This window comes from Hakea prostrata, chromosome 7 (genome assembly GCF_041222555.1).
Source record: "Hakea prostrata isolate BN-2017 chromosome 7, UWA_Hpros_2, whole genome shotgun sequence".
Lineage (NCBI taxonomy): Eukaryota > Viridiplantae > Streptophyta > Magnoliopsida > Proteales > Proteaceae > Hakea > Hakea prostrata.
The window spans coordinates 39,028,693-39,100,781 of record NC_142606.1 but is presented as its reverse complement, the minus strand read 5'-3'; the positions used below and the strand labels follow the sequence as shown (position 1 = coordinate 39,100,781).

Here is a 72,089-nt window from a genome sequence, read left to right as displayed (position 1 = left end):
TCAGGTGGTTCAACTCCTCGCATTGAAAGTGCAAATTAAAGCAAGGAACAAGCGAACAGAGGTGATATGGAGAACACCATTGGAGGGGAGGTTTAAACTAAATGTTTATAGATCATCTCTAGGCAACCCTAGACATGCAAGAGTGGGTGGGCTGATTCGTGATTCTAAGGCCAAGGTTATGTCCTCCTTTCGTTGGTATATGGGTGTTAAAATGAGTATGCGAGTGAGCTTTTTGTGCTCATTAAAAGGCTAGCTGCTGCCCGTGATTTAGGTGTGGGGAAACTTGGATAGAAATAGATTACCTAATGATTGTGATGGCTATGCTCTTCATGTCCCATGGTTTGTGTTGCAACTTTATGGTGTGAAGGATTTCTTGGAGGGCATAGAGTGGAGAATTTCACACTGTTTCCATGAAGCGAATCTGAATGCAGACTTTCTTGCAAAATCTACTGCACAGGATCAGACCTCTACCCCATTAGGGGAGTGGCCTGACCATATCTAGAGGGAGTTGCATTGAGATGCTATGCAATTCCCAAGGTTCAGGTTAGTTAATGTTGTATAATGTTGATCATTCTTTCTTGCTTTAACTCTAATAAAGGAACCTGTGAGTTTGGGTGTGTTTGGGACAATTGCTGTTGTAGCAATGAGTACAGTTATTGTGTGTGTAATCCTATTAATAAAGTTTGACCCTTTTATTTAAAAAAAAAAAAAAATCCCTTGTATATTCTAGCTCTTCCATTATGAGAAAAAATATGTATTGCCAAATCAAGAAGTAAATATTCACCCTAACAGAACTTGTATGATTTTCTGAACTATGTTTGTGAAAGCAAAAACACCTTTTCAATTTCAAAAAGTTGGCTTAGAACAACCCCACATAGGTTAATTAATATATGTATAAGGTAGGGAGCTCTCCACACTTTCTATTCTCCTCCTCCCTCCTTTATTTTTCTTATTTACTTGCCACCTCTCTCTATTGTGTGTGAGGGGTCTGAGTTGAGAAACCTCTCATGTTCGATGAATTTAATATACAAGGTTGCAAAAGTTCAAGTAGCCCAGGTCATGAACTATTGTTTATCGAATGTGAAGAGCTATTAACTAGAAGTAGCCCTTCACTTGTGGCACTAAGGTAAGCCCAAATCAAACTATGTAGGTGAATATACATGGAACAAGCGTGTTTTTTATTTATATATTTATTTATTTTTTTTTATTTTTTTTATGTCAAACTTATAAACTAAAAATTTATAGAAAGGGAAAATGGTCAAAGGATAAAAACCATCAAATTTAGAGCTTTAAGTTGAAGAAGTATCATCGCATCACATCCTCATAACCATTGGTTTGAGATTGGCGCATGTTAGGGAAATACCTAGCCATGTAGGAGTCATCTACTTGTCATGTTACTCATGGTCACAATGCCTTTCCTCAAGTCTGCCTCTCATTTTGGTCTGGTATCTTTCTCATTCTAGGAATGTTGATCCTCACGGCTCCCAAATGTTTATTGGATGACACCCCGCAACCCTATGGTCTGTCCACATATAATACTGCGATGACACTCCATGTGCCCTTAAGGCTCTCAACCATATGTTGGGCACCCCACAAGCCTAATCTCATACCACATGCAATCCTACCATGAATGGTACACCAATAGTACTCTTGTGACTCCTCACAACTCTCAATGTTCTTTTGGACGCCCATAAGTCACCTACCGCTTCCATGGGTCGTTCGGCTTCAATACCCTTGTTGAAAGGGTAGTAACATATCTAAGGATCTTAACCCATGCATTTAGTGACATACATTCATATATGCATATACATAAATTACATGAGATGCATAAGGTGTCAAGGGCAATGGCATAAACCACAACCCCTGATAGAATTAAATATGGATGCAATATGTCAACTTCAAGCCTGGCATGCTTCCAAACAAGTATAAATTGAAATAGGAAAATAAACAGATAAATAAACATACACCCATGATGCACCCAATGCATGCATGTCCTAAACAACATTACAAAGCATATTAGCATATGATAAGCATGCATTTGAAAGCAAATCAAAAGTTGGAACAGTACTGACCCCTAATTCCAACAATGAGTTTTGTCATCTGAATCACATTCCGAAACAGTGAATTTAAATCCAAACTTCCCGAAACAAAATATCCACAACGCACAACCTTGTTGGAACTCCTAAAAATATGTTGGTTAAGTTAGATTTGAATTTAGATTTGAATTTAGGAATCAAACTTACCAAAAATAATGACAAGTTACATGACAGCAAGCCAAAGATCGCTTGCCTGGAACAAGGCCGTTTGCTTGGCAATCAATCGCCCCAATTGCTGACAGTAACCAAAATCCAAAATTCACCCCTTTGAACCCCGAACCTTAGGGGGTCCTAGGCTGATCACATGCATGAATATCGACTCTAAGGCATGTCTAAACACCCACAAATCAGACCCAAAACAAACCATAGCCTAGATCCATAGGTCACTTCAATATTGAGGAAGATGAACCTATTGTGGAAAGTTTTGCAGTTGGGGGAGATGGAGGTCTCATCCCTCATGCTAGATCTAATTAGAGGTCATTGAGAACACAGGTTCTCCAACTAGATCCAAATTCTCCATCCTAAGTGCATCAATCAATCCCTTAAATAATCAAATAAACAGAATAGATTAGAATAAATTGATGTTATCGCCTTCAAGATAAAAAATCAGAATAAGATCCAATCCGTCCACCACAATCACCTTGCTTTCTCTCTCCAAAAACTTGCCTCTTACTCACTCCGACACTCTTGGCTATCTAACAATAAAATAATCACAGATGTTAGGGTTGAAGCATTCAAAGATAGGTTGGAGGATCTTTAAGCCATGAATTTCCCATACTCCCCCAACCAAGCGGATACCCGAGTGGCAGGTTTTCAACCAATTGCCCCCAACTGATTGGCCCTGTTGCTATCAAGCAACAGAAAGGCTAATTGGCCCAGAGCAGTTCCAAACATGAGTGAAAACTTCTGGAGAGCACCAATACTCATACTTAGACTTGTGATCATCCAACCTCATTTCCTAGAAGCCTGCAATCCACCTTCCCAATTTGTTCACGTTCGAGTCTTTTCTTGGGCCAATTTCCAACACAGCAACAAAACCTTGATCTCCACGGGTTTAGATTTCAATCCAATGGTCTCCAGTTGGATGGTCCACAACTTCCTAGCGCTAGATCTACGCGTCCTTGGTCTTGCATGCAACTAGGGTTTTGGGTTGGGATCCTAGGGGATTTCACACTTGTGGTTGTGATCTTGTAGAGTCCCAGTTACACTTGGGTTTCATGTGTTACAACTCTTGTAGAGTTTAGGTTTATATAAAATACTAGATAAGGTGGTGTCCAGTGTGAGTGTCAAACATTAGTGTCTTATGTGTTTTAGATAGAGTAGAACTCTTGTTGTTCGCATATGCCTAAGGAGAGGTGACAACTAGGGTTTTGCAAGAAATATCCTTATCACACCCCAACTCAAGGGCAATGAAGTGATCTTGAGGTTGGACAATAGACTCTTGTATTGTTGATGAGAGAGTGACAGTGAGAGAGAGAGAGAGGTTGTGTGAAGATGCCAGTGAGTTGGTCGTTGGTGGATAGGAAGCCCAACTAATGACCTGCTTTAGAAACTTTATCATGAACTAAATGAAAGTCAATTCCAACATGATCTGTACAAGAATGGAATACTAGATTCGAAGTAAAATGTGGCACTAACATTTGAAACCACAGAATCACAGCAATAGGTAGAAATATACATAAATCCTGTAAGATGGATTGTAGCCTCGTAAGTTCAACAACAGTATTGGCCAAGGCATTGTATTCTGATTCAATGCTTGAACGAGCAAAGATGGCCTATCTTCTCAAGTCTCAGGATACAAGTTTACAACCCAAAAGTATAGCATAACTCCCTTTAGATTTTCTATCATTAGGGCAGCTAGCCCAGCCAGCATTCAAAAAGGCTATTAAGGTAATCTTTGATTGGTGATTGATGATGATCCCAAGAGAAGAATTGTCCTTCAAGTAATGCAAATTTCTCTTCACAGTAGAACAATGATCAAGAGTAAGGTTCTGCATAAACTGATAAACTTTGTTAACTGTAAACTATATATCAATTCTAGTCATGGTTGCATATTGAAGAGCCCCTAAAATGCTACGATATAGAGTAGTATCAGCGAAGAGTTCGTACAAAAAATTGCTCAATTGGGAAGTGGTCGAGATTGAAGTGTCCATAGGCTTGCAATTGGCCATCATTGCCCTTAGAACACAGCCCTTGATATATTTTGGTTTGTGAGAGATGAATGCCATCATCGCATCTAGATAGGACATGCCAAGAAAGTAGTGTAGTGGGCCCAAGTCTTTTAAGGCAAACACATAATCGATCTTGTGCATAAATTGAATGAGAATGGAATCATACCTGCTAGTAAGAAACCAAAATATACATGGTTCCAGCACTCCCATGATAAATAAAAGTGATGTGGATCTAGCAAAAACCATATTCAAGAAGAGATGAGCTAAGTCGATCAAACCAAGCATGAAGAGCCTGGTTGAGCCATATAGAGACTTATGAAACATATAGACATAGTGTGGATGGTGAGAGTCAACAAACCTTGGTGGTTGTCTTATATAAACTCTTTCAGTTAGAAAACCATGAAGAAAAACATTTTAAATATCTAACTACCAAATAGGCCAACATCTAGATACAACAATAAATAACACCAATCGAATAGTAGTAGACTTTACAGCAAGACCTAAAGGTCTCATTGTAGTCTAGACCTTCCTATTGATTGAATCATTTGGCCACTAAACTGGCTTTGTTTCTTTCAAAAGAAACATTAACCTTTGTTTTGGTGTAAAAAACCCACTCACAACCAATGATATTATTTGAACAGGAGGAAGGAGAAGAAACCAAGTGCCATTCTTCAAGAGGGTCGTAAACTCAGCATCCATTGCCTTGTGCCAGTGAGGGGACTTATTTGCAATAGTAGAGGAGGTGGGGCTGCTGGTAGTTCGGAATGGGGATTGTAGGGAAGATCAACTATGAGTTGTATTGGTAGGAAAGAGGGTGTAGGAGGAGCCATGGATGGGGTGTATTTGGCGGTGGGAGATGGCAAGGATGAGGGTTTGTTGGAATGTGGAAGACTCGGCCATGGGATGAAAATGTGGTCTTGCTGTTGGAGAAGGTGTGGTTGCCCTAGAAAGGTATAAAACAAAGAAGGATCTAGTAGAGAAGGAAGGGTCTGAGGTTATGGGGATGGGAGTTCATTGGTAAGGCCTTGCATAAAGGGAAAACGCCTTTCATCAAACACAACATGGCGCGAACCAATATCTTTCTTGTGGTTGGATCAAAACACTTGTATCCATGATAATGAGAATTATCCAAAAAATACATACATCCCAGATCGAAATTCCAATTTATTCTTATTGTAAGGACGATGGCAAGGATCACATCCAAAAATTCTCTAAGTATCATAATTAGGCTGGACTTTAATAGCTTATAAAACAGAGAAACAAACACCAAAACTTTAGTTGGAATCTAATTAATTAAAAGACAGTACTTTCAAATGCATGACTGCAAAACTTCTTAGAGCAAGATGAAGGAGAGTGGTGTTTAGACAATGTGTCTATGATGGTGCTCTACAACCCCATTTTGCTTATATGTGTGAGGGCAACGGGGGCAATGTTCAATCCCAGATGAAGTAAGAAAAATCAAAACAGAAATTCACATCAAACTAAACACAGGGATCCTGTTTATGCAAGTGTTTTAGTTGTGCCTACAAGCTGTAGTTGGGGGTATAAGATTTCATACTTGTTTGATGCAAGAAATATTTCATTTTATTATCAGCAATATAATTAATTAGAGGTAGCGTGTGTGATTATAAATCCCTACCGTATCAACATATAGTTTTCTTTACTTATGAAACTATACATACTCCTACATACCCCATCCCCACCAAATAAGGTAAACAGAAAAAAAAAAAAAAAAAAAAAAAAAACTATATATGCATGGGGTTTGAGATGATAGCCAGTGCCGTGTGGCATTAGGCTTTGTTAAGGACGGATGTCAATTGGATACACCAGTTCCGAATCCGAATCCGACTTTGAATATCCGAACTATCCGAATCCGAATCCTAATCCGGCAAAAATTTAGAGAAGGCATCCGGTTTAAATCCGAATCCGGGAAATCGTTTATACACGGATATCCGATAGTAAGGTCCGATCCTGGTAATAATGCCGATCCGATAAAATATCCGATTATTGATTGATAATTGTCACTTTTTTGACATTTTTTTAAATAAAGCAATTTAATAATTAATAGAGACAAAACAAGTAAACTAAGAAGACGAAATCGAATCGATGAAACAAAAATTGAAATCCGGAATTCCGATTAAGAAAGGTCATCTATTTTATTAAATGAAAAAATGTTAAATATCTTTTACTCTAGTCCGGATAAAAATTTATCCGGATATTATCCGATCCGATAAGCAATTATCCGAATCCGAATCCGGTTGCTTAGCGGACGGATACGGATATTTTCCGGTAAGAAAATTTTCGGATACGGATACCTTTAAACGAATACGAATGCGAATTTGGAGGCGAATTTCGGTTATCCATTTACAGGTCTATGTGGCATTAGGATTTGTGCATAAGCTAGCCCGCTAAGGGTGGATGTGACATTTGGAACTAACTAACTCCTTTATATATATATATCAGTACTTCCCTATAATAGTTACAAATGCCCAATGATATTGTTGATCATAATTGGACCAAACAAATTCGGACAGATCAGGTTCGATGGGGTTCGAACCCAAACAGATGATATGTTTGATGTTGAAGAATTCAATTACCTTCCAAAGACTTCGAATAGACTCACGATCGAGTACGAATTGTATAGTCCCAATAATCAAAAGACTATGTCGATCAAGATAGGTAGTTTGTTCTCATTGAGTCCTGATTTGATTCAACAACTTCAACAAAAGCAACACATGTGACGGATAAGACTTTAAAGAAGTTTAAAAAATGCTGAGAGGGTTTAAGTCAAACTCTATCACCTCACGATCGAGGTAATCTTTCCTAGTCTATAAATAGACACATCTTCACCATCAAGAGGTAGGCATTCTTGAGTTATTCCTAATTGTCGAAAGTGTTACTCGACCACCAGTCAAACACGTTTTTGCAGGTCATTTCACTTGCATTGTTGAGTATGATTTTAGAGCAACACCTAACATGTAGCCGATGGTTACACCACCACTTCTATGCTACGATGGTCAAAGCTCCTCAATCCCTCTAGGAGACTTAGTAATTATATGATTTCAATTTCATAATTCCTTAGGGGTACTCCTATTTACTAGATTATCCCACCTTATTCTCTGGTACAATACAATAGCAGTTAATGCTCATTGACAACACATTTGACTAACAGTCAAGTGAATTAAATTTCACAGCTTCTTAATATATTTTAATTATATTTAAATATGCCTTAAATTTCATGAACCCTCAAATATCATAACTCCATTATGGATTCAAATCCTTTACCCCACTATCCCATGCTCTTAAAATTTTCTTCTCACAGTCCACTTGACATAGGTGACCCAGGGTGTTTCATGTCAGGCGGTGGGCACTGAAAGGAAATTTTGAGGCATGAGCGTTGTGCAGGTGGAGGATCTGGACTGTTCCATTCTGGCCTTAATTAATGCTCAACATGCAGCCAACCGTTACACCACCATATTCTAAGCTGGTATAGTTAATGCTTAGCTTTATTAGATTTAGTATCTCCTTGCTTTCCATACAAGCAAGCCTTTCCTACTTCCCCTTTTCTTATCCTCTAAGGAAGCCCCACCTACTCCCTCACTCTCTTCTAGCAATAAACGTCTCTCCTCTCTTTAGATGTCTTAAGCCCACTTCCAGCCTTCCACCCTTCCACCCTTCCACCCATCTTCTTCACCTATTTAAATCCCCCACCCCCATTCATGAAAGGTGAAAAAAGCAGCCAAGCCAATTCAGAACCCCCTCTCCTTGCTATGTGCTTGCTAGCCAAGAGATCTTCCACATCTTTCCTCCAGTTTCAGGCTCCCAAAGCCCATCCCTTTCCCTTATTGCATAATTGACGCCCTCCCTGATTTTTTACATTTGCTCTCTCTTTCCTTCCATCCATTACCATCTTCTGCTGCTTTTCAGTCCCAAAACATCTACCATTTTCTTCTTATTCTCTTCTCAACTATAATCCCAACTACTACCATCACCACCCGATCAACTTCTTTTTCTTACCACCCAACAGCCTCTCTTACGATGGTAGTTACTCTTTGTGTTTCATTTTCCAACCTTTGTCACCATGTAGTTGTAATTGATGTGGATTTTCTTACGGAAGAAACACGTTTGACACCTTACAAGCAAACCATTGACATGGAGGATGTGTGGAATCGGATCAATGATTTACCTGGCGATTATAAGCTTCACTGAAGCTGGAGCTTGTTTTGGTTGAAGAACCAGGAGCTTCCAAGGGCCACTGTGGGTAGAGTAGAAATTCCATTACCGAGATAACCTTGAGCACAAAGCATAAAAGCTGGTAAAGGTTGAACTTTGCAAGCGTAGCTTGAGAGGATTCCTTGAAATCTGTCTGGAATTGCTAAAGGTTAAGAATCCATCCAAGCAATTGAAGTAGCAAGTTCATCAATAATTCCTTTGTATTTGCAACTGAAGTCTTTCTGGTTTTTTTTTTTTTTTTTCCGGGATGAATGACAGCCAAGACTTCAATGCTGCAGAAATGGTACTAGGTTCTTCTCCCATGGAGGACCAGAGTTTGGGGCATTCTCTAGAATCTAACTTTGGGTGCTGGGTAGATACAAACATGGAAGCCTGAAAATCATGGGAGTTGGAGGTTGGGAGGAAATTGGTTTGTTGTCACACCTAATGCTATGTGAATTTAATCATTTAATCTGAAATGACAAGGTAACCCATCTATGGGACAGTTGACAAAGGAACATAACGGAATACAATAGTTGTAATCTTGTATTTCATGATATAGCAACATATGCCATCTTTTAAACAGACATAGAAATGTGCCCTGAAGTGTGTCATCCCATTATAAGATTCCATGTAACACCTTAAACTTATCAGAGCATGTCATATGGTTAGTTAACGAATAGCTTTTGTGGTTGCTATAAAAAAATAAATATAAATAAATAAATCGTCTGACACGACTGCAACACACAGGTACATGAACTCACTTTTGCTCTGTGGAAGACTTCCACTTGTGTATATACAAGGGAAGGTCTCTCTCTCTCTCTCTCTTACTTGTGGATATATGTGCATGTTTTTCATTGCGAGCAGTTCTAGTCTTGCTTGTATCAATCTTGCTGATCAACCAGTAGGAAGAACACTATCTCACCGCTCATCTTAGGACACCTAGAGGATTTTTAGTACGCTGGTGGTATTTGGAGTGGTGATGGTATGAATGCATTCAGCTTCTGTGTGGAATACGGATAGTTCCACAGCTGCAATGGATATTCTTGCCAAAAGCACTTGCAGTTATTTCTCAAACCCCAAGCTCGAATACACTGCTGGTCAATGTTGGGGGTATGGCATCTTGTGTACAACAACTTTGAGTTAGTGGGCAAATTGCAGATCCTGGATGGCTGCGAAGGGTCAATAACCTATACATGATTTCACCATATATTTTTATCAAAGATCGAAAATGTCACTGACTACTCAATGATCAAAGCACTAAGCAGTGCCAACAGAAATTGTGCAACTTTCCTTATTTTCCAGTCCCATTTCCTTATTTTTCCTTAGCCAAGAACCTACTGGTACATAAGTCTGTGAGTTATTAATTCAAGATTGTAAGGAATTAGCCGCAGGCTTCTCCACTTGTTCCTTTTCTTTTATTTCTAGAGTCTCAAATGGGGTATCCCATGCTCTAGACCAGGAGGCCAGGTCCATTTATTGCTAAGACCTTTTGGCCGTTATCCTATTCTTGGATTCAAGAGTTATGTGACCATGATCCAGTGTTAGCTTCTGTTTGCATTGAATGAAAGGAAATGTTTTACATACCCTAAAAAAGAAAATGAAGCCTACTAGTACATAAATGACTAATAGCTCTTCCTCAAATTTTCCTTTCTCTACTTCAATTCTAAGGCCCAAACCACTCCATGAGCATCTTTGGAAGGAACCAAACCCTAATATGGGATCTGAGGTGATGTCTCAGGCCCAAATGCCAGTGGAACTTGTATCTGGTGTTGGGTTATGGGCTTAACTAACACTAGTCCATTATTTGAGTCCATATTCACTCACGATAATGAGTCAAGGGTATTACTGACCTTATCATTGTGGGAAGTGGTTAAGGTTAGGGTAATATGTTATAAATAACATCTTGGGTCACCGTAGCCGTCATACGTAATTTTTTTGTTTGAGTTTGTTCCACACACTCAAGCGAAGGATTTCAAAGAGTAAAAGGCTCGAGAAGATTCAAAGAAAGGAAAGTAAAATGAACCTACAGAAAGAACACTAAAGGTATTTATTCATCTACATTTTCATTGATTGTATACATTTTATATGCTTTAATTATTATAGGAATAATATAGATGATTGGATCCAACGATTGGCATCAAAGCCAGTTTTTATAATAATTAAAGTTATGAATTTTCCACATCTCTTGATTTTTATCATTTGATTAGCTATATGTTCTGTTGGTTTGATTTTGGATTGGATCTAATGGGAGGATCCAGGGTTTAATTGAAACCCTAAATCATTATGGAACTAGATTCTGTTGATTTGATTTTTTATTGAGATCCAAATGGGAGAATCGTAATAAATTGCATGAATTGTTAATCCATAAAAGTGTTTTTTATTTATTTATTATGTTTCTTGGATTTCTCATGAAGTTTTTGACATGAGATGATGAGATCATGAATCCTATCTTGTGTGGGCATTTTGGGTTCGGTTTTGTAGAAAACGGAATTTTTTCTTCTAGATAGAGCATCGTCTCATAAGAGACCGATGTTTGTCTAGTCATTGAAGACCCCACCCCGTCTAGTCAAAGCAGACCAGACGGACGTCCGTTGGAAGTCTGTCTGTGTTTTGTGCCAAAGAAATGCTTCTGTAAATGTTTTTGCTATAAAAATGTTTCTAGAATATATCTTTCGCTAGAATGAAATCCTTGATTTCTTAACTGTTATATATAATTTGAAACAGAAAATTATATGTGCATAGTTGTTTTGTCATATGAAAGAATCACACTATATATAATTGCAAATATGATTATATAATGTTATGATAGAATTATATGGAACCCACAAAGTGGTAAAATATAATTTATTATCTTGATATTTATGTGATTCAAGATATATAATTATTGCAGAAAATTGATAGTATTCACCCAAAGGTGTCATCATCAAAGTATAATAATGCACATGATTTAAGGGAATATGATGACTTAGAAGGTAATGGCACCTTCAAAGTCAAATATCCCGCGATAATTGCCAAAGGGACTAGTGCATTTTTAAACCAAAAATTAAAATATAGTAATAGTCGGTAACTCTTACTAGTTTGATGGTAATTTCCCTTCTTTGGCATTGTATATTTTTTTCACTATAACTAAATGCATGCCTAAGATCGATGTTTTGATAATCTCTATATGTCATGTTAGAACCGAAGACCCCGACGGCACGATTCTAGATTCACGAATCTAGAGATTTCAAATCTAGGAGAAACAAATATATAACGTATTCTTTATGTCAGAATCAAAAGACAATTTCATCCCAACCTTGTTCAGAAGAGGCCCTAACACCAAATTCCTCCTAATTTCTGGCACATGAAGCACGTTGTCCAACACCAAAGTCTTCCCAGATGTAAGCTTCAAAGTCACTTGGCCCTTGCCAACTACAAAAGAGGAATCCGAATTTCCCATGAAGACCTTATCTCCAGAAATAACTGGAGTGTACTTTGAGACATGTTCTGATCATTGCAAATATGTCTCATTGCCCCAGTATCGATGACCCGGTTTTTTGGTTTTTCAACTAAATTAATTTTTGTGATCATCGATGTAAAGATGTCTTCCTCAATGAGATTAATCTTGGTTTTTTCAACCTTCCTCTAAATGTGACAGTCCTTCTTGTAGTGACCCGGTTTACCACATGTAAAGCAACTCCTATTCTTCTTCTTGAAGTCTTTATCCTTCCTCACTTGAAGACCTCTCTTGAAGTTTGGCTGCTTTCCGGTTTCCACAAGATTTGCCTTGACTTTCGAACTCCCGCCCTTTTCTTTCTTGTCCCTTGCTCTATTCCTCTCTTCAATTTTTATTCGAACAACAACTGCTCAAGTCCACTCCTTCCTCTTGTGTTTCATATTCAACTTAAAAATATTCCAAGAGTTAGGAGCTTCTCAATCGAGAGTGAGTAACAAGCATCCGGCGAATCATCCTTTCCTTGGCTAACTTGCCAATCGAACTGATATTGGTCAATCCGGGAGAAATTTCCTCATCATCGTTCATTATGAAATTTAGGAAATTTGCCACCACATATTTACCACTGCCTGCATCCTCCAATGTGTATTTCTTCGAGAGAGCATCCCAAATCATATAGGCATACTCAAACGTACAATACACATTATACAGGTTCATAGAAAAAGCATTCAGAATCCGGTTCTTCCTGATAATCGGCTTGAACCCATGCCATTCTCTTTGCCTCAAGTTCTGGGTTCTCTGTTTGCGCCGGCTTTGGCTCTATCAAAGCAAAAACGGCCCTTATTTGGGTCAGAGCGAACAGCATCATCTGTTTCCACCTTTTAAAATTCTGACCAATGAATTAGTCTATCTTGTCAAATTGTGACATAATCCGCATGTGGTCTATAGAAGACCTTAATACATGCACTGGTGGGATGACATTCGTTGGAGCGAATCATTCGTTCAGGTGGATGACATCTTGTGTGTTTGGAACAACATTGTCGGGAGGATTTTTGCCGGAGGCCATTGAATCAACATGGGTGTCTCCTTGTCACTGGCCATGTCTTATACTGATTCAAATACCTTAAGATTGTTAGAACCAGAAGACCAGAGGCACAATACAGACAAACCAATTAGAGAATCAAGGAGAAACAAATATATAACGTATTCTTTATGTCAGAATCACTTACCCGAATGTAGTAGAATGAGTGAAAAGAAAACCAGCACGAACTTTCACAGGGTGAGTTGAGGTGTACGAACTATACTTTTCCTTAAGGTATTTGAACGCCCCCTTTATGCTGTTGGGTTTGACCTTGACGTTCTTACCTCCAAGATACAACAACTCCTAGATCCGAAGGCATCACTCCAATAGAGTCTACTTGCAAAGGAGATCCGAAGGTAATACACAGCACAAAATGAAGAAAACAAAAATGGGATTTTCTAACACTAGATTTTCGAATTTCTGTTTTTCACCAAAAAACTGAATAGATTCTTGTTCAGAGCTTAACATCTATTCTGGACCGTATGGACACCTTCGGAGGGCGCATATGTATGTAAGGTCACCTGAAGAGAGTTGTGAGTCTATGATCGAGTCACCTCCCTCTCAAACCCAAAGCTCGGGTTTTCTAGATCCATGACCCACGTCCCCAAGTCCAAGTCCCATCATAGACAACTTAATATTATTTATATAATATTACGGGTGCCCCATGGCTTGGTTAGACTGGGTCTACGGACCACTACCGCCCCGCCCGACTTGGTCCCTCGTTGCATGCGCGTGATCCACACTGCTCTACCAGATACCCCCAATTAGGAGCTATATATGATTATATAATCATATAATCATTAGCTCCATCCGATGTGGGACTAAACACATATGGTAATCTAAATCACCTAATATCATCCGAGGTCCTATATAAACAGGTTCTAAAACACTAGGGAGATAGAGTTTTAATGATTTTGAAACTTATCAAAATAGTATATTATATTATATTATATATTTTTAAAACAAAATCCAACATGTCATTTACAGTATCATCAGAGATGTCTTCCGTTTTCTCCGACATCCAAAAACTCACTGGAGATAATTTCAAAAGGTGGGAAGAGGATTTGGAAGTCTACTTATGTTTAAGAGAATGGGATATACGCCTCACAAACCCTAAGCCTGTTGAAACTAAAAATCCCACTATAGCACAGAAAAATGAACTAAACATTTGGAATAAGGCAAAAAAAAGGCATTAGCAGTAATGAAGTCAGCTATTCCCGAAAGTACTAGGAATAGTATAGCGCAAAAGGATAGTACTAAAGAATATTTAGAGGACATCAGGGTCCAAGTTTGACTCTTCCAAGAAAGCTCAAGATTTGATATCAACTCTCACCACCACCACCAAGTTCAATGGGGATGGTAATGTTAGAGATCATATTATAGGTTTGATATCTCTAGGCAATCAGATCAAGGGCCTAGGAATAAATTTCAATGATGAATTTTTGGTGAACATCATCTTGGATTCTCTCCCTCAACCTTCTAATCATCTAAAGTCCACCTACAATGTCTTGTCCGATCACAAACGGAGCTTAGATCAAGTGGTTACTATAGTAACTCAAGAGCAGAATAACCTTAGTAGGAACAAAGTAGAGACTGCCAATCTTGTCTACAAGAAGGATCTTTCCACTAAAACCAACAAGAATTTTTTCAAACCAAAGGGAAAGGATTTCAAGGGAGCAAACTTACAGAAAAGGGACAATGAGTTCACCAATCACTACTTTAAGGTCATTTCAAGAAGGATTGTTTCAAAACGAAGGCTTTTGGAGAAGTAAAAATATGGGATTGATAAGAAGGCGGATACCTAGCAAGGGTGAAGTGAACATGTTTGTGGGAAGTGGAGATCAAGTAGCAGTAGAAGTCATTGGAGATATTAGGACTAGGTAGCAACCACCAAGTGGACTACCTCAATAAAAGACCCCTAGTGGGTCATAGGGGCTAGATCTGGTCCGTGAGGGTGTATCAATGGAAACCCCTCGAACTTAATGCAAAGGAAAGACCACTCCTTTACAACAGCATGGCAAAGGAGCACGATATAGTGGGCCCTTTTCTATAGCAGAGTGCACTCAACTGAAGGCTGATATTTTCGAGAATTTTTCACCAGAAAGTTGTTGACTTCATTCATAATGTTGAGTGGAAATTTCCCCTTGTCTTTTCGAACACTTTAAGGTTCACCAGAGACAACTCAACCCATCGATTAGGTGGTTTAAACTCCCCCAATCGTTGCCATTGAAAGTTGGAAACAACTGGTATTTTCTTTATGAAACCGGCATGGGAGTGTATTAGATGATAATTTGGAGCAATTGGCTGGCATAAGGTAGTGAAGGGGTGCATATTCTTCCTCGACAGTGTAGTGGAAGTTGATGATGGGGAAGCTTCCTACCAACTCCTTTAGTGTAGCAATGTGGAGCTCTCTTCGGTCTCTAAATATGTATTTTATGGAAGGGCAGAAGATAGTGTGGATCACACTTTTGTCTATTGCATTTTTGTAGAGGTGCTTTGGAAAAAAATTGGTGGCCTTTTTGACATTCGTTGGGATTCTAAAACTTCAATGGTGGGTGCTTGGGATTGGCCGAAATGAAAAGTTTTATGTTTTACACATTGTGAATGAAGGGCTTTGTGGTTGGTCCCTTATTTCACTTGGCATGAGCATAATAGTAGAAAACATGAAAGTGTTGCAAGAGGGGTGTATTGGGTCTTCAAGTCAATTCTCTTGGAGATACAAATGGAGACAAATACAATGGAAGGAGGTTTGGGGTTTTTTGATTTGGATGAGGTCAAACGAGCATCAATTAAAATGTAAGTGAAGTCTTCCAAAGCTCCTATAGAGGTGTAAGTTTAATATAGATGGCTTTGCACTAGGTAGTCCTAGTCAAGCTAGAGTGGGTGGTTTTATATGTTACTACAAGGCTAAGGTGTAGTCTTCATTTCGATGGAACTTGGGCATAGAGACTTGCATTGAAGCGGAGTACTTTAGTTTGATGAAAGGCATAGCAGCAACTCGCACATGTTTCGGCCCTAAGGTTATAGGGTGTTGCTTTGTTGATACATCTTTCTTGCTTTATATAGATAAAAGAACTAGTGAGATTGGGTGTACTGGGAGAAACTATTGTTGCAAGGTTGAGAGTGTGGTTTCTCTATGTGTAATTTCGTCTCAAAATATTAATAAAATCTGATCATTTTATTCCCCAAAAAAAAAAGTCTTAAAAAGGTTCAACATGGACAAAGGAAAACCGATTTCTGCTCCACTTGCAAGCTAATACTTCAAAATTTTAGAAGATCGACGTCCTTCTGCAGAGGAGGAAATGGAATTCATAGCAAGTGTGACATATTGTTCAACAGTTGGAAGTTTGATGTATGTGATGGTGAGTACAAGACTTGACATGGTACATCCAGTAGGTGTTGTCAATAGATTTGTGCACAATCTAGGAAAAGTATATTGGAGAGCTTTTCAATGGATTCTAAGGTTTCTTAGAGGTATTTCCAACTACGGTTTTTGTTTTGGAGATTCTAAAACTAATGTGCAAGGTTAGACTAAGACCATTCGGGAGGCAGAGAGTGGAAAAAACACCACTATATATGTTTTTACTATAGGTGGAATTACAATTAGTTGGGTTTCAAACTTGCAGAAGGTGGTAGCACTTTCAACCATGGAGGCAAAATATGTGACAATTACTAAGGCAAGTAAAGAGATGATTTGGCTTTTATGTTTACAAAAGAGTTGGAAAGAGAGTAAGAATAAAGCAAATTATGGAGGAACAACCAAAGTGCAGTTCATCTTGCAAAGAATTCAACACTTCGTTGAAGGACAAAACATATTTTGCTAAGATATCATTTCATACAATTAGTTTTGGTGGATGATCTATTGAAACTTGATAAAATTGAGGGTAACAAGAATTCCATAGATGTGTTGGAAAAGGTAGTTAATAGGGAGAACTTAAGCTTTTGCTCAACAGTGATCAGTCTTCAATGTCAGTTTGGTTGCCTAAGTGATGTTGATCTTCGAGGTGTGAAGAGTCAAAAATTATCTTCAAGTTGGAGATGTTGTAGTGAAGACCAATTTCACCATGTGAAATGTTCCAAGATCATTTTGAGGGCCTAAACACATCAATTGTGTTGACTTGGAGATTCCATGTATAGATGGTGCACACAAGGAGGTTGATTGCAATAGGCAAGAATGTGTTGACTTTGAAATTTGAAAATTCTTCTATTATTTTTGGGCATTTCTTTTTTGGGTGGGGGGCATTTCTATCATTACCCATTTGAAGTAGAGTTTTCACTTGTAACTATTTTTAGTCACTTAACAAGGATTGAGAGGGAGGGGAAAGAGAGGGGGAAAACTAGGTTATAATCTTCTTCTTCTTCCTCATAATGAAACATCATATCTGCCTTCAAGTGAACCATGTAAATCTTTTATTGTATGCTTGTGTCATGCTTTATTTTTATTAGCTATGATATGGATGATTTTTCATCATTTCCCTAATTGTCTCTAATTTGAATTCTTTCTATATTATTTTCTCCTCTCATTTGAATTCTTTCCATTCATCATTTCTTCCATTTAAATTCTTTCCATACCATCTCATCCTTCCATTTTATTAGTATCCTAATTTGGCTTGATTGGTTTCTTTATTGAATCCTTTCCATACATTGTATTTCCATATATTGTATTTCCATGTTTTATATCTTTCTTTTATTGTTCATAGTTACCTAACAGCATGGGATGTATGTTGCTTATATATTTGAGGTTCTCTCATATGAATTTATTAAACCATTTTTCCTATTGAGGTTGTGTCTTAGCATGATATCAACCTAAAACACGATTCTGCATCTTAATTAGCCACGTCTTCTTCTTCCTCATCTTCTACCTCCTCTTGAATGGCTACCAATACTAAGTCTATTGATTTGGATTCCTCTCTTACGGTTCACTCTCTTGTTGCCATTGTGGTCCCTTTTGCTGTTGTGCCATCTTTCTCTACAAATCAGTACCATAAACTTCTATCTTTGTTGGAATCTAGTAACATTCCACCACTGGCAAATGTTGTAGGTAAAGTATCTTCTCTATGGGTTATTGATTCTAGTGTCAGTCTTCATATGGTTTCAAATATGTCTTTATTTCGTTCGGATAGTCTTGTTCCCCCCACCCAATCCATTCGCTTTCCAAATGGTGGTTTTGCTCCTATTACACGTATTGGGAATTGCTGCCCCATACTCACTTTACCTCTCACGGACGTATTACATGTTCCTTCCTTTGGTTTTAATCAAGATACGAAATCTTGCTGAGAATTTGTGTTTTGCAACTTGCCGAAACTAGCAAATCGGCGAAATCTCCCCGAGATTTTGCCGATATTTCCTCAAATATGTTTCCCAAATCCCAATAATTAAATATTTAAATCCTAATTCCTATTATTACATGCACCCACCTACTTTCAAAATTCAAACTTCAAAAATTTCCTTTAATTCCCCATCTTGTCAGGGCTGTCAGTCACACAACCCAATTCCTGTTTATCACACACACCCACCCACTTTTGAAATTCAAACTTCAAAATTTCCCATTAAATCCCCATCTTATCAAGCTATTAGTCATGCAACTCAAGAGAAGCTTCTCTCTTAAAGCTTATCCCACACACACAACCCTTTCTTCTCTCTTCAAACTTCACTGAGATTTTAAACTGATAAAAGAAAAGAAACATTGAGAGACCACCGGCAATTTAGGGTTTCAATCTAGCGTCGATGTTCAACAGAATTTCCAGAGCAACTCAAGAAGGCGAAGAAGGTCCCTGCACGGAAATAGAAAAAATAATTTGTATCAAGGCATACTATTGTGTTGAAAGTTGAAACTCTCACTTTGTCTCTGTTCTTGCTTGACGGTTGGAATTTTTTTTTTTTTGAATTGCAGGGTTTTAAACGGAAGAGTATCTAGAATGTTAGTGAAGATATCATGTTTCGCCGAGAAAATCACCAATTTTTCGGTGATATTTTTGAAATTTCGCCAGTTCGGCGATAAAATAGGCGATATCTCACATCTCAAGTTTCAGCTGCTATTTCGGTTCACCATCTACCGAACCAGCCAAAATTCGGTGAAATTTCACAAAATTTTGCCGATAAGTTGCACCTTGGTTTTAATTTTTTAATCTTCTACCCAACAACTTCGTTGTTTCCTAACTTTCTATCCTGATCATTGTGTGATATAGGACCTGTGATACAGAACCTACGCATGAAGGAGAGGATCGGGCTGGGTAAGGCATACAATGGACTTTATTATTTGGAGTTGGATTATGCCGTTGCTGCTGCTGTTTTACCGGCCAAAGACCTTTGGCATTCTCATTTAGGCCATCCATCTTTAAAAGTTTCTTGTTACATTGCACATTTGGATTCGAATATTTCTTTTCATAAAAATTGTGTTTGCTCCATTTGTCCTTTGGTTTCCTTTTTTTCTAATTTTTTTTCTTTTACGTATGATTTGCTATCATGTGTTATTATGTTATTATGGAATGAACTGCCTTGCTGAGTTCTTTTGAATTCACTCATTTTTGCAACATCTTTGTTAGACTTATATGCAGGAACTGATGATTATGATGGTCAATACTATGAAGACCAAGCTGATGAATCTTACGATACTTAAGGTACTGACTACAATGACTACGACGGTGAAGACTACCAATACGAGACTGGAGCTTATAAGGATTAGTCTGACTTTAGCACTTGTGTGCCAGCGATGAAACATCATCTCTTTTTCTTTTTGATATTTTACTTTATAGATTCGATGAGACCTTAGTTTAGTCTTGTTTTCCCTTTCATTTTGGGAACCGGTTGTCATATTTATTTTTAATCTACTTTTCCGCTGCTACTGTAGAGTATATTTTCCGCTACACTTTATATTTGATTTATTCTACTGGTATCATTTTTCTGCACTCTGATTGTATTCTTGAACAATATCTTGATCTCTTGATTAATATAGTTAACTTTGATTTAATCTTGTTCTCGATTATATTATTGTAAATGTGGGAGGTTGATTTCTCGAATATGGATCTTCGGGGCTATAAATCACACACTCGAGTATGTCAGATAGGGTATCGGCTGGGTGGATGTGACAACTGAAGCCTATAACTCATTTAACACTCATTGGGAAATTTCCTCTAAAGAGAGGAGCATAGAATTAGGTTAGGTTTAGGGTATAAAAGTAATTTTACATTGCTTTTGATTTTTATATTTTAATTGAGCATAAAATGGTAATCTCCCCTTGGCCTTTAAGAGCCAAAGAATGATGTTGAGTTTTGTGGACCTCTTTGTAAGGTTTGCATGGTGAGGGAGGTTGTCGCAAGTTTGGATGAAAATAAGGCTTCAACAGGGATAGGTGGCTGAGCTTTTCAAATCCCAAACCCAACCCTATATGTTCTTAGCTAAAACCATTCCCACCTTGACCCTTATTCAAGGCATATAATTATTGTTCTTGATCCTTGAGTCTTGTGGGCCAATCCAAGCCAATCCCCTCCCTAATTGTCCTTGATTGGGTTGGGTCAGCACAAGTTGGCCCTATCCCTACCCCTAATGTCCCTGACCTTGTCCCTAATTGGCCCTGTTTGTGTTCGTGGTCCTAATTGGATCTATCCCTATCCCTATCCCTATCCTTGGCTCTATCCTTGTCCTTGATGGCCTTGACCCTAACTCTGTCACTGTGCCTGATTGGCCCTAATTTTGGCTCCATCCCTAATAAAATTCATATCATATATAATCATCTATATAATCTATAAAATGCATAATCTAACCTGTTGTTAATTTTGAATTTAACATGTTATTCAATTTGAACAACCTAGTATATAAAAATACTAGTCCAATATAAACATATTATATGGTTAAGTAAGTAACAAACACAATTTGGTGTTAATGTTTAGAATTTTTTTACTTTTTTCATCATTCTAATTTTAATATATGTCTAATCAATGTATGACACATTAAATGAAGTATTTGGAAAGTGAAACTTATAACCTTTAAAATACACCTCGGTTAAAGTAGAATTTTGATTCTAAAACACCCTAATTAAATTGGATTAGAACTCCTATTCTAGATAGTCAATAATTATTGACATAAACATTTTTAATAAAAATGTAGGATGTAACAAAGGCCTTTAGTCTGTTTTTATGGTATTTACTAAATGACAACCGGAAAAGAAATTACAAATAATATAATACGAAGTGGACTCATCAGATAAGAATGACTTAGGGTCAAAATCAAGGCTTAGATCAAGTTTAATATGAAGGTCAATACTACGATAAAATTTTTAGTTAAAGTCAGGATTAGGATCACGGCCAAAACCAATGTCAGGATTTAGGAAAAAAACTAGACCATAATCGAAGTCAAAATCAAGTCTAAAATTAAAGCCAAAATCTTACACGAATTGGGTAGGATTGGATCGGGCCAAGCTGGGCAGGGCATGCCAAAGAGTAATCCCCAACCTTAGCCTGACTTAGAGCCACAATATTTTGGCTAGGGCCAAATTCTTGATTCCTTTCCCTATTCGGACAGTAGGCCACTATGACCAAACTTGCATACCCGAGATGAAAAGTCGGGTTGCATACTTGCATGTGAAAAATATATATTTTTTATTATTTTTATATAATGAACAATAAGTATACTATTAATTCCTTACAGTGATGAGTGATGACAAGCGTGAGCATTGAGGAGGATTAACTGTTCTGAGAATAGAAATCCAGGAAGCAGGTAAACGCAAGAGGAGTATTTCAAATCGGTTCGTAAGCTTCACTCCACTTTAGAAAGCTTTTTACACCATTCTTTTCTTGAGATCTTAATCTGCGGATTCTTCCTGTTGTTATTGCTCGGAATTCTGAGTTCTTGACGCTTAGAATAATTAAATTTAAGTTCTTTGTTTAATCTGTGCGTTTCTTCGATGAGTTTAATGCTAATTTTCTTTCCTTCTCTGATTTCTTCAGTTGTCTTGGTTTGTTTTGAAGAAAAAATTGGAGCTTGTTTTGTTTACTCACTTATATGCCCCATTCTCGGTTAGCATCTAAGCTTTCCGGTTCTTCGGTTTCGTGCTTAGGTCTGATCTAGGTCTGATCTAGGTCGTTGGGTCGAATTCTTCATTTCAGTGAGTGGTTATGATCTTTGAGTTTTTTTTCTATATTTGAAAGGTTTATAGATCTATTGGATGCTTGCATTATCCCTGTAATTGCATGATTTGCTTTAAGGCATTGTTAACAAATTATTAGTACATTAGTCCCGGGGATTTGATTTATAAGTCCTTATAAATTGCTCATGCCTCTACCTCGATAATTAGAGTCTCCGTTGCAGAGACACTGTAGTCCTTTGAAGCATGAGTCCTTTGTCCTAACACTGTTATCAAGCAATGGCGCTAATCTACACTTGTCGCTCAGTGTATGAACAGGAGTATGTTGATGTTATTGGTTAAAGACCTGAGTATTTTTGGGTCGTCCTACTTCTTTTCTCTCATTCTAAACTGGGGGATTGGGCTTATGGCGTGGGTTGGGGTGCTGTACAGTAACGATTTACCTTCATTAGGATGACTTTCATTTACCTTTCTGCATCTAATGGCTTTTTCTGAGAGATATCTTGCTTGCAACTGTGGTTTGATACCTCGTGAAATATTTTGGTTCTGAGGAAGGTCTAAATGAAACTGGATGTGACTTAGTAGGAGTACAGGGCGTTGAATGGAAGTCTTGTTTCGACTTAGTTGTGGTTCAATATAGAATATGCAAAAGCACTTCTTTGATCTAAATGTCTGTTTCCAATCACAAGTGATTTCCCTTTATATGAGTTGGAAAACTCCCAAAAGAAATGTTCCAATTTAGTATTTTGGTCGATTCGCCTAGTTGCCTTGATGGAACATAATGTCGAGGACTATTACAACACATCTGCAATAATGATCTTGTGCTATTGAGAAGAATAGTTACACCCTTTTTCTCAAAGGTTTTGATCCTAACCAAAAACTGTATGAGGTACTACATAGAGTTAAAGAGTTGGTTTCGCAGCGGTTATTTTGACCTTGTTCATGTACTTGTAGTTGACTATGATATTTGTATGTACCTACACATATTACACTTTGAGATTGTGTAACACTAAATGGTTTCTCTTCTGGTTAATGCATATTTACATTCTTCATTGAATTTTGGCTGTTCTAATGGTAAAGTTATGTATAAAGTAGGTTATATTTGAGAAGTATGCTGTAGTTTCCAAGGTGCATTACCAACTTAGTGCATACAGCCAAACTCCCATTTTTCTTTTGTATACATGAATATATAATCTAAAGGTTCCAGTATTTTTAAAAGTCATTAATCAGGGTTTGATTAAAGTTTTGGGGTCCAAATATGACTATTTGACCTCTTGAAATACCCAAACCAAATAGCTAACTAAAACCACAATATTTTGTTTTGGTCTAAAACCACACTATTTCAGTTTTGACTAGGGTCGAAACTAAGGTAGGAACCTACATTTCAAACCTTTCTTTCAGGCTACAGTGTGGACAAGTACTGCAAGGAAAATACTTGTAATGCTTTGCTTTTGCATTTTTCTGAGAGGAAGATGTTACATAACAACTGAAACTCATATTTGAAATTGGTAATGTGATGTACCATATACAAGAGGAAAATGTAAAACAGTACGTTACATAATTTTTGGTTCGTCTTTAACCAAGCTATTCCCATGAAGAGGTTGTTTCATGTGACTGATGGATTTGCATGCCAATTAAATCTTGTCATTTTAAAAGGCAACATGGAGAAGGCTACAGACCTAGTTTTTAGCAATTTATTCTTACTCATCATGGTGCTTATAGATCAAGGGAATAGGCTGATATTAGTGGCATCAGATGGTGTTGATGATGTGCAAAGGTGCTTGGTACAGATGACAGTCATTATTTTGTTAAGGATTGGAGACTAAGTATTTCTGTAAGGTCCTAATGGTTGTAAGATGTTTACTTATCAAGCCCTTAGGCAGTGGAATTACACTGAATTTATTTCATAGCAAACAACAGCAACAACTCAGCCTTATCCTAACTAAATGGGTTGAGCTTCATGGATCCTTTCAAAACATGGCGGGGAATATCCTCGCAAAAGGAGAAAAAAACAAGAGGAATGAAACAATGAAAGAAGAAAGTTAGAAACGGAAAATTAAAAATGAAAGAAAGAGATATTGCTTAGGAAATCAGGAAAATCTCAGATACATGGTGTGGACAACGTGGATCCTTGCCCTCCAATAAGCTCTATCCGATTTCTGACTTGGTACAAGACCAAGACCGTGCATGTTATTTTGTTCTTGGTTATGTAATGCAAAGAGTGTTCAGAAATAATAGAACCCTGATCACCAAAATGGAGAAAGTTAATAACCCAAAGAATGTTCTGATTTTACTGAAGCTGAGTTATCAGAACGGTCTGGTTTCTGGCCTGGTGATCTTCTCTATCGGATAGTATATATTTGCAAAATATCTCTTAAAACAGAGAAGTAGAATGGATGGCTCAGACAACTTCTATTGCTACAAGGAAATAGAGCTGTTTCTGATATTTCAGCAGTTTAACCTTGGCAGATTTGAAAAAAAGAAAAAAAAAGAAAAGAAAAAAAGAATAAAAAAAAGGGCCAACAGAATAGATGAGCAAACTTAAGTCTTTAGAGCTGTCTCTGATATTCCAGCAGTTTTAACCTTGGCAGATTTATTAAACAATAAGAATAATAAAAAAAATAAAATTTGGGCAAGTTTGAGCACAATTCTGGTAGCCATCACCAAAGTAAGCTGGTAGGGAACCTGATTGCAAATAGGGTTGCCAATTCATGCTAACCCCCTGGATACTGGTTCTGTATAACCTTAGGATCTACTCAATTTTGCGCCTATACTTGTAGAAAGCTGAAGTTTATTATCTCAGAAATTTGTAGGTAAGGCCATAGGCTCCTGCATCTACGGATAGGTTTGTCAAGCAGATTTTTATATTCTATAACAATTTAGATTTCTAGCTGCTGCATGGAAAAAACGTAAAACAGACTACTAACTAGCATTTGGCACTCCTACTTAGACTAGGACTCTAAATACAGAACATAAACCTAGAATGGAATTTGGACTCAACTTCCTCTTAATTCTAGAGCTTGACCTACCTCTTAACATAAAGAAGTACTCAATAACCCCACAAATTTAGACTAACTAGTCATACTTGAGAATTCGTTTGTTTGCTAGGGAAACACAAATATTTTGATACAAAGTGAAAACGTAAAAAAATTGAGATGTTTGGTTGTAAAGGTAATGTTTTTCCCTGGTGAAGTAATTTTCACATGTCAAATAAAAATTTAAACTTAATTTACTGATTAAAAACTCTAGTAAATTAAAAACCCTGGAATTGTCACAATTTCTACCTCTTCATCTTCCTCACCCTAGATCATCAGCTTTGCCCCTCTCATGATCAGGTTCTTCCCCCTCTCTCTATCCGGAGTAGGCTCTCATTCACGGTTGCAACCGAACATACTCTTAGGTTCTCCGGCCCTCTCGATCTTCATGGTTGCTGTTGAGTTCCATTTATATAGTCCTCCTCACCTGTATCCGTTCTTATATTTTCCCCCTCCCTATCTCTGCTTTGAGATTTGCAGGTGCGTCTGTTTCCACTGATCCAACAGTGGGGTTTTTCAACCGAATCAGTAATTTCAATTCAAGGTATTCAATGTAAATTTTAATTCTTCTAAAACTTAAGTTTTGGGTTCTGTTTTCTTCTCTGTCTTTTTTGTTTGTTGATTTTGGTTGTTCATGCTAATTGTGCTTGGTTGAACTAAATACATATCTAACTCCGACCATGGGCGGAGCTGCCCTTGGCCCCCCTGCCCCCATTTTTTTCAAAATTTTTTAAAATATGCTCATTTTGGGCCTTTTTCCCCCCCTCCTATTTTGGGCTTCCGGCCCTCTTCCAGTGTGATATATCAGCAGAGTCACCCCCCCCCCCCCAATGTTGAATCCTGGCTCTGCCTCTGACTCTGTCACCCACCAGTTGCTTGATGCAAAGTCCAAATGGGCTCCAGCAATTATAGGATTTTAGCTTAAAAGCTAAACCATTTTTGCCCAACATTGGTGACTCCAGAGGATCCTTCTTTCTCTGTGGCTTTTTTAAATGCAGTTTCTCCATATCTGTTGCTTGTAGAAAACAAAATTTTTGCTTTTGTTAGTAGATTCTTGTTATTCTGGCAACTGAAATCCTACTTCAATTTGAACTTCTACCATCCCAAAAATTTCCTGACTGGGGATTAGAGAGTATATGCTGCTCAGATTTTTGATTAGGCTGATGGGTAAATATACATTGATTGCTGAGACTATCCTGTGAAATTATCTATTAAGTCAAATTTTATTGATTGCTAGTTGATGGAAGAAAGTCATAACTGAAATCTCTCAATAACATCTAGACAGTGCTGCAACCTCTCATTCAATAACCTTTGTAAAATTGGATGATATCACACCCATCAGCCCAATATCTCTTTTAATCTTACTCATTCAAGGTCTGCTCATGGCATGTTGGAGTTCTGACAGTAGCCATCACCAGAGACTCATTTTGTCCAAGATTCAAATTAGCAGGTCATATTAAAGTGGTCTAGTCTTATTGCAAGTATTTATAAGGTAGTAAACTGCAACATTGTTCAAGATTAAAGCAGGTCGTTAGGTTGGCTGTTGTCATTTCACCGAAGGATGACATATTCTTCAGGGGTTTCTTATTGCATGAGAGTTCTTGGAGTTGATTGTTAGGATGGGAGATGGGAATCATTTATAAGATTGATTTAGAAAATCTGATCATGCAGGGCAGGACGTACTTATTCAAGGTCATGCAGTTTATAGCTTGGTAAATGTGGAGGGTGGAATGTGTTTTTTGTGGAGGAGGACCTGTCTGACCCTTCCCTGTAAAGGGGATGTTTATAGGGATGCTGCTATGACTGCTGCTCTGACATTTACCCTTTTCTTTTGTGTGTGTGGAAGAAAACAACTTTCTGTGAATTCTCTTATTTTTATTGATATCGTAGGCTTTCTGGGATCCATGTAGCAGACCCCATTTATTTGGGATAAGGTTTTTTATGGTTGTTGTTTAGCATAGATGCATGTTGGAACTGCATAATGGCTATCTTCTAAGAATGCATTTGCTTTAAGAATACCTTGGCTGCTTGTTTATTGTTTGGACTGGATAATTGATGCTTCGGTCTTATAGTCTCTGTGAAGGATCTATAACTTGCTCTTTGGATTGTTGAATCTTCCATGGTTGACTTTTTTTCCTCTTTGACGCAATTTCTATATGTTGTGGCTACATTAATTTGGGGTCAGTTGATTCTAATGGTCAGCTTATTGTATATCTCAACTATATACAATTGGACAAACTGCTGAATAATCTCTGAAACTAACTCCTAGATATCTTTACCTTGTCTTCAAGTTGAGTTGATTCTAGGTTTTCCATCCTTGTTGTTTTCAATCCATCTTGCTGTCCTTTCTTTATGTTTAACTTTCACCCCCTCCTATAGCAGTTGATTCTTTACTTATTTAAGTTCTTCTTCATTATGTTCCTGACGGCAACATAATGCAACACTTTAATAGAGTGGGAGAAGCAAGAGAAGGAGCAAGATTAGGATGGCAATTTGATGTAAACCTGAATCTAGGTAGGGGTAGTTTGGGAAATTCCCTGGATTTTAGTGTTGGGAAATTCCAGCAAAAGGAATGGGTGTTTCAGGGGTTTTAGGATCTTCTAGGGCTTCAGATAACCCTACTGTAACTGAGAATCAGGTCTGAAAGTTACTGTTGTTTGAATTTCCAGATTTGAAATTCAAATTTAAAGTCAAATTAGGGTTAGGGTAGGTTTTGGCCATGGTGGGTTTTGGATCTGTCTCTGATGGTTTGTAACTCAAACAGAGGGTTGATGAATCAGGGGTTCAAAGAAGGGCTGAATGTCTAATTTAGGGTTTCAGAAGTTGTTAGGTACCTGAATGAGGCTACTTAACAAGGTGGAATAACTCAAGAAGAAAAAATGGACTTTGAATAAAAGTTGAATAAGAAACAATACATTCTACCAGCAGTAGGTGATTCCTACGGCTACTCAAGAGCAATGGCTCTCACATAAATTTCTCTATATCTCAAAACATGTCTCTTCTACTCTTCCTTCCCCCTATTTATAGCAATTACGTTCCTACAATATTAATTAACAGAATCATCCCAATTCGAATAGGACTCTTCAAAAATAACCTGAATGTAATATAACTATAACCTGAATGTAATATGACTCTTCAATCTAATCCTAAAAAGTAACCTGAATACAATAGGACTCTTCAAATCTGCCAATCGTTTCCTTCCCTGGAATTTAGGGATTTACTTTCCCTGTCGAGTGTAGACTTGTGTTACTAGGGACCTATCAATACTCCCCTCCAACAGGTTCACCTTGTCCTCAAGGTGAAAATCTGAAAATCTCTTCTGCTGGGGTTTAATGGAGTGGGCTTGACCCAAGGGGGTTTCTTTGGGGGTCTAGCGGCCCAGTCTTTGTGTTGGGTTTGTTTGGGCCTTAAGTTTGAGACGAAACATAACTGATTGAGGCCCAAATAACACAATCTTTGGCTCATAGGGATTGGACCAAACCCATGAACCGGTTTGAGGTGAACCGAACCAACCCCAAAAACCCTAATACTCCATCGTCTTCTTCTTCCTTTCCTGCGACGATTTGCTGCAACCCTAGCTGCCGCCTGAGGTTTTCTGTCGGCAGCGATTGAGCTCTTCTTCTTCGATTCAGTGGCAAGAGTCCTCGCAGCCCCGACGTTAATCCGGTAGGCATCGACACCCGAAACTCTCATTCGAATCGACTTGGATTTTTCAACGTGTACTTTCAAATCGACTTCGGCTACGTTTGTCTCAACCACCATACTGTGGTTGTCCAAAGCTGAGATGGATTTCTTATCGCTCTCATCTCTGAACTCCATTCTTAAGGCCTCTGTGAAGTTCGCCCAATCCAGTTTCGGCTAGCGTCTCCGGTAGACCCAATCTAACGCATCATCTTCCAGATGTTCGAGTGCTACTCCAAGCCAGTGTTCTTGCTGAATCTGATGTTGCCAGCAGAAGAGCTTGACTTCAATCAACCATTCCTCCGCTCGTTCTTCGCCTGGAAAGATCGACAATGTCATCTCACTTCCCTGGGATCGTGAATGCTCTGATACCATTTGTTAGGTACCTGAATGAGGCTACTTAACAAGGTGGAATAACTCAAGAAGAAAAAATGGACTTTGAATAAAAGTTGAATAAGAAACAATACATTCTACCAGCAGTAGGTGATTCCTACGGCTACTCAAGAGCAATGGCTCTCACATAAATTTCTCTATATCTCAAAACATGTCTCTTCTACTCTTCCTTCCCCCTATTTATAGCAATTACGTTCCTACAATATTAATTAACAGAATCATCCCAATTCGAATAGGACTCTTCAAAAATAACCTGAATGTAATATAACTATAACCTGAATGTAATATGACTCTTCAATCTAATCCTAAAAAGTAACCTGAATACAATAGGACTCTTCAAATCTGCCAATCGTTTCCTTCCCTGGAATTTAGGGATTTACTTTCCCTGTCGAGTGTAGACTTGTGTTACTAGGGACCTATCAGAAGTCCTTAGAAATCAGCAGAATTTCTTCTTAAGGAAGAAGATGAAGTGCAGGAATTTCTAGGTCGAGGGAATATAGGCTGAATGGGGAAGATGACTGTATTAGGATGTTCTGAGGTTTGGTGCGATCCAAGGGGAAGGGAATAGGGGACTAAAGGAGCCTGGGGAGGTGGGTCTAACAGAGGGGGAGGGGCTGCTGCTAATGCAGGAAGAAGGGAAAGGGAGGGTGTGGCTACGGTTGGATAGGGGAAGGGGTAGGGGCTGCACTTACTTGGAGGGAAGGCTCTAGTAGGTTACTGCTGAAGCTTGAAGATGAAGAAAAACTTCAAAATTTCAATACACAGCACAATTCCAGCCGCAGGCCTCCCACATTGGGACCCCACGACTTTTCTCAAGTCTTTCTTCAATTCAAATTTTTGTTAACTCAAAAACTGAAATTTACTTTGCATGAATAGGCTATTGTTAGCCTTAAAAGAAGACTTTGATTGGGGTTGGGAATCCCTAATGGATAAGGATCCCACCTCTTGGCCAAAACGCTCAAAATGGAATCAAATCATTACAAGACCTCAACCTTAGATTTGGAATCTATTAATGAAAGACAACTCTAAATAAACTCCTAAAGATAAGAATCCTCTTGGATAAGGAATCTTATCTTATCCACAACTAACTTACTTATACTGGACTTGGACTCTTCATAACTCAAAATTTACTAACCAAAATAAAAATAAAATAAAATAAAATTAGATCCATGGGGTATTCGATCAGCTTTAAGAGGCTTCTTTGGGTCTGGTTTTTGGGTTCCAACCCTGGTTGCATCACAATTTTGAGACTGTGGCTTGATTATGGGAGGAGACGTTAACATTCGTTAGAGCATTGGTCTGTTTTTTTTCCTTGGGTTTTGTAATAGCTAAAAAGGTGGATTATGTTCTATTGATTTGTAAAAGACAATTGAAATCAGCAGGTTCAGTCTTTAATTTTATGGGCTTTTCTGATGTTTTATGGTTCCTGAAACATTGTGTTTAATCTCATTCAAATAAATGTTTTTAGTACGTTAAAACTTTGTTCTATAGATTATTTTCATATTTCTCCCAGTGAAAAACCCATTGTACTCAGGGAAAGCTAACCTGAATGGCAAATAAGCATAACATTTAAATAGGTAGCAGCTTCCATATTGGTTCCAGCTTTCAATTAGGATTTGTTTGATAATATACTAATTTTCATAGTTATAAAGAGGAGATGAAATTCATAAAATAGGTTGATTCATAAATTTTGAAAAAAAAATTGCATTAATTTTACATCGATTTGACAGTCAACCAAACAACTTGGTAAAATTAATTTCAGTTCACTTGTAACCAAATGACATAAAAGGAGAGTAATTCCCTTCATTTCCCCTTCCTAACCTTCCTTCCCTTCCCTTCCCTTCCCTTCCCTTACCTTTTTCATTCCCCTTGCTGCCAAACATAGTCTGAGTAACTCGTATTCTTAATTCCTACTTTAGTTAGCCCATTAGAGTGGCTGTTTAGAACAAAACCCCTAGGTTAACAGGCCCAAAACATGTGAAGCCTATCCCGAGGATTATTTACTTTTAAATGTGCCCACTTTTATTATTATTATTATTATTATTATTATTATTATTATTATTATTATTATTATTATTATTATTATTATTATTATTATTATCTACATCATAATGTTTTAGTTTCCTGTGAGTCAACACATACAAATTTGTTTGCTGGACTGTCTCATACTGTTGTTGTGGTCTCTAAACATGTAAATGTTCCAGCATCTAAGCAGAACTGCGGAGCAAAGTGAGGATAAGTGGTTTTGTTATTTAAAATCTTGTAGTTCTGGTAAAAGCTTTAGTCAAATATGTTAATTTGGTGGTTCAATAAGCCTTTTATGGATCTCATTTATATTTTTGATGTTATTGCCAATTTTTGTACAGTGAGACTGAAAATTCTTTTGCAATTGTTTATTTTCCTTGAATTAACTGTCAGATAAGCCTGCACTTTAATAATTTCCTATCATTTTGTAGGATAATTTTTGAACTTTTCTATGTAAACACTATAGAATAAGTTGCATTGCTTTTTTTCCAATAAGGTTTTACGTCATATTACCTAACTTAGTTTTGTTTTTCCAGGTTTTTGGCTTAGTACTCTCCTTGTCATACAAGTCTATAGGAAATTCATTTGCAAGAACTGGTTCAATTGGTGGGTTGGATGTAATTCAGGATTTAGATGGTTGGATAATAGTGTGATGGAGCACGTACTGAATCCCAGTACGTATTGTCTCAAGTGGACATCTCATTTTTCATAGGATTGGCAAGTTAAGCATTCATAGAAGAGAATCATCACTTGAAATAAAAAGCAGGCAACATGATTGGGAAGTCACTTTTGTTAACCTACCTCTATTTGCTGATATACATAATACTCTCATCGGGAGTTATTTTGTACAACAAGGTAATGTTCTTTGACATATTTGTTTTTGTGGCTGTATTTGTAATGTCAGTTCCTAGAGGTTTCTTGTGTTTTCTAATTGTGGTGCATGGCATACTGAGTTAATCAGCCACAAATTGGACTTGTATTGGTTAAGATCTATCAAGAAAAGGGATTCTGACTTGTATGCATCTTCATAAGAGAGTGTTGTTGATAGCTTTATGCTGGTTTTTTTGCTACCGTATAATTGCTTATCATTGTGCTGTTGTAACATTCTTCCTATTGAACTGATTGCTTTTAATTTGTAATGCATTTAAGATTTGTAGCACAATGGAAGCTTAGATTTTGTTTCGGGAAAAGCCTTATTAGGGAAAGTAGCAGTTGGAAGTTCGAAAAGTGGATGCATTTGGTCTGCATTCTTAACGATTTAATAAAGTTGAAATGCTTCTAACAGAAGCATTTCAGAGTTAGTTGGATTGAACTTTGAAATATAAATGGCGTGTTACTAGCAGTAACTTGAAACTTCAGGATTAACCTTAAACTCATGATTTCATAGCAAACTAATTTCCAGCTTTTTGTATTCGTACTCGTAACCATAGAAAAAAATTCGAGGGAAACTCAAGTTTTGACCAGGTGAAAATGGGAAAGCTAGGTGGGAAATTGGGAAATTTCGAGGAAACTTTAAGACTTATCCGTGCAAGTTTCGACAGGTTTTAAGGAGTATTTTAGGGTGGGACTTTGTATTTAAGCTAATTAGAGTATAAAAAACACATTGGTTGTATTTTGTTAAAAAAATCAATGTAGATATGTCATTCAATGTACATAACATCAATGTAGAGTTGTTTGAAAAGTACACTATAAACTTAACTACTTAAGCACATAACATTTAATGTATAATTTCTAACTTCAAAATAACTAACAATAAAAGGAAAGTACAACTTAGTGTCAAGAGGAGTGCCAAGAGTGGATCCATCATGTGAGCTGAATAGTACTCTACCTGTAACATCCTTTCCTCCAACCAACGAACATAGACATCCCGTGACATTTTATGCCTATGGTTGTCAAGGTAATCGGCAATTGTAACCTTATGAGTCTGGTCATCAACATGCTTCAGATAACCAGTTTGAGGGAATACGCAATTTAGATAGGGAAGTCTTGATGGAGGGGGTATTTGTCGTGGTATTTGGGGAAACATGAAATAAACAAAAAAAAAATTGAAAATTTGGGAAAGCTACAAAATTTACAGGAAAAAGTCCCAGGTTTCCGCAAAATTTTCCATGTTTCCCAAGAAATTTGGGAATTTTTTTTTTCCTCATGAACTAGCTGGTCCAGCTTAGTTGAACAAGGTTTCGAGGTTTCGACAAGTTTCGACGAAATTTCGATAGTTTCGATCGAAATTGAGGATTTTTTTTCGGTCCTCATGAGTTTCGTTTCAACTTTTCAAAAATGCGAGACCGAAATTTCGCATGTTTCGACCCAAATTTGTACCATGCTCATAACTTAGAAAGAAATAAGACACTGAATTCCCCGAAAATGGATGATAATTAATTCTATGCATTAGGCCTGGATATTGCAAAAACTTGGGTTTTCTTTGGTAGCCTTTCTCTGAAATCATTTGCTTCCTCAGAATGTGTTCATCGTATTTAAAAGGGAAAAAGAAAAAGAAAAAACCCAATAATTCAAAGGTCAATGAAAGAATACACTAGAGAAGTGGAGTGTAGGAAACATTAGACAAAGAGAGGGAAAGGGAGGGGAAAGGGGCAGTAGATTGATTCACACAGAGTATTTCTAGAAAAATATAATATTTTGCCTTTTTATCCTTACTCAGATGTCATTGCCACACGTGCTTATTAAAATTTCATGCTGACTCTGAGAATTGGTTGCTTGGATATTTGGTATGAGAAATCTCGCTCTTAAAAAGAGAAATAGGAATCCAGAAATGATACAAATTGCTAGTTTTTGGGCTTAGAGCATATTTTAGGTTAGAAATGGTTTCTCATACCGAAGGCCATTGGTCCCGTGGATGCAAATCTGTATTGCTTGATGACCTAGCTAGATTGTTTGCAGGAGCCATGTAGATTAAACTACCAATCAGAACCTAAAAATTCATTCAGAAATTTAAGATATGTAGGTGCTAAAGGTACAAACCTACTGATACCATTCTATGCCAATCTAAAGGTTACATGGTAATTTGCAAACCTACTCTATGGCACCTTTTTTACAGGTTATAAAGTTATAATATATGGGTAACAATTGAGCAACCTCATTATCGCTCCATGGTCCACCCACTTTTGTGTTGTGCCAAAAGATTGCTCTTAATTTCTGTTGTTTAGTCACTGAATCTTTTCTTAACTTACTGAGAGCCTTTGTTATTGTCAAAGATATAATTTACTTTTCTGTGTTTCATCAGCTCGCTATTTCTACTAATTAGGTATTTTGTGTCAATAAGCAGTATTCTAATTTGTTAGCGTTAGTGAAGTAAAAGGACTATTTACAATCTGAATAAATCCAATAGAAATAAGGATGTTAGTCTAAGTGTATGCATGATTTCCTTGTCACATTTATCAATTTTTTAAGATAGCTTTGAACTATTCTTTATCTGTTGATGATATAAATAATTTCGAAACTTGCCTGTCAAATTATTCATGCAGTGGGTTCTCTCTCCAAAGTACTTCAATTTTCCTTTTCCAATAACACTCACCATGATACATATGGGCTTTTCTGGCTTGGTTGCCTTTTCTCTTGTTCGTGTCTTTAAGGTATGGTTTCCCTTCTACTTTTGTTAGCTATGCTGCAGACTTGTGGTCTTCGGTTTTCTGCCTGACTCATGTTTCCAACATTAAGTTAAATTAAGCTAGTTTGACAGTACATTTTATGTATTCGATCTGCTCACACTTTTTTCTGGTCTCCCTCGTATCTATTGCAAAGTATCTTTCTTTTACCACTTCAATATAACATTTGTTGATGCCCAACTTGTAAATGATGCAAGAACTTGATATTATCTTGACAGGATTCAGAAACATCAGGTTCAGTGTCTTTAACACATAAAACCAGCTGCAGCTGAAAATTTGATTGATCCCTTTGTTTATTTATTCTCGTCTCTCTGCCATTGTTCCACCACAGTGAAAACATTTACTTGATTTTTCTTTTGAGATCTCCCTTGCATTTTGTTATGGGGGGGGGGGGGGGGGGTGCACATGTAATGAAAGGCACTTCTTGATCAAACATTTATATGCTACCTTAAGTGATAGTCCTGTAATTTATGCATTATTATCTTCCGTTTTCAAATACAATTAATGAAGGCTGGAATTCTTTAGAAAACGAGTAGCTCTTACTTCTTATAGAATGCTTGGATAGGTTTCCTGGAATTGTGGACGTGGGTGGCTAACCTGTAATTCAGTTGAGTTTCAAGCATAATATATTGAATGAGCTAATTTTTATTTTTCAAAAAGGGAAAAAACAGAGAGATCGGAGGTGTGGGATGGCTACATATGATGCTTCATTTTGAATGATGACATGAGACATCTATTATAATCATTGGTTATCTGAAGGGTATGGTGACCAATGCTGGAAAATGTGCTAAGGTGGTTTGATAACCCTGAAGCATTGAGTGTAATCAATTTCACCAATTCGTTCTTTTTTCTTGGTAAAGTTTTCAATAAATAATTAGGTACTTGCATAAGTGTACAACAACAACAAGCCTTTTCCCAACTAAATGGGGTCAACTACATAGATCCTTGCCTTCCAAACAGTTCCATTACAAGCCATGCTAGATACAAGCCCTTAGCTATGCATATTATTTTTAACCACTTCTCTTAAGGTTGTCTTAGGTTTGCTCCTAGTTTGTCTAATTCCTTCAATCTAGATTAGATCGCTACTCAACACAAGGGTGTTTAAAGGCCTCCATTGAACGTTGCTGTGCCACCTCAATCGACTTCCTCGTAGCTAATCATTTATTGATGCTACTCCTGTCCTACCTCTAATATGATCATTCCTTATCTTATCCTTCTTAGTTGTGCCACTCATCTATCTTAGAATCTGCATTTTTGCTACACTGAATTCATTTATATGATGCTTCTTAATTGCCCAACACTTTGCAGCATACATCATAGTTGGTTCTATGACAATCCTATAAAATTCTCCTTTGAGCTTTAAAGGACCATGTGGATCACACAAGATCCTAGACGCACCTCTCCACTTCATCCACCATGTTAGAAATCGAGCTCTTGAGAACCTAAACAGTGGCTGAATCAATTAAGAGAAGAGAGAAGAAGACGAAGAAGTAGACAGGAGAACCAACAGCAAGAGCTTGTGAGTCTCGATAGAAATCCTAGAATTGCAGGTTGTCTGTATTTATAGATTTCAAGGATCATCATACATCTTGGGAGACAAGAATTCTTGTTCTCTAAAAAGGAAACAAAAATACAACTCACGGACAGAATGTACAACTCATGAATCTGCCCAAAATAGAAAGAACCAAAAAAGGAAAGTCTATGAAATTAGAAAGAAACTAGAAAATAGAAACTATGCAATCCAACTTTCCTAAAAACCTTGTGCACCAAGGGATCTTCTCCAATAAAGAAACAATGTAACTCATGAACACACCAAGCCAGCTGTCCAAGGCTTGCGCACCAAGGCAGTGGCTTGAACCATGCGCACTAAGCCTGCACTACTCTCAACACACCATATTTTAATTTTTTGGGAAACATCATTCTCTATAATACCCTTTTTTATTTGTGATTGAGCCACGATACCTAAAATAATCGCTTTGTGGAATCTCCTTCTCATCAAGTCTTGCTGCTTTATCATCCGTCCGATCACGACCAAAGTTACACACTAGACATTTCTCTTTGTTCTACTTAGTTTAAAGCAATTTGATTCCAAAGTTTCTCTCTATGATTTTAACTTGGTATTAATCCTCCTTGCCTCTCATCTACTAAAACAATATTATCAGCAAAAAGCATTCAAGGAACCTCATCATGAATGTCTTTGGTTAAATCATTCATTATAAGTGTTCAAATAAATATTTACTTAAAGCTAACACAAGCTCTATTCCTTGGCATTTTCCTATTGTGCCACAACCATAATTGTCAAGGCAGCAAGGCTACCAAAGCGGTTGGGGCTCCGCCTAGGCAATTAGGCGATAAAGTGGTGCCTAGGTGGTAATAAGGCGACCAAAGCGGTTGGGCCAATTTTTTTTCCCAGTACAACTACTTTTAAACTGATAAATTTATGTTATACGCAAAACAAACATTCAAAAATCACATTCAACCCCCCCCCCCCCAAAAAAAAAAAAAAAAAAAAGCATTCAAGAATTATAATTATGAAAGATTATCCAAAAAAGAACATGAACAGAAGTTCATCTCATCAAGCATCATAATAGATGACTATGAACTATATAAAATTATAAGTATGAAAATGAAAGTAGTACTTTTACATTTTTCCTTACCTCTATGATAGTGTGATGCCAAATAAGTGCCTTGTCCATCTAATGATTTATTGATTCCTGATTTCGAAATGACTAACTATTAAATTTGTATATGACTTTGTAGAATAAAAGTGGATTGAAAAAAAAATGTTATGTACAAAATGTCAAAAAAGCGACTACTTTGGCATCTAGGCAGCAAAAAGGCACATAAGGCGACAAAGCGATAGCGATTAAGCTGAAAAATTGCATGTCAATAAAGTGGTGGCAAATAAGGATGTTGAAAAACCGCCTTACCGCCTAGGTGGACGCTTTGAAAACCATGGCCACAACCCAATATAACTTATACTTCTAGTCCCTCTAGTTTATACTAATACTAGAGAATGACTGTTTTTACCCTAAAGGTATATGGTGGGTGTACTATATATCACCTAAAGGGTTACTGAATGTTGAGTACACATTAGGTGATATACAATACACCCACTGTACACCATTAGGGTAAAAACAGTCGTTCTCCTTGATGTAGCCCAACTGTAATTAGGAATTTACTACCGTGTCGTCCCATTGTTCTAACGCTTGTAAGTGAACCATCATAGATATCTTCAATTATGTTCACGTATTTACTTGCATCATTTATTTTCTTTAGTTCTTGTTAAATTAACGCTTTAAGGACTCTATCATAAGCTTTTTCTTAGTCAATAAAGACAATATGTAGACCTTCGTACACTCTTGACGTTTCTACTAGCCTCCTAATAAGGTACATAGCTTTCATTGTATATCTTCTTGTCATAAAACCAAATTGGTTCTCCATAGTAGTGGTTTCTTGTCTCAAATTGGTTTCTATCGCTCTCTCCTATAATATATTGTATGATTGATTAGTTTGATGCCTGTATTATAGCTTTGAATATCACCTTTAGTTTTGCAAATTGGGACCATGATGCTTCTCCTCTATTCACCTGGCTTTTTCCTTGTTCGCATAATCTTATTAGACAACTTGGTTAGCCAAGTTAGCCCATAGGTTCCTAAGCCTTCCGTACTTCTATTGAGATTTCATCAGGACCTTTTGCCTTGCCTACTTTCATCCTCCTTGGAACTTCTTTTACTTCAGACATTATAATTCTTCGTATATATGCTCAAAAATTGGTGCCATGACGAATGGTGTAATCATCAAAGTAACAAATACCCGATGAATGTTCAGTTAGTAGGTTAGAGACTAGAGAAATAAACTACCCAAGTCTTCTTGATGTCCTTATCACGTACTAGTACCTTACCGTCTTCACTTTTAATACATATAACATGCTTTAGATCTTTATTCTTTATGTCCCTTAATTTAACTATCCTATAGATAGTTTTCCCCCTTCCTTTTTGCTTGGCTTATTACATAAATCTTCATACTTTACCCACAATTAAATAGCTTCATTTTTGGCCAACTTGTACCTTTGTAGATTCTCTATATCTTTAGTCCTTTGCCATGTCTTAGAGATAACTTTCTTATTCTTAATGGCTGCTTAAACCTCACCATCTCACCACCAAACCTCAATATGGGTTTTGCTTTCCTTTGCTTCACATACGACATCTTTAGCCACCTTCCTGATGTACATAGGTATCTCATTTCATATCGTATCAGTGTCCCCCTTAAATTCCCACTTTATTTGTTGACTACTTCATTAGTAAAAGATTTCAAAGGAATCTCCTTTAAAGTTCCATCACTTTATCCTAGAATAGTTAACCTCACATCTTTTATGAGTTTCTGTAGTAGGCACACATCTAAAACCACTAGTCTTTGTTGTGCAGTTAAGTTTTGCCCTAGTATCACCTTGTAATCCTTCCTCAACAATATATAAGACTTTCTAATTTGGAAGAAGTCTTTTTGGCTTCTATAAGATACACTTTTGAAGATAATCAAATGCTTCTCTCTCTTTTAAAAGCAAATATATACATGGATAAATTAAAAGCGGCAACAAAATCTAAAATTGAAAACCATTCCTCATTCCTCTCTCCCAACCTATATCCTCCATGCACTAGGGGTGCAAGTTTGGCCCTGACGGCCCTGACCCGCCCTAAGCGGGAGCCCGAATAGGGCTTGTGCCAAGATTTTGGCCCTGAGGGTGGGTTAGGCCCTAACTAGGGCCAAAATATTCTGGCTCTAACTAGGGCCAAGGGCGGCTTGTCCTGACCAGTCCCGATTTTTGGCCCTGACCCTAGCCTTGATTTTGGCCCTGATCCTGGCCCTAGTTTTGACCCTGATGTTTGATCTCAGTGAATTAGGAATAGGGACAAGGATAGGGCCAATCAGGGCCAAGGCTAGGGTCAAGGCCAATCAGGGCCAATCAGGGCTAGAGACAAGGCGAGAATGGGCTTGGCTTGGCCTGCCGGGGCTTAGGGTTAGGGACAATAATCCTTGGCTCTGAATTAGGGTCAGGGCTGGAATGGGCTTAGATTAGAATACATAGGGCTGGGCTTGGGATTGCAAAAGCCCGGCTTAGCTCGACCCTGTTGCAGCCCTACCATGCACACTTCTATAGCTTCTTTGATCTTTCCCAATATGTCCATTTGGATCACCTTTTATGATAATCTTTTTTCCTTAGCAAATTCCTTACATTAATCGATCCATGTTTTTCCCAAAACTGTAACTTTAGAGTTTCACCTAGTCCTACTTGGAATATCAACATGATATTAAAGTCAGGTTCAACCTTGGGACCTGGTGTGATAGTATTCTTTTTGTTTCTAATTAATAATTATTATGGCCACTGAGACCACTGCTACTTCAAAGAATCCTACTCTTTCTTCTTAACATTTGAATATTCAAGATTACCTCCATTAAGCTTTAGAGTAGTTCTAATTACCCAAGCTATCCTAGTGTATAAAACCCAATGTAATGAGTTTTTTGTCTCGTAAGTTTTTTGCTGGATTGGAACCCTTGTTTAAGCAAATTAAAGGACATTCTCGTCTCCAACGCATTGTTTTTTCTGGTAATTCCACTCCATCAACTCCATCTCAAGGTAGTATTTTAGCTTTTATTCTTCCTATGGTCGCGGCATTGGTTGTGGTTCAAGGGAGGCCATACATTTGGTGGCCTTGATAGTAGCATATGGATCGTGTTGCTTGTCAGCGTACTTTCTATGGTAAATCTGGGCATTTGCTTGATACTTGTCGGGCCAAACATGGTAAACTGGAATGGGCTCAATAATTAGCCAATCATATGGTGTCTGATGGTGGTTCTGATATAGCTTACCCTCTCGATACTGCGGCTCCTGACTCTCCAGGAGATAAATCCAAAAGTCTACATGATGATGTGAGTTAGGTTATGCATTGCTTACGGAACCTTGAGGCATCTACTTCCACTTTCCATGGGGCTTCTACATTGCCATCACATTCTCTCATGCAAGTACTCGTGCCTTATTAACCTCTACATCCTAACCTTGGATCATTGATTTTGGGGCTTCTGCACACTTGACGGTATGACATCATCTACATTTTTTGCTTCTTACCAATGATCATCTGTCGTTATTTCTAATGGCTCATTTACATCTATTCTGGGAATTGGTGAAGTTTTACCTACTCACTTTCTACTGTTGTCATTTGTTTTGCAAATTAATCAGTTTCCATTTCATCTTTTATTTGTTAGTCGACTTAATAAATCCTTAAACTACGTTGTAACCTACTTTTCAGGACCTTCAAGCAAAGAAGATGATTGGTAGATGGTATGAGAAGGAGGGTCTATACTACCTTGATTACACTCCCTTGCTCGCTCTGCTATAGCTATCTATAGTGGAGGAGGCCCTGGTTCTTAGTGGCACAGCACTCGCATGGTTGTCAAGGTGAAAAGGCGAGGTGAGGTGATAGAGGGCAACAAAAACCAAGGCGACTAGGCGTTGCCTAGGCGGCAATAGGTCACCTTGACCCAAAAATGGTTTTAGGTGACAAGGCGGCCACCTAGGCACACCTAAGCAGACACTTTGACAACCTTGCACTATAGACTAGGGCACTTATTCTTTACTTGTTTATAACTTTTATTTCCTACTTTTAAATCTTTGTCTAGGCTGAATTGTGAGGTTTGTGAGTTAGGAACACACCACTAGGTATCCTACCTTGCTCGGTCTGATAACCGTAGTAGTTCTTTGTTTGCTTTAGTACATTGTGATATGTAGGGTCCTTGTCGTGTTTCTAATGGACATGGCTTTCAATATTTTGTTAACTTTGTTGATGGTTATTCATAGTTGACATGGCTGTACTTATTAGAAGATTGAAATATTGACCTTTCGTATATGTCAATGAAATTAAGACTCAATACACGTTAGCCATTAAGATTTTCAAACGTCTGATAATGCTTTAGAATATGTTCAACGTGATATTTCTATTTTTGGGGAGCACAATGGAATTATTTACCAAACTTTTTGTTCCCATATCTCACAAAAAATGGCATTGTTGAAAGAAAAAACCATCACCTTCTAAGGTAACCTGTGCCTTGGTGTTCCATATGCATTTCCTGAAGCAATGTTGGTGTGATGGGGAATTGACTGCTTGTCATCTCATTAATAGAATTCCCTTTTCTTGCTTTTTAAATAAATCCCCATTTTTTGTTGTGCTTCCCACCTTATCTCCATTTGCTTTGTCAGTTATCATCTGGTCACCGATAAACTTTCCCCTCGGTTGACCAAGTGTTTGTTCTTAAATCATAGGATATTCTTGCACTCAAAAGGTTTACCAGTGTTATGGCCTTGTCACTTGCAGTCAATTTGTCAGTGATGGTGTGACTTTCTTTGAAGACATCTCTTACTTTCTTCCATCCAATGGCGGTCAGGATGATCCCTTTTCCCACACTTCTCCCCCTATCCCCTCCCCCCTCCTCTACTAGTATATTAGCAACAACAGGCGTTCGGCACCGCTGGTCCAACAACTACAGCTACTCCTCCACCTTCCTTTGCATTGCCATCCTACTCAGTTGAAGCTCCTACAAGCTCAGATGACTTACTTGTTGCCCTTTATAAAGGTAAACATTCTTGCGCACCTGTTTCTATCTCTCATTTACGACCTAAAGTACATAACCTGGGTGTTTCTCTTTCCACTATTATTGTCGCTCATCATCATTTTGTGGCTCTCCAAAACCCTGCACAAAAAGCTACTGTGGATGTGGAAATGGATGCCCTTGACTTCCTGGATGATGTGAACTTTAGTAGATTTACCTCCTGATAATGATGTGGTTAAATGTTGCTGGGTGTTCACTATCAAGCACCATTCTGACAGCACCGTTGAGTGGCTTGAAGCCCAATTGTCGCCAAAGGTTACATTAGACTTATGGGGGTTGATTACTTTGAGACTCTTTCTCTTGTAGCCAGATGGGACTCAATTCGTCTCATTATATCACTCATAGTCAAGTTTTATTAGCCATTACTGCAATTGGATTTAAAAAAATGCCTTTCTACATGGTAATCTTCATGAAGATGTGTACATGGAGCAACCTCCGAGATATGGTACTTAGGGGGATAAGGCTAAACTACAAACTCATTTCCAAACCAAGGACCTAAGGGGCCTTCACCACTTTCTTGGGATTGAGGTGGTTCGCCGCAAGAAAGGGATTAGCCTATCCCACCGTAAGTATGTATTGGACCTTCTAACTGACATTGCAATGCTTGCTTCAAAACTAGTGGATATCTCGTTTGATCCTCACTCGAAGTTTGGAACTGATTATGGGGAGTTATTGGATGATGTTCATCATTATAGGAGTCCGATTGGGAAGTTGATTTATCTTACTGTCACAAGACTTGGTATCACTTTTTCTGTTCAGGTTTTGAGTCACTTTTTGCAGTCTCGTGAGAAAGCTCGTTGGGATGTTGCAGTTTGTGTGTTTCAATATCTTAAGGGTTCTTGTGGGAAGGGATTCATTTATCATCCCAATAGGCATATGGATTTGTTGGCCTTTTTTGACATTGATTGGGCAGGATCTGCAAGTGTTCGACAACCTAGTATAGGATATTGCACTTTTGTTAGAGGTAACTTGGTTATTTGGCGAAGTAAAAAGTAGAGTTCCGGTGCAAGATCTGGTTCCGAAGCTGAGTATGAAGCAATATTGAAGCCATGGTTCATACTACTGAACTCGAGTCATGTGGCTCAAATCATTACGTTTTGTGCTAGGATCCTCCATCGATTCTCCAATGAAGATTTTCTGTGATAAACAGAAAATCAAGCTGCCACATATATGCGAGTAATCTGGTTTTCCGTGAGTGAACCAAACGTATAGAGGTGGAAAGCCTTTTTGTCAGATATGCATTGATGAAGAAGTTGATCATTACTCCCTTTGTGTCCTCTTCTGATCAGTTGGCAAATATGTTTGCCAAGGGGCTGTTTGCTCCTGGTGTTCATACTAATCATACCAAGCTGAGCATGGGTGACTTGTATGCTCCAACTTGAGGAGTGTTGAAGTCCAGCTCCAATAGTTAGACTTCTAGCTATTGGCGACTGGTAAAGCTGTAAAGGTAGTCTGGTCCTTTGTTATTTTTTGGTTGTAGAGCTTATTTTTTCTTTTATGACTTGTAAGTTCTAACTCTGCTTTGAGTTGATTAAGGTCAGATCTGGAAATTACTGAGTTTTATAACATTATAAATAAAAGCCTGGAATTAGGAATAATACAACTCTAATTGCAGTTTCTTCTCTAAATTGTGGTATCCTTTTCTTCTCTCTTGTTCTCAAGTGAGGCTGGTTCAGAGATCTAGGATTGTAACATGCGCATATTATATTTACCATCTCTTTCCCCAATACAAGCTTGATAGCTAGAATCCTATTGCCTAATTTTTTAACATCCACCACATAGTGCTTTAAATCTTTATCTACTATATATTATGTCTCCACTTTTATTATCTCTTGTATCCCAGTGTACCAGAGTTTAATTCAACTCGTTCGCTTTTTTACCATTCCGTCTAGTCTCTGGGATACTAGCTATTTTAATCCTTCTTTTCCTCATAACATCTATTAAGTCTGAGCTGCTACCTGTTAAAGATCCTATGTTTCAATACCTAACGTGGATCAGCTGTCGCTTGTAGATAAACTGTCCCCATACTCCCATAATCATCTGGTTATGGGTTAGTTTTATTTCCAGTGACCATCATCATGTCTCAGAATATTGCTTCAAAATTGTTTTGCTCGTGTGAAGGACAGGTACAATTCAAGGAAAAGGAAAGGGCCCATAGATGATGGGTTATACGGTTGAAGTAAGCCACTAAATTTGACATGTGCCATATCCAGTGGCTTCTGCTTCAATTCAACTGTTGGAATGGCCAATTGATTATGCAATGTGATCGGAATAGGTTGCACAGCTGGAAAGGGTTCCACAGGTGCTTGAGTGATGAGTCAGTGACCTTTTCCAAATTATTGGGGAATTTTGATGGTGCAATGAATATATCAGGATTTCAGTCCAAAAGGAATACCTATTGATTTTGTATTTACTTAAGGTTATTTTTGTACTTTACACTTTGATTGTGTGTGAGAGTCTGCTAGCATTGGTGGAGTAGGATGTTTAGTACAGTGTGCTTCTTATGTGTGTAAAGTGGTTCTGTTAGTCTCTGTATCTACATTACTAATTGGGTCATGACAGATTGATTGAAAATTTTTAGATGACTTTGACTTCTGGTGTGGAGTTGTGACCAGGTCGTTCAACTGACTTCCTTTTTTTTTTTTCTGTTCTATCCAGTCCTCCCTTCGTAGGTAATTTCTTCCTACTCTTCTTCCTGTTTCTCCATATTCTGTCCTCCTCTTCTTATTCCCTTGTTCTGTTTAAGTGTATTGCAGTACCTCAAAGACTGGTCCTGTTATCTCTTCCATCCTTTACTTTCAGGCACAAATTTTGGGGATTGACTTGTCACCCTAGGGTTTCGTGAACCGTGGTTACCTGTCCTCCAATTTCTTCTCTGCTGTCAGATTGAAGACGGCAACCTAATCTGAGTTCTGCTTCACTGCCCCCCACTCGGCTGGACTCTGCTTGTGCAGAAGCCTTTGGCATTGGGTTCGACCTTTTTTACCTCCCAAACCTTTTGTCTGTTGTATGTTGCACTCTTATGTTGTCCTGGTTTTTCAAGATTCTGACTTGCAATATGGAAAACATATGTGTAATTTTTGCTGCTTTGGCATTTATGTGGCAGTAATTCATTGTTGCTCAACATGATTAAATGTATCTAGTGATGGCTGTCTTTCATAGAGGTACTCCTGCCTTAGCAAATTTTATGTTTCACCATTCACATATTGGTTGACATTATTTAATGGTTCAATCATACAGGTTGTTGCGCCGGTGAAGATGACATTTGAGATGTAAGGCTTCAGGAATGCATCATGTTTCTTTATTTCTCCTCTTTCTCAATTGTTTTTCTCTTGAATATTTTGCTTTGTACAGATACGCGACGTGTGTGATTCCCATTAGTGCATTCTTTGCATCAAGCCTCTGGTAAGCCCTTAATTTGGCAGGATTGGACTAGTACTGTGGTCTTCTTTTCTTAATCTTGCATGAGTCCCTGTGTATCAATGTATTTCTTGATGGTATCAGGTTCCATTTTGGGTTGCATTCTTGTTAATTTGAATACAACCTCTTTAACACTTCTTCTTAGGGTTTCGGTTAGACAGTCTTGAGTATCTACTTTCAAGTTAGTAAAAACCAAAGTTGAATAAATCAGTTTCATTTACGAAGTCTTAGTTTTGTGTTTTTCTTTCCTTTGATGACACTACTTTGTTTTTCCTGTGTTAATCGGTTACACCCATGAAGCAACAGACAAACATTAAATAATAGGTATTGTAGGTCTTCCCTTTTTCATTCTAGACTTCCATAGGAGGCAGTGCTTTAAATTGTCACTGCCTCTAAGTTCCCCCCCTCCCCCCAGGATTCTTTTAAAAATTGAATTTTTGAATTATGTTTCCTGTGGATAGATATTATAATGGTATTATACTTCAAATTTTTATGGCGGTGTTACATTTTCTTCTCAGGCTGGTCTATAAGGACTTGGTACATTTCTACTTAGTACGTAATGGAAGCATGCAACATCTCTTTCACCCTATTATATCTTTTCCTCTTTTGTTTATGTATTATTATTTTCTGATTTGTGGCTCATTTTGGAGCTCTTTATATATTTGGAATGTCGGCTTTTGTCTCTCTCCATTTTTTGTCTCGTCAACCATTGCCTTTTTTTGTTTAGACACTGAAAAGAACCACCGTTTCCATCACAGGTTTGGCAACACTGCTTACTTGCACATTTCTGTAGCCTTCATCCAGATGCTCAAAGCCCTGAGTAAGTTAATATCATTGCATGTGTCCTTAATTCATGTTTCTGTTCTGTGACTCACTGAGAAGAATGCTTATTCTTAAAATGTTACAGTGCCAGTGGCTACTTTTCTCATGGCTGTTGTATGTGGCACTGACAAATTAAGGTGTGATGTATTCTTGAACATGGTGCTGGTCAGCATTGGAGTCGTCGTTTCCTCGTATGGGGAAATTCATTTTAATGTGGTGGGTACAGCATACCAGGTGACCGGTATATTTGCTGAAGCTCTTAGACTAGTCTTAACTCAAGTCCTCCTCCAAAAGAAAGGCTTGACTCTGAATCCAATCACCAGCTTATATTACATAGCTCCATGCAGGTAACAATTGGTCATAATTTATTTTCTGCTTGTTTGAATTTATAAAATCTGGTTGTTTATGTAATATATGTGTGTAATATGTATGCTTGAATATGATATTGTTACTTCAGTATAAAAGTATAGTACAGTGGAGAAAGTTATCCTTTTTGTTGTTTATATCTAGTTTTCACTCTGAAAAGAAGGGGTGGGTATATTTGTAGGTTAACAGTGATTAACTTTTTGACAAGAATTTGAGGAAGTTCCTGTCTACCAGATCAAATCCTTTCCTTGATAACTATTACTAAATAGCCAGGGATAAATTGAAGAAGAAGAAGAAGATGATGATGATGTGAATAAGAGATGGGAGAGAGCTGCATGAGAATACCAGTGTTGTGAGAGCAAACCTCCCTCACAATTTCAATTATATAATAGAGGAGTACAATATATCAGTAAAGTACCCTGGCCTAATGACATATGGAAGGGGAGACTAAATAATAACGACATTAGAAACACCTAAAAATAAGAGTTTAGCATAAATAATAAAACTACTGTTCATGTGAACAGTGCTGTGAACCACTTGATCAATAACTTCCAACAATAACCTTTTCATGAGCAGATTCAACATAGAAGTTGCTGTTTTGAACTTTTGATAAACAATTACTGTGAAATTTTGGTTTTGAAATTTGAAATGAACTGGCATGGAACCTAGTGCAACTCACTAGAAGTTGCAACCAGAACATTCAGGTTTTGGTTGAAATATTGTAGGTATTGTGGTGCCATTTTGTTTCACCAAAATCTGTTTTGATGTGATTTAGGTTTCAACCGAAACCTGCTTTTATCCCAGAAATTCATTTTTACTTTGTTTTTTGTCATTCCACTTTCAACTATTGGTGGAACAAATTACTAGATGCTTTTACAAGTCATCCACTGGTAACCATTGGTATTTGAGGGTGATTGGTGGAACAAGTTGTTAGAAGTTGGTCTGTAAATTCTTAAGTATATGAACAATGCAATTAGTCTCACTAGCAAACTGATGTTGATTTACCAATGTTCACAAGGGAAATGGATGTTAGGGATACAGTAAGGACTTTCGGCCATCGTGCTGCCTGCTGCATAGACCTTCAGTAAGATGAATGATAGGTGCTGTGTCCGATACACATGTAACCTGAGGACCGCAATAGAGTGCTATCCCAGAAATTTTTTACATTTGAATGCAAGTTCAACTGAGGTGGCTAGTCACTCATCCAATAATAGAGGTGGAACTGACTGGGTCATAAACATCTAGAGCAGCAGGGGCATGTCCAATACAATATGAGATTGCAATCAGGCACACAGCACATACACTGAGGATGGACAATGACAACGACCCAATTGAACTCTTATGGCATTGATGTACACCTAGATTTGTATTTGGTAGGAGACTGACTCGAAGCCAGTACCCAGGATCTAAGATGAACTAGTAAGCTTGGAATAGGTCAAAACAGGGTGTGGGCTCCACTTGAGGGCTAGAATTCATGGTTAGGGTTTAATTATTAGGTTGCATCTAGTAAATGATGAGGAAACTACCAGTGTAGGTTTAAGATTTTGCATAAGTGTTTTCAATGCTGAATTTTAAGCTTTCGGCAACTTATGGTTAAAGATTTGGGTTTGAAAAACGGATTCTTTGGGTGACACTAGGGTTTAGGGTTTGAATTTTGGAATGGGCTTTAGGTTTAGGGATGAGGGGCTTTACTATATTTGATCGAAAATTTGGAGAATTTGGACTTCTGGTAAAGGTCAGCACAGAATTAGTGTTTTCACTTAAGGTTAGGGTGGATGAAATTTGAGGTCTTGATAGAGGGAATGGGCAGCAAGGTGGATCGATTTTAGGGCTTGATGTGGCACACTGTCAGATGAATTTTAATGTTTTCTAATGGTGAATCTGTGGAGGGTTTTCAGTGGCTTGGGTTTGTAGAAAACGAAAATCCAGAAAAAGGGGAGTCAAGGTTTAGGAAATTAGAGGATTAGGAGAAGAGTATGGGGCTAGAGATGTTGTAAACTTGCTGAGGCAGGTCAGCAACTTGAATGTTTGAAAACATTTTTGGGAAGAACAAAAGAAAAGCAGAGAATAAAGAAGTGATATCCTGTATGCATTGCTCTACAGTACCAGAACTCAATATCTATTCCAATCATGTCTAATCGATGGGGGATGTATTTTCTTAAAATAATTTAACTCATAAATCACTTACAGAATTAAAAGCGAGTCTTGACTAAGACTTTTAACTAAAGTAGGATCCGCTATCAAATCCCAACATTACCCCACTTTATGGGCTTATCAATTAGGCCTATTGCATCAATAAAACAAAATAATAAAGCTTAAGGCCTATTAAACACACCATGGGCCAAAATAATGTCTTCTGAGATCTGATTGAGATTTGGACAATCTTAACTGCGTCAAGCATCTTCTAGTTGAAGCTAGATCTAACGTGGTTGAGAAATATGTGATAATTTATTCCTTCCTAATTTATGGTCTGTGTGCTTGCATGGGTTCTAAACCTAAGAGGAACCAATGAGTTTTGATGTACGGGGGGCAACTGACGTTGCAGGGTTGAGTGTGTTGTTCCCTCGAATCTGTGTATTTTTATTGATGTTGTATAATTTTTTCACTCTTAATACAAATGACCTTTTAGCGAAAGAGATCCCTACTCTTCCTGTTCCTTATTTTAGCTATCTTTTAAGTAGCTTTTCCCCCTTTGTGCTTAGCTTAATATATAGGTGGACAAACCTTTTTAAGTCCTAGTCTGTAAGGGATGATGAAGATATTGACATGTCGTGTTTCAGTGATCACTCCCACCCTATCACTCTTTGCCAATGGAGATGATGGTGATGTGATTGTAATGGAGATAGAGACGTGGGCCTTTGAGATGACTAGTACCAGGAGGAGTTGGAGCAATGTCTATCTGATACACAAGAGAGACCCAGGTTGGTCATGCTAACCAAAATGCCAACTATGGTGCACGGCCGCTGCATGTACAAATCGTACCATCACCTTGTGTCATTGGGTTTCCCTGTGCTAGGCTAAAATTGATTAGACCTTAATCATATGTATCATACAGTGTATGATCATAAAGGTTTTCAGAGATTATCATATGTGATTCAAAGTGTGCTTCCATTTGTGAAGTTCTCAATCTTGAAAGAAAAAGACATTGTTTCTGTGTCTGAGCTTGAAGGAGCCCTGTTATACCTTCTGAACTTGTCTGGAGGGAATTTTAGGACCTATCAATAGTGTTCTAGGTGGAAATCCTTGGGCTGACATACTATGTTTAGGGTGCTCAATCCAACAGTGTGTGATTAAGAGGTGTAATTTTATTCCTACCAGTTTAAAGGGATTGTGGATAGTGCAAATCCTTGGTAAGGGAGATCAAGGTTGTGGATGTAGGATCTAGGAGGATCTGAGCGACTCTATATTATTTGGTGAAACTATATGCTCTCATTTTTGTTTTACTTCATTATTGTTCATTTATCTGTCTTGATCTGATATTGTGTTAAAGTTCTTCAACCAAAAGAAGAATTTATTATCACCCAATTCACTCCCTTTGTCAGGTATGCTATATGATCCTAAAGTGCAAATTAGAGATAATTTAGGAGTAGTTTTGAATTCCAATTCATGATGCATTGCAAGAAAATTTGGTAGCAGGGGCATATACTAGCAGCCTTTGAATAATCTAGTGTTTGGTGAATGTTTTATACAGATTAAAGGAGCTAAAAGAGCGGAGAGAAAGGACATGTATAGCTTAGGACTACCAAGTAGTAACTAGTATGGTTTATAGTAGAGATAATTAAAGAGGAAGGATCCATGTATCTGACCCCATGTAGTTGGGATAAGGATGAGTTGAGCTGTATTCTTATATGTTTTTGACCTGTTAATTTGTCTCTTTTGGCATATATCCAAGGTCAGTTATCAAGATGTCAAGGTTCCATTGGCCTATATTTGTTTGTTATTGTTTTGGATAGAAAATCTAAGAGTTTAGTATGCCATGGAGATGGAATGGCTTGGACCTTTTATTGTATATGGTGAGACCACTTCTTGCATTTGGTAAATATGTTAATCGTTTTCTCTATGGTTTTCAGTTTTTTCTTTGTCTGATAATCTGATCTTTCCTTTTCTCCTGGAGGTTATCTACTTTCAATCCTTGATTACCTTTTGTACTATGATAAGTTGCTTTCTCTTTTAGTCTTGTCCTTGCTTGATGGTATTGTTCATGCAGTACTGTTTGATTGGTAGTGATTAAATATTATGCTATTTATTGGAGATCTTATTTCCTCCTATTTTGTCGTTTGCAGTTTTCTGTTTTTGTTTGTTCCTTGGTATCTTCTGGAACAGCCAGGCATGGAGGTTTCACAGATTCAGTTCAATTTCTGGATATTCTTTTCCAATGCTCTATGTGCTCTAGCATTAAATTTCTCGATATTTTTAGTAATTGGTAGAACTGGAGCTGTCACTATCCGGGTTGCGGGTGTTTTAAAAGACTGGATTCTGATTGCTCTTTCAACGGTTATATTTCCTGAATCAGCAATTACTGGACTCAATATCATTGGCTATGCAATTGGTACTTCTCCTGCCATACCAACCATTGGGATTCATGGAATTATCACTTCATTCTGCTTTTAAAGAAAAATAAAGAATTCTAGTTTAATTTTACTATCAAGAAAAAGGGAGAAGGTATATATACTAAAATGTTGTGTATTTGCTGCAGCATTATGTGGTGTTATCATGTACAATTACTTGAAGGTCAAGGATGTCCGTGCATCTCAATCCCTTGCTGAAAGTATCCCTGAAAGAGCTTCTAAGGTTAGTGAAGTAAATACATTAACATATTTATTTTCATGATGATGTGTTTTTCTCTTTTTATGAGAAACATGTGATGATTCCTCACTCCTCCCCCCCCCCCCCCAAAAAAAAAAAAAAAAAAAAAAAACTATTATAGAGCTTCTATCAATTTCTTCTGAATGGGGTTTGCTAGCGTCAGTCTTAGGATATGAAAGATTTCAGCTGCACTTAGTTTCTCATGTAATGAAGATCATTATCCATCACTGAATGGAGTCCTACCTGATCCTGAAATAGCAGCCTTAGCCCTTAAGAAGTTTCTGAAAATGAAACCTAAGATACATAGTGTTTATCACGTAAGGTTATAGAATCCATGTAAAAAAATGGTCTGGCTAGGTTTCTCCAATGCTCCCTGCCAACCTGATGCGCGAACTCTCCTTTAACCAGGTTTGGTTACTTTCATTCAGAGCTGAAATTGTTCCAACAAAAATGTGGCCATGCATGCACTCAATGCTATTGGCTTATTGGGTTTTGTATTCTATGTGAATCTTTTCTTCGAGGAAGACCATATTTCTGAATGGAGATGTAACGATATGGTCTTTTACCCTTTTCTACGTGCTAGTGAAAGCTGCACGCCATTTTGTAACAAACTCTGTTATGGTCCTCATAATAATGTGGAAGGATTGCAGTTTGTGATTAGCAGTAATGATAGTGAAGGAATTATGTTTGCATAATGAAAGCCCTTAATTTTCATCAGGTTCTGAATCTGGTACTCTGTTAACTGCAGGACTGGAAACTGGAAAAGAAGTCGTCTGATGTGTATGTACCTAGCAACAGTAATTACAGTAACAATGTAGGAAGCAATGAAGGGAACACCACTGCCTCCGACTCCAAAGCGGATGAAGAAGCACCTCTGATACCATCTTCTAGGCTGTCTCATATTGGACGAACTCAGATTAACAGGTAGTAGTCACAGTGCCTGAATTTGGTAATTTTGCCTAAATATAGATCAATTTTCCTGTAACAACTCACTCCGAGAGCAGAAAATTCAAGAAGAGCCAGAGAGGAAATGTGGTATAGTGGAAATATATTTCTTCTGTGAAGAGTCATTCTTTGATACTCAAAATTGGAAGGTGATTTGTTGTAGAAACTTCATACCTTAGCTGGGGACTCAAGGGAGTTCTGATATTCAACTGGCCTTCTCTTCTTGGTTAAAAATGGATATATAATAGTTGAAATTTGATTTGTCCAGCTTTAAACTTCATACCTTAGATGCTGACTGAAAGGGGACTTGGAAGGGTTGGTTTTTTTTTATTTTTTTATTTTTTTGCATGAGATAGGAACAATATCTACAAAATCATGGGAAATTGACATTAGGATACATATCAAGTACTGGGATTCATATACATTACCTTCTGATCTTGTACTTCTTAGGGTTGTAGTTTTGTCAGATCGTAATGTTGCTGCACAATCCTGTTCGTCCCTTCAGCTGGTTAAACCTGCACAGATGAGCTCGACCGTGGAGGTCAAGTTTTCACCTCCGACGATCTAGTTAGAAATCCGACTAAGAAAGGCAAGAAAGTAATGAACAATAATAATATGAATAGTGATAATTCTATTCAGCGTACCTTTCTCTTGTGCTCCTTTATCTTTTTATAGATTTTCTATGTACGAGTTTGAATGAGACTCAAGAATGAGACTCAAACCCTAGGTAGGTTGTGATCAGGATCTTAGTCCTTGAGCCCTACTTGAAAATGAGTAGTAGAGTCCTGGTTGAATACTGTTTCTTTGGCTAGAATCTTATTCAGATTTACCTTATTATTCAACTTTGTATGTATCCAACCGACCTTGACTTGGTCGGTCTAACTTGGTCCGAGCTGGTCGGACTAAGTTTAAACCGAACTGGTCTAGTCGTTCTGGTCGAACTGGGTTTAAACCGAACTGATTCTGGTTTATTTATTCTTTCCTTATCAGGTAAAATACCCATCTAATGGTTGGCAGCCGACCTTGAACTTAAAAATTGAGATCAATTGTCAACATGTTTGCTAATGTGAGGCTTAATGCACAGCCCTAGAAAGCACGAGGAAGTAAAGGATAATGAGGATGCACTTGACTAAAGTGTCCACTCTTGCTTATCTCGCAAGGAGTATGCATATTAGGGCTCGTTTGATAACTCATTGGGTGAAACACATATAAGCATTTGATAAGAGTTGCTTCTGAAAGCAAAATCAGTATTTGTAAGTAATAATCAGATAGAAAAGATGAAGAGCAGAATTCCTTTCATAATGGGACGAATAAGGGTTTTATCAGACATGAAAATGAACTTTGGTCATTGGAGATGGAGAAGATGAGAAACTCAAAAATCCATCAATATTAAAGTTTTAAAAGTAACAAATGGAAGAGTTTATGACAAGAATGCTAAATTTCATGTTCTCCTCTCTCTCTCAAAAATGTTGTACATAAAATCATCTTGTTCTCAGTTTATACAAAGCAAACACAAGAACTTGCCGTTGCATCAAAAGTGGAATTTTAACCAGAAGTTTTTATAAATTTCAACTCATGTTGTAAAACTCACCATAAATGAAATAGTTTTATTAAATAATTTTTGGCCAATTTTTTTTCTCAAAACAAGAAAAATTAGAAATTGTTTTTGTATAAAATTTTCAAACGGTTCTTTACTGTATTTCGAACATAAAACTTAATTCCAATCCATCTTTTCTTCAAAATGGTACAACTCGTTAGAACCCTCTCCATGATTTCTAATTAATTAAAAAAAGAATTTGCATGTAGAAAAATCTTTCTGGCTCCAAAACACCCTATACACCAAGGGTTTAATAAAAGAAAAAAAAAGAAGAAAAAAAGGAACCAAACACCACCAAGGAATTTTATCCAGAATGTCTTTGATTAATTCATTTATTATAAATAGTTATAAATATGTGTTTGAAATTGATTTTTGATGTAGCCCAACAGTAATTGGAAAATCACTCAATTGTAATTGGGAATTCATATATTGTTCACCCACTATTTTTATACTTATCATTTAACTGTCATACGTATCCTTAATATGCTTGCCTCCCATCCCAAATAGGCGGATAGCCTAGGCGGGTGTCAATTCAGTTTGGAGTCGTATTTGGTACAATATCAGTATGGTGCCAAATAAATTTGCCTCATATTATTACTGTATCAAATATAACATGGTACTTGTATGTCATACCATTACCATTACCATATTTATTTGGTACAAAATGATTTTGATATGCAATATTGTTGGGGTAATTGTATTACAAGTTTTTCAAACACACAAAAATGAAATTGCAATACAATTGAGAGATGAAAATCTTTAGCAAATCCGGAGAGCTTGAAGTTGCAACCGAACGAACCACCGATGGATGAGGTTGAGTCACACCTTGAGTGCTGTCTTTAAGGTAATTGATGCACCCTACTACCAAGGGTTATTCGCACCACCACCTCCAAGATAAAGTAACCCTCCAACTATAAGATAAGGTAGTTCTTCTAGTCCCTTCAAGGAGCCAAAAGCTATAGCACAACACTTAGACAACTCAAGAAAGAAATGAACTTTGTAAAACAAATAATGTGAGTGATGAGTGTTTAAATTGCACACCACATGCAAGGAAAAGTCGGGTTTATATAGGCCCAAACCTCACCTTACACCCCTTAGGATTCTTAAGGCAATGAATTGGATTTAATCCATTCAATAACCTTAAGCCCACTCATGGTAATGGCCATGAATGGTCATGAAGTTGAAATGAGAATTGATGGTCAAGAGTTAGAATTGAAGTAAATTACACCCTTCAAGTAACCCCACCACACCACCATGATCAAGACCATTAAGACCCATGACCAATATCATGAAGAGCCTCATAACCAAGGTCATGAAGGGCCTCCTTTACTCATAATGCCTCATTACCACCCTTACCTCATTGGTCCCACACACTAACAAAATAATTAAATAAAAGAAATGCAAAAGCTAATTTTGAAACTTAATATAGATTTTAATAAAAAACCTAACAATCCCCCACAAATTTCAAAATTGCAAAAAAGAACTCGTGTTGTGACTCTATTAGACACTAAAGGATACATCGTTGTAGGTGTCTTTCGGACTTGAATCTACACTAGGTCTAATGAGTCGCGCTCGAGTACGGGTAGAGTCGACTCCTTGAACCTTTCCTCATTAGTGTAGCTGACCGCCCCATCATCCATGTCCTAAAGGTCGACTTTTGGAGCTGCCTTTTACACTACACATTGGACTTTTGAACCGGCCATGTCCCTTATCCTAGATTCATGAATGCTTAAAGAACTCGCCTATAAGTTCTCATTGGCAGCGGTCAAACAACCTACATCCACTTAGATTAGTCTCTGATGTGCACCACAACTAACACACCCCCACATTCCTTGGGATTAGACTAATTAAGAGCTTCGCTCAACCTTACCCTTGTGGTAGTACTATTACCTTCATCTACACCCTAGAATGGAATAATTATAAATAGTAGTACTGAACCGGTCTTCCCATGACTTTGTTTGTACCCCTTGAACCTAATTCAGGTATTTAGCCTCTTCACATAGGTAGGGTATCCATCATGTGACCCGAGGATTAGGCATTAACCCCAATCCTATAGATGCAATACACAAGTTTTTGCCAGACATAGCCTTTGTAAACATGTCAGCTTGATTCCTTTATGACTTTACATAATCGATAGCTATCATTCCTTCATCTATGTATTGTCGCACAAGATTGTGTCTAAGGCGTATATGCCTCCTTTTACCATTGTACACCTTATTCTTGTTTTGCTTATTGGTTTCCACCAAATTCGCTTTTAGGCGATTCTCTCCAAGGTCTTTTCACCTTTGTTTTTGAACCGGTTCCTTTCTTCAATCTTGATCCTTACAACCAACTGGTCTAAGGTCAATCCTATCTTCTTATGTTTCATAGACAGCTTGAAAGCATTCCATGAAGGTGGAAGTTTCTCAATCAAGGCACCGATTACAAATTCTTCAGGTAAGACCATTTTCTCTTTTGTTAGCTTCCCAACCACAATTTGAAATAAATCAATTTGGGTTGATATTGTGTCACTATCTTTCATAGTAAAATTTAGAAAGCTAGCCACCAAGTACTTCTTTGAACCAGCATCTTCAAGAGAATACTTTTTAACCAAAGCATTCCAAATCGAATAAGCATATTCTAATGAACTATACACATGGTATAAGTCATTAGATAATGCATTCATAATTCGATTCTTGCATTGGTAGTCCGCTTGAATCCAAGCCACCCTTTTGCCCTCCTTAACGGATCATTACTTTTTTCGGCATGGGTTCGGTCAAGGCAAATGCCACCCCAATTTGGGCTAAGGCAAATAGCAACTTTGCCTCCACCGTTGAAGTTTTGACCTCCAACTGTTCAATTTTGTCAAACTCGGTGACAATCCTCATCTTATCCAAATCCGGGATAAGATCTCCATCGTTGGATTACATTAGTGGGGATTGAATCATGAGTAGCAAGGAATGGATATCTCATACCATCTATGGCAACAAATGTGTCGTCACCTTGTTTGTTGACGTTACCTTCAACGGTGTTGTTTGAAGGATCTCCTCCGGTGTTAATTCCATCAACAACCTCAATGTTGTTGTCTCCGTTTTGTTGAAGTCGCCATCTCCAAGACTTGCCATTGGATCTTCCAAATCAATTACCTTAAACTTGTAACACAAATTATGCAAGTGTGAGGAGTGTCTCAATTCCAAGAGATCACTCTTTCTACCCATAGTCTTATGAGGCATTTTAGTTAACTTAGCCTCCACACAAGTTATACACTTGTCCTTGGGAGATTCCACCTTATCAGTGATCATCCCTAACTTGCATAATTTTGCATAGTTTGGTGATATATTTCACACTACTATGATCTAACTTACCATGCCAACGAATGTGTCGTCTCCTTGTTTGTTGATTTTGCCTTCAACGGTATTGTTTGAAGGATCTCCTCCGGTGTTAACTCCATTAACAACCTCAATATTGTTGTCTCCGTCTTTGTTGAAGTCGCCATCTCCAAGACTTGCCATTGGATCTTCCAGATCAATTACCTTAAACTTGTTGGGGGTAATTGTATTACAAGTTCTTCAAACACACAAAAATGAAATTGCAATACAATTGAGAGATGAAGATCTTTAGCAAATCCGGAGAGCTTGAGTTGCAACCGACGAACCACCGATGGTGAGGTGGTCACACCTTGGTGTTGTCTTTAGGTAATTTATGCACCCTACTACCAAGGGTTATTCGCACCACCACCTCCAAGATAAGTAACCTCCAACTATAAGATAAGGTGTTCTTCTAGTCCCTTCAAGGAGCCAAGCTATGCACAACACTTAGCAACTCAGAAAGAATGACTTTGTAAAACAAATAATGTGGTGATGGTGTCTAAATTGCACACCACATGCAGGAAAGTCGGGTTTATATGGCCCAAACCTCACCTTACACCCCTTGGGATTCTTAGGCAATGATTGGATTTAATCCATTCAATAACCTTAACCCCACTCATGGTAATGGCCTGAATGGTCATGGTTGAATGAGATTGTGGTCAAGGTTAGAATTGAAGTAAATTACACCCTTCAAGTAACCCCACCACACCACCATGATCAAGACCATTAAGACCCATGACCAATATCATGAAGAGCCTCATAACCAAGGTCATGAAGGGCCTCCTTTACTCATGATGCCTCATTACCACCCTTACCTCATGGGTCCCACACACTAACAAAATAATTAAATAAAAAAAATGCAAAAGCTAATTTTGAAACTTAATATAGATTTTAATAAAAAAAAGCCCTAACTAATACGGTATTAGAGTGGCATTGTTCATTTGTATCATTTTGCCCACACCATTATTGTACCATTTTATCAAATGGTATAGCTATGTCATTCTGATATTGTACCAAATTTATCTGGTACAAGTATGAATTGACATATTTATGATACCTTACCCTACCTTAAGTAAACAAAATATCATGGAGTAAACCCCAAGGGGTCTATACCATGGAAGAGTTTTGGGATAATCAGAAAATGGCCAAAACCAACTTCAGTTAGAGGGGTTGTATGTGAAGAAAGTGATCGGCTACCTTGGGAACCTCCTCCAAATGGTTTTGTGAAAGTAAATCTTGACGCATCATGGGTTGAGAAAATAAAGAAAGGTGGTGTTGGCATTATTATTAGAGATGTCGTAAACCCTTGGGTGCTTCATCGTTACTTGGGCATTATAATTCTACTGAAAAAGGGGAAATTATTGCTTTTAGTGCAGGACTATTGGAGGCGCTTGCATGTGAAATATGAGTCAATTCTAATTGAATCGGATTGTAAGCAGATAATCAAATATCTTGAAGGTGAGATTCAACCCCCGATGATTGTGGAGCCCTTGATTCAAGATATCTATTATTTAATGGATAACTTTATGCATTGTATCCCTACCTTTATCCCTAGGAGTTCTAATGTAATTGTAGATCTCTTAGCTAGAAAGGCCCTTTTGGGTTTCTAACCCGAAAGAATGGTCGATTTCTATTGAGTGGTTAGTGGAATTATATTCACCCCACACCTGCTTTGAATAAGATTGTTGTTTACAAAAAAAAAAAAAAAAAAACTCCAAGGTGTTGGCTCAATTGGCAAACCAGTGCCAAAGGCTTTCACACAAGCAAAGTCCAAGGGAACAATTTTGGGTAATTTTCATTTGGACCTCTTTTGACCCAAGTCATTTTTAATCTTTAAAAAAAGAGAAAAGAAAAAGAAAAATAAAAATGTGCTATTTTGTATTTGTCTCCCTTATGGTAAAAAAATAAATTAAAAAAAAAACCAATTAAAAACACACTCTTAATAACCAAATGGCTTTCGATAGTTTAGTCATTTAATGACCAAAATAAACTTGTAGCCATCCTAATGGATGGATTTCTTGTCAAACTAGTCCAGGCTTAGGATCAGTTTTCATTATAGATAAAGAAAAATATGAGTAATTTTCATCTGGACCCCCTAAGGTTTGGTCAATGTCATTTTTAGTCCAAAAAAACTGAGACTTTGCATCTGCCTCCCCTGTACTATAGAAAAAATCAATTTAAGGACAAATCATCACTTATATGACGAATTTGCCCTTATTTCATTTTTTTTAAATCTTTTTATTTTTACATTTTAAGGGGTTAAACTTTATTAATTTACAAAATCAAACCCTCCTTCATTACCCGATTCCCAAATCCGTGTTTCTACCAATTCTAAATCTTGAACCCTAGATTGTATTAAAATCGATACAGTATTATTCTCGCTTGCAATTGATCTTTATCTATACAGCTGAGAAAATCAAGAAAGAAAAGCCTTAGTTGAGAGGAGTTTTGTACGATTGTCTTTTGTGATTTCCGCTAAACTTCCTGTTTGAGACTGCGCTCGGATTTTTGCCTTTTGGAAGATTGCTTGCTTTTAGCTTTGCTCTTCTTGAGAAATTCAACGACCAACAACGCTAAAGATCTAGCAAATAGCTAAGATCTTTTTCTTCAATCAAGCTTGATTACATTGGATATTATACAACCTGTAGACCTTTTCGTTTTCCGGAAAGTAAATTTCCTCTTCATCGAGGTAGCTTCTCTTCGCCAATTCCCCCCCTTTAATCTGTTAATTGATGACATGCAAGCATGGTTTCCATCCTAATCATTTTGTTGCATGCATTTAAATTTCATTTTGTTACTTGCGTTGCAATCCATCCTCCCTGGAACCCTTGGACATGCTCCTCGCCTTCCTCATCCGTTCATTTCTTCTGATGGATATTTGGGTGCTTGGACATGGCTCACTTGGATTATTTTCCAAATCATAGTTGAAGATTTTGATACACTAGGGTTCAAGATTTAGATTGGTAGAATCAGGGATTTGGGAATCGGTAATGAATGAGGGTCTGATTTGTAAATTAATAAAGTTCAACCCTTAAAATGTAAAAATTAAAAAATTTAAATTAAAAAAAAAGAAAACAATAAGGGCAAATTCGTCATAGAAGTGATAATTTGTCCTTAAATTGACTTTTTCTATAGTACAGGGGAGGCAGATGCAAAATTTCAATTTTTTTGGACTAAAAATGACATAGACCAAACCTCAGGGGTTCAGATGAATATTAACGTTATATGCCAAAAAATTCAAATATTACATGACCTTTCTAATATGCATGATAGAAAGCAATTCATTAAATGCATGCATGTGATGTGAATAATTTATATATGATTTTACAAATTAAAATACTTGTCTACAGGAATTCACTCCTCTATGGTGGTGGACATGTAAAATTAAGTGAGATGTTAGCATTTTGAATTGTGACTAGATCAAATAGTTATGGCGATGCAAATTTACGTATCAAAGGTTAAAACATTGAAGGAAACCAATTTTAGCGATTTATTTGGTAAGCATAAAAAACTATTATGGTCTTCCAAATATTTTTTACATTCAAACAAAATTATTTATTTATTTTTTTTTTTTGAAGACAAACATGACAAAATATCAAAACTATTTTAAAATCCTCAGATATCAAAATTTCAAGATAAATATTTATAATCTTTTCTCTACCAGGTGAATTCTAAGTCATCAAGCAAAGAGATCAACAAAGGGAGGACAAAGTATATTTTCCCTCACATGCACGAGCAAATCAGTTTTTGAGAATGTTTAGAGAAACTTTCTTCAATTTGCATTTCTCTTTGTTTAAAGAATTTGTAAATACAGGGTGAGGATTGAGAGGAGATTCTAAGTAGACTAAGGCATCCTCAGCACACTATTGTAAGACCACGAACGGGTTCAATACACATCTATCTTTCCTTGTGTGCTCCAAAGAGGCTTGATTGCCTGACTTTGTTTCTTTTGCAATTCTTTGAATTTCACATTTATCACTTTCATTAGTTTAATGACACCTATAAACCAAGATTCACTCTGTTAGTTCATCTGCTAGAAAGTCCAATTATTACCAAACTGTTTTAGGCAACTCATGTAGAACAATAAACTGTCATAATAAAATGATATTTGGTGGAAATATTGTTAGAAGTATTATGGTGTGAGTCATGTGATTATAATTATCATAGGTATCTGGGTCTATATTTTTGCACTTTCGTTTGCCCTGACGATCCCTTCTTTGGATCCTATGTCTACGTCTTGATTTAGTGGTGCTCATCCAACATGGCACCACACAGGCACCATTTTTTTTTTGGGTTTGGTAACCTAACATAGGGTCACTTAAGGTGGCATTTGGTTCCGCAATTCTGTGGAATCGGGTTCAGAATCATGTTTCTAGGGAATCATAAGCTTGTAGAATTAGATACTGTAGAATCATATTCAAAAAAAAAAAACTGTTTGGTTACCATGATTCTGGAAAGTGAATTTGTCAGAATCATCATTTGGTTACCCTAATTCTAAAAGTGAATCTATTTGAAAAACTATTTGGTTACCCTGATTCTGAAGGTGAATCTGTCTGAAAACTATTTGGTTACCTTGATTTTGAAAGTGAATCTGCTTTGTTATTTTATTTGATTAAACAAAGAGCACAATAATAATTTACAAAATTCAATACATCAACCATGAAATTATTGAGACACATTTATTGGTCAAGATTAAATATCACTAATTAAACATGAAATTATTAGAACCCAGTTATAGGTTCCAACTTCCAACTCGTTACAGTTGTTAACAAGTTCATCCTAAGCTTTTTGAACCCATGGTTGTTAGTAAGTTTTGGTGAAAGTGATGTCACTAGGTTTTAAGGTATTTGATCCTCTGGCATTAAAATGGTTTTTTTTTTTCTTGGATTTTAATTATCAATCACTTATTAAATAAATCAAAGCTTTGGTAATGGTGGAGTAGGAAGCTTCGTATCACAGACGAGAAGCAGGGTTCGAACAATCACGAAGTTAGGTTGTGTTTTGTGTGGTTTTGTGGAACAAACGATGGAACGGAAGACTCGTAGAGACAAGTTGAGCCCTAGAGTAGCCAAATCAAAGTTGGAGCTCAACGAACCAGCAGTGCTTGACGACGACCAAACGGAAGACTCACAGACAAGTTGAGCCCTTGAGAAAATTTCACGATATGGGTGATTCCGTGTAGAATCACCCATATATATACCCATGTTCATTTTGATGAGTCTGTTTGGAAACCACCTCAAGTGGTGGTTTCCAGTGGATTCGGTTATTTAGGCTAAAATGTGGATTCCAGGTGATTCTTGAAATCACTTGGATTCCGACTAAATTTTTAACCAAACGACTTTTTTTGGTTGGAGTCATGATTCCCTGGACCCATGAAGACTCAAATCAATAAACTATGTATTTCAAAATGCGATAACGAAAATCCCTATTTCAAACTACCCAACCGTGCACATCTTTCTTTGTTTCAATAGGAAAAAAATCATCTATTGTGTACAACAGTGCATTTTTGAACCAAATGACTGGCTGAGATTAAAAGCTTAATTTTAAAAATCCTCAGTAGTCTTGTATTTACTTTGTTTTCTCAGCTAATCATTTAGTATATACGTGCTTTCTATGCACAACAAAGACTTTTGTGCAAAGTAGATGATGTTTTCCCATTTCAATAGCTCTCTTAGTCTCTTTATTGTTCAAAACGAAGTTTTTGCCTGCATTGGATAACATCAATTAGTTTTGGATTCTAGGGTTAGTAGTTTCTTCTATGCCTGTAGAAATCTGAGATCTAAAATCTGCAATCTATCAATTTTCTTTCTTCAATTCTTTCAATGGGATCAAAGAAGAAGAAAAGAGGGGATGGATGGAAGAATAAATGTCCTTACTGAGGAGCTCATGGCTTTGTAAGTTGTTCTTAAATAAGCTTAAAAACCATTTGTGCTTTTAAACTGTTGTTATATTTGCTTGTTTTGGATAAACCATCAGTCAGTGGTCTATGTCAGGCCAACCAACGGTCCGAACATGATATGAGGCTGAACCATGAACCCTGTGGAAATCTAATCATAACCATCAATTTTGAAACACTCAACCAATGTCCAGATAAGGCCTGGTTAGTAAGGAAAGTCTATAATAGGGAGAGAAGAAGAAGCTATGACCCTTCACTCTCTCACAACCTACAATTTCCCACTCTTACACATTTGAAAACCTAGAGTTCTCTTGAGCTCTAGAACCATCACATCCAGTCCTTACTAACTTGATCGTTGTAGACTGATCGCCAATCATTTTGATCGGCTCCATTTCTAACAGTTTCTTCCAATGATCTTGTAGGTGAACAAAACTTGGACTAGATCAAAACAGATCTGAATTGTTCAATGTAAACCGCGGTTTGCAACCTCAACAAATTTGACACCAACACTTGGCGCCATCTGTAAGAATGAGAGCAAGAAACCATGGCTCAATCACCTGAACAACATGAAGAAGTACCTGTGATCGAAGTTGCTGAAGCGAGTCAGAGAGACCCCTGAGGAAAAAAAACAAAGAAGAAGACAAAGGAGGTGACATTACCGCCACCAACACCAGTGATGCTGACTGGCCAAAAGCAGAGAATTCTCGGGGAGCGGTCGCCTCATCTTTTAGATATCCAAAACCTACTGGAGGTGCAACCATTAGAAGCTCTGGCAGGCACATCACAACCAAGATTTGATCCACATTAGATCCTTCTTCAAGCCGGCCGCCAGCGCCCGCCCCCCGCCGCCCCCCCCAAGTAGAAGTGTAAACCGGCCTCAAACAGGAGGCCTAGAAGGCTCCAGATAGAGGCGGGCCCCCCTTTGCTTGTGACGGAAACCGAGGAAACAAAGAGACAAAGAGCAGAAGTGTGCGAAGTGGGGGGAGAAAACAGAAGTCAGTCTGTAGCTACTAGAAGTTCATGGATCTGAGATCAACAAGAGGCTTTGGATTCTTGACAATCAGATCCAAAGATTAACAAACAAAGAAAATGAAGAAAATATTGAAGAGTCGATGAGTCGGAATCCATTCTCTAAGGAGATCATGAAAACTCCACTACCTCATAATTTCAAATTCCTTGTATTCACAATGTATGACGGGAACACTGGTCCACTAGAACATCTAGCTCAATTCAATTCAGTCATGATGCTGATAGGAGAGTTAGAAGCTCTAAAGAGCATATCATTCCCTTCGGGCACTAAAAGGACCATCTACAACTTGGTTCTTTAGCCTCAAACTAAACTCGATTAGAAATTTCAAGGAGTTAACGAAGATTTTTCTGTCACGATTCCAAAGTAGTATGAAGAGCAACAAAACAGTAGACAACTTAGTGGCAATTCTCCAAAGGCCAAGAGAGTCAATCCGCAGTTATATAAAGAGGTTCAATCAAGAATCAATTCAGATCAAAGACTTGAACAAACTGGTGGCCTACAACACAATGTTCAGAGGACTAACTAATGACCACTTGCTTGAGTTCTTGATCATGAATAAGCCAACAAATATTGCATAGCTGATGTCGCATTGCAACCAATACGTAAACATGAAGGAAATTCTGCAACCGAGAAAAGAGACTGATGAGGTATGGAGGAAAAAGAAAGAGAGTGGAACATTACACTTTGATCAGAAGGACCAAAGGAGTAACAAGAATTACTCAAGGAGTGATTAGAAACAGGGAGAGTGATTAGAGTCTAGATCCGGATTAGTGTACTCCGTTGAACACAAAGAGATTAGACATATTAATGCAAACTCAACATCAAAAGTTTTTGAGGTGGTCAGCTCTAATGGTGGCAAGAGTAGAAGACTGGAACTCTAACAAGTTTTTCCATTTTCATAGAGATCACGGTCATGATCTGGATGAGCGCAGAGTTTTAAAGAATGAGATTGAAAGGCTGATTAGTCAAGGATGCTTGGAGCGATATGTCCAGCGAAGGAACGGTGGTCAGTAGCGGGATGGAATAATCAAGAGTTTGAAAAAGAAGAAGAAGAAAAGAAGGATTATCAGGTCGACTCTCCAGCAGAAGATCATGAAGGTTCGAGACCTTAACGGAAACAATCACTAGTCATGACCATATTGGGGAGTATAGATCTAACCCCTATGGCGAAATCAAAAGTTCATGCAAGGTTTGTTCACTCAGTGGAATCTCAGTCAATTCCAAAAAGAATAAAAAAGATGAAGGAGATAGTTTTCACAGAAGATGAGATGGCTAGAATCTAAGAACCACATGATGATGCAATTGTGGTCGTAGCTGAGGTTGTGAATCTTGATGTTTATAGAGTGCTAGTTGATACAGGCTCCTCAGTGGATATCATGTCAAAGAAAGCATTTCTGAAGCTGAAACTTGATTCTGTAAAACTAAAGCCATGTTGGACTAGACTGTTTGGTTTCTCTATAGAATCAACCCTTATTGAAGGAATGGTTGAATTGACAATAACACTTGGAACTCATTCAAAGATGGTGACAATAGTGACAAATTTTTTTGGTGATCAGAAGCTTATAAGCGTACAATATGATCTTGGGTAGACCGACTCTAAATGCAATAGGAGCAATCGTCTCCAAGGCATTTGAAAATAAAATTCCCAACTGAGCAAGGAGTTGAAGAATGCAAATCATGTCACAAGTTCTCTAGACAATGCTATTCAACATTCCTAAAGGATTCGAAGGCTCAAGTTAAAGCTCTTGCTCTAACTATTGAAATTATGGATAATATAGATGAAGATAAAATTCAAAGAGGAGAACCAGTGGAGAAACTAGTGTTCTTTAGGCTAGATGATTCGGAGAAAGGAACAATGATAGGAGCAAAGCAAACTAAAAAGGATAAGAGGTTGTTGACATATTTTTTGCAGCAAAATTCTGACGTATTTGCCTGGTTAGCACAAGACATGTCAAGCATAAGTAGGGAAGTTGTGGAACACAATCTATAGATAGACGATACAGTGAAACCTAGAAAGCAGAAGAGAAGACAATTTTTAGTAGAAAAGCTTGAAGCAATAAAAGTAGAAGTTAAAAAGCTAAAAATATCAAAGTTCTTTGAGCAAATTGAATGTCCAATATGGCTGGCAAACATGGTAATGGTGAAGAAGCACAACAGAAAATGGAGGATGTGTAGATTATACTAATCTGAACAAGGCATACCCTAAATATTTCTATCCACTACCGCAAATTGATCAGCTGATAGATGCAACTTCTGGTCAGCAGATGTTAAGCTTCATGGATGCATACTCTGGCTATAATCAAATACTCATGAAGAAAGAGGATCAGCCCCATACGACATTCATAACCAATCTTGAAAGCTCTTGTTATAAGATAATGTCTTTCGGTCTAAAGAATGTTGGTGCAACATATCAAAGGGCCATGAACTAGTTATTTGCTAATTGATCAATTGAAACATGGAGGTATATGTAGATGATCTTCTTGTGAAAAGGAAGTTTAAAGCTAATCACTTGGAAGATTTAAGGGAATGCTTCGATGCTCTAAGAAAACATATGATGAGCCTCAATCCCGAAAAATGTGCATTTGGTGTCTCATCAGGGAAATTTTTGGGCTATATGGTCACACGGTGAGGAATTGAGGCAAACCTTGAGAAGATCAAAGCTATATTGGATACGGAGCCACCAAATAGTGTAAAGGGAATTCAAAGTTTGACGGGAAAAGTGGCAGCTCTGAACAAATTCATGTCCAGATCAAGGGATAAATGTGCACCCTTCTTTAAGGCACTTAAGAGCTTGAATGCTCATAATGAATTCAGATGGACGAAGGAGTGCCAGGCATCATTCGAGGAATTGAAGAAGCGACTAACTAGACCTCAAATCTTGTTACGACCGATTCCAGGAGAGACCCTGCAAATCCACTTAGCTTCATGTATAGAAGTAGTGAGTGTTTTACTAATCTGAGAAGAAGATACACATCAACATCCGATCTATTTTGTAAGTCATACATTACTCGATGCTAAGTCAAGATACCCCAAAATCGAGAAACAAGCTTTAGCTCTAGTAACAGTAGTTAGAAAGCTGAACCATATTTTCAGGGCCCACACTGTAATTGTCCTAACCAATTGGCCATTGAAGAAAATTCTTCACAAGCCTGATCTTGCTAGAAGGTTAGTATCCTGAGTAGTTGAGTTAACATAACATGATATAGATTAGAAGCCCAGGACAACAATTAAGGCCCAAGTTCTAGCTGATTTCATCGCTGAGAGTGTATCGCCACCTATGGATCGAGAAAATCCTAGTGAAATTCTTGGTAGATGGATTTTCCATGTTGATGGCTCGAGCCACTCTCAGGGATCAGAAGCAGGATTGATCCTTCAAAGCTCAACATGTTTTACTATCCAGAGTGCACTCCGTTTTGAGTTTCATGCTTCAAACAATGAAGAAGAGTATGAAGCCTTGATTGCAGGACTTCGCTTGGCCAAGTCGTTATGTGTCCAAAATATTGAAATCAAGAGTGATTTTGAACTAGTGGTCAACCAAGTTATGGGAATTTATGGGGCAAATGATGATTGCATGATCAGATACTCGCGGAAGGTACTTGAGTGCAAGGTGTAGTTTATATAGTTTCACATACAGAGGATACCAAGAAAGCAATTGGCAGACTCTCTGGCTTGGCTAGTTTCAGCAAAATTAGCATGCTTACCGCCGGCAGTGTATGTCAAAAAGCTGAGTTCACCAGCTTACTCAAAACCAAAAATAATGGAGATTGATAACGAACCATTTGTGAACAGGTATAATCCACGTATGTTATTCCAAAATTCAGCATGATGAAAGAGTTTGTAATTGTGAGTTGAATGCTATAGGTGTTCGTGGACATTCATGGGGATGCTATCAATACATGAGAGGGTACTTGATTATTTGGCTACTTTGATCAGGCTATCTAAATGAGCATTCAAATGAGTTTTGGCTGTAATGTTAGATTGGTAGGAGACCAGCCAAGAGCCCTTATACTAGGTTTAGGGTTTGTTGGAACTTAAGTTTTGATCGTAGGGTTATGTTATGCTGATGTAGGGAATTTATGGGTGAATGTTTGGTGTTATATTGATGGTGGGTTATTGCTGAAATTGGGTTATCATTAAACTAGGGTTTGGTTTCTAGGTTTTGAGGAAGAGATGACGAGACTGTGTTTTCTAATTTAGATAAGGCTGCAAATCAAATTTGATTTCCTAGGGCAGAGAGCATAATTTAATTTTAATCCAAATATGGTAGCAAAGTAATGGATGGTTTGGCCTATCTAAGATATAGGTTTTCCAAGGAAGTATTTGAAATGGAGTTTTTAATGTTTGAATGGAGTGATCGGGTTGTAGGTTAGATTGAACGTCAAGGGGATTTCAACTTGTTTTGTGGCTGTTAGATGGTGGAGTTGGTCTATGGAAAATTCAGACATATTGTAAGACCATAAACTAGAGGAGGAAAACTAGAGCAGGGGCTGTAGATGTTTCAAAGGAGAAGAATAAAGGGTTGGGGATAACTTACTGTCTATCGAGAAGCAGTATATTGAACAACTATGAAGATCTTGACGTTAAAGAATTTCCAGCAACACGAAAGTTGCTCATGAGGATCAAATTCAGAAGAGCGGAATAGGGAGTTAGAATCACTACTTTAGGAGACAAACTGTGCAAAACCAAAAATATTATTTGTCGAGTCATTGACTCAATTTTAGGAAGTTTGTGTCCAGACAGTGCTTTCTCGTATCTAGATTGAATAGAAACTTTGGAGGTAGACCTCCATTTCTTTATTTGTGGACTTGTTTGATGCAATCCGAGGATTTCCAAGATCGATATGGAGGATAAACAAAACTGAAAGTAACGGATTAAGAAAGGAGTGTCATTCTTCAAGATGACAAATAGCTCTTTGAGGCTATAAAGAAAGACTCTTTGACGTCCTGCATCAACTCATACATGAAAGAAATTGATTCTTTCATTAGCTCCCCTTGGTAAGTGGCTACAAGAGTTTACTTATAAAGGCATTGAAAAGTCACTTGTTAGCCAACAAAATTAAACAATGATGTAACCACTACTTTCGGGTTAAGGGAAGTGTAATAATTTTTTTAAATTAGGGTTGGCCCAGAATCCTTTCCTTTTTGAAACCAGCAAATACAAAGCCAATTTCAATAAACCTAGATGGGATGGGTCTGATGGTGAAAATTTGGGATAAGATTGGAATTGACAAAACCTAAATGGGTTGTAGAATTTGAGAAGGAAATAAGTTTAGGGTTTAAGGAAGATACTAGGGACAAAGTTAGGATTAATATGGGTTGGTATGGGATGAGTAGGGTGTTAACAAAATCTCTATGGGTTGTAACAAAGAAGCATGGGGTGTGTCTAGTGATACCCAACTTACCCTAGAATGACCAGGGAAGCCTGCGGTAGGGTATAAGAAGGTTTAGGGATTTTATGGGTTGGTTCCTTGATCTTGCCTCTCTTCCTGATCTTTCTTTCTTTCTTTTCTTTTCTATTCTATTGCTGCCACATGATCCAAGAAGAGGGAAAGAAGTGGGCCACATAGGTGCAAGAGGGGTAGGGGAGGGGTTAGGGGTGCTGCAAGAGTTTGGATGGGTTTCTAAGGTTGTCACAGGGGTGGGGGAGGGTTTCATGGTGGGTGCACAAGATGGGAGGAGGGTAGGTGTGGGGCCGTGAGTTGAGAGATAGAGATAGAGAGAGAGAGAGAGGGAGAGAGAGAGAGAGAGAGAGAGAGAGAGAGGGGCTGGACTGGGGACGGGAGGGGCTGTACTTACTAGTTTAATGATGTTGTTGATCTTGAACTGCTGTAGTAGATGCACGAAACGTAAAGAAGATCCATACATATTCCCAAATGCAATATGGAATGGGTAATGGCTACAACAAACCTACTAGTTTCATGGAATCATGTTTACTTCTTTAGCATGTGACACACCTAGCTATACACCCCTTAACAGGCTTCCTTGTGCCTACCCGATAGACCACACTTGCTAGCCTCTTGTAGGAGCAAAAGTGCCTTGAATGACCACCAAATGGTATAGAATGAAACTCAGCTAACAGCCTAGGAATCAACTACTATCCGTCGCAAATCACTAATTTGCCTCTATAAAAGAGGGTTCATTCTTCAATTGATAATTAGGAAATTCAGGAGTGCCACTAAGCAAAGCTTGCACCATAGTGTTGAAACAAGTGGATGCTCAAATTTCATCATCCAAACCTTCATGTCCTTCCCATACTGCTGCTGATAGAATGGCAAGCTGATTCTTCCCTTCCATCCTTCTAGAGAGAGCATCCGCAGCCTTGCTCTCACTGCCTAGTGTATAAGTGATCTCAACAAGATAGTGGCGTCATTGTTGGATTGCTAACACAATTGCCACAAGATAGTTTGGGCACAAGGAGAGAGTGTTTGACTCTAGTAAGCAATGGATGGCCTTGCATAGCACCTAGGCCCAACCCTGATGCGTCAGTTTCCACTATGGAGTCCTTAGAGAAATCAGGCATGGCCAACACATGGTGGTGACAAGCTAAAGTTAAGGTTGCTGCTTGATCTCCTTATGCCACTTGTCCCTCCCAACTGAGTGTGTATTTTAAGTGTTCAGCTAAGATGATCCCCTATAGTAGTTGATGATCCTTTGTTGCTCCCTTTCTTCTTGTGCTTATACATTAGATTCATTAGGTGCTTATTAGTGATGTGCAAGGGGAGCAAAGACCTCTGAAGACTTATCAAAGGCAATCCATGCAAGAAGATCCCCCTTCTATGCCGAGCCAGTTGGAAGTTTTGCTCCTAGTCCTAAAGGCTAAAATTATAAATCCTCTAGGTGAGTCTACTTCTAAACCATATCTTGATCCCACTTTGGACTTACATATTGCATTAGGAAAGCAATCATGGACATGCACCAAACATCCTATCTCCAATTTTGTTTCATATCAGTCCATATCCCCAGAATTTCAAGGCTTTGTTTCCTCTTTGTCCTCTACTTCTGTTCCTAACACATGGAGGAAAGTGTTCTCTCACTCACACTGGAAGGAAGCAATAGATGAGGAAATGAGAGCTTTGGAAAAAAGCAAGACGTGGGAACTGGTTTCTTTTCCTATAGGAAAACTTATTGTTGGGTCCAAATGGGTATTTGTCATGAAACACAGGGTAGATGGGACAATAGAGTGATATAAGGCAAGATTGGTGGCAGGGGCTTCACTCAGACATACGTGATAGATTATTATAAAATATTTTCCCCGTGGCCAGGATGAATTTAGTTCGGATTGTTCATTCATGTGTAATGAATAAAGGGTGGAGTCTGCGACAACTGGATATGAAGAATGCTTTCCTTCATGAAGAGATTCAAGG

The 72,089-nt window shown here is 37.7% G+C and overlaps 1 protein-coding gene across 2 annotated transcripts; it reads left to right on the top strand.

Annotated features, from left to right (window-relative positions):
• The first annotated feature begins 21,629 nt into the window (after positions 1–21,629).
• LOC149011095 (putative sugar phosphate/phosphate translocator At3g17430) lies at positions 21,630–53,121 on the top strand. 2 transcript variants are annotated; one of them, XM_089163297.1, is made up of 10 exons: positions 21,630–21,739; positions 31,749–32,067; positions 34,695–34,802; positions 45,738–45,769; positions 45,852–45,902; positions 46,676–46,737; positions 46,825–47,086; positions 51,389–51,654; positions 51,802–51,896; positions 52,660–53,121. In XM_089163297.1, exons 2-10 carry the CDS (start codon positions 31,984–31,986, stop codon positions 52,837–52,839), a joined length of 1,140 nt encoding a protein of 379 aa, XP_089019423.1. In that variant the 5' UTR covers positions 21,630–21,739; positions 31,749–31,983; the 3' UTR covers positions 52,840–53,121. The 2 variants fall into 2 exon arrangements, with proteins under 2 accessions (XP_089019423.1, XP_089019424.1); XM_089163298.1 differs by having other exon boundaries at positions 21,632–21,711.
• Positions 53,122–72,089: the final 18,968 nt, after the last annotated feature.

Excerpts from the sequence above, each read along its gene's own strand:
- LOC149011095 (XM_089163297.1), top strand. The coding sequence starts at position 31,984 with ATGATTGGGAAGTCACTTTTGTTAACCTACCTCTATTTGCTGATATAC. Across the intron at positions 34,803-45,737 it reads CTCTTGTTCGTGTCTTTAAG|GTTGTTGCGCCGGTGAAGAT; the intron begins GTATGGTTTCCC and ends TCAATCATACAG. Across the intron at positions 46,738-46,824 it reads CCAGATGCTCAAAGCCCTGA|TGCCAGTGGCTACTTTTCTC; the intron begins GTAAGTTAATAT and ends AAAATGTTACAG.